The 72,089-nt window shown below is 42.9% G+C and overlaps 1 long non-coding RNA gene across 1 annotated transcript; it reads left to right on the top strand.

The window, feature by feature from the left end:
* The first annotated feature begins 19,495 nt into the window (after positions 1-19,495).
* On the top strand, positions 19,496-37,326 carry LOC115654086. The gene is made up of 3 exons (XR_004001085.1): positions 19,496-19,590; positions 27,029-27,033; positions 37,316-37,326. It is a non-coding gene; the product is annotated as an uncharacterized LOC115654086 (long non-coding RNA).
* Positions 37,327-72,089: the final 34,763 nt, after the last annotated feature.

Here is a 72,089-nt window from a genome sequence, read left to right on the forward strand (position 1 = left end):
GCCTTTCAGGGGTGTTACATGGGCAAATTAACTGATGTTTGTAAAGTGTATTCAAATCACTGCTGCAAAGGCCTTGAACAACTGCAAGGTATAATTATAGAGATGTCTATAGCATGAACAAGAAGAGCTGAATTCTGAAGGTATATTATTGTTATAGGAAATGTCTCAGAAAAAGAACTGGATGCTAGGAGGTTACTTAGATTGCAAGCTCCTCGGTGTAGGGACCATCTTCTTGTTGTGTGTTTGCACAGTGTCTAGCACGGCTGCAACAATAAAATAATAATAAATAATAAATGGAGACTTTTGAAAAAAAAAAAACAGAAAAAATTGGTACCTATCATTTTCACACACCAGGAGGCAGCAACGCAGGTGTGCTCAGATGATCGAGGTCTTTTGAAAATTAGACTTAATGCAATTATGGATATAAAAATGTGTGTACAAACTTCACACTCTCAGCCTAGTCCTGCTAGAGAAGTCAATGGGGTTTTGTAGCTGACTTCAGTCAGAGCAGGATTGGGCCCAAAAGCTGCATCTAGAAATACTGTGATTGCCTGTGCAAATTGGTAATTGTGTCCACAGATGGTTAGGTGCTTACATTTGAAGATCATTTCTGAAAATGTTGAAAAATCAAATGACAAATTAGCATGTGCAAATGATTCCAGCCACAGAACTGGAGGCATAAATACAGAGGCTGTATGGATGGTTCTTAATCTATAAATGTTTGACTTGAAATAAAAGTTTTATTTAGCTTTAAAAAAAAACAAAAACCTTCCAAGTAATTAAACAGATCAGCGAAGATTCTATAAATATAGCAAATATAGCAAATCCTGTAGAAGTGCCATAAAAAAGATGGGTTAACAGTCTCTCTGAAAAAAATAGCAGCAAGCCAAATTAACAGTGATTTGATCTACACATGAATATTCAGTTCTGCCTCTGAGGAGAGGTAAGAAACAAACTTAATGGAAAGAAAAATGTTTTTCAGAAACCTATTGCTGATAATTAGTAAATTGTTACCAACTTCAATAAAATATGATGATGATCATGCAAATCCCTAACATGCTACATGACCTGCTGCTGAACAATAGACATTCCAAGCTGCTATAGAATGAGGTATCTATGAACAGGCTTGTCTATCTAACCCATCCGTACCCAACCAAAGGTTTCTCATGATCAGGAAAACCTCTGCTTCTTAGGGACAGTGATTCAGGAAAGTGACTTGTCAATCCTAAAAAGACCTAAAATATGCTTACACCTAGTTAAAAACACTGAACATATATATTTCATTGGTATGTCCCACTCAAATGATAATTTTAGTCTCAGCAAAATATTGGCAAAAAAAGCTGACCTCTGAAACTGTAAGGCTAGCATTTAGAAATTAAAAACAACAGACCTCATCTGGAGGCCCTTATTCAGCCCTCACACCGTTTTTATCCAGTTCTTACTCAGAAAAATGCCGAATAATAACTTCATTGGGAGTTTGCCTGAGTAAGGAGTGAATAAACAACGAAGTAGGGACTTCAGAATTTTGGACATTGAGGAGAGGCTAATGGACCAATTATGTCTGTAAGCTCAGAGAGTTAGGCACTCACAGGGACTGAGTACCTCACACTGTTAACCAGGAACTCAGATCTTGTCTATGGTTAACTGGATATGCTCTAGGTTCCACACCTCAGAGTCCCCACCCAGCAGACTCATTCCCCCCAAACCACATCTATCAACAGAGAGAAAACTAAGGATAGGATTAATTATAAAGCAAACTTATTTATTAAACAGTGACTGAAACAGGAAACAGTAAGTTATAGGACCCCCAGCAAAACAATACACAAAGGGCATACAGGTACAGGTTGGCAGAACAAACTGACATAAAGTCAAGGTCCCAAATCCATGAGGACAAAGTGGAATTTACTACAGGTGAGGTACAGTGGTACTCAGCATACTATACCAGCTTCAGAGGAATGGACCCATGACAAAGGACATCATGGATGGAATACATCAGGACAGCAAGGTGAGGACACAGGAGTTTGGGATACAGGTAAGATAGGAATCAATCAAGAACTGATAGCTGGAACTATGGGGTTTGGATCTTCTTCTGTGGTTTTCTGTAGATCCCTCGAAGTCTTGGCTAGGACATGTACTGCGTTGCCACCAGGAAGGACAGCCTATCCTCTCGGGAGCAGCAGACTTTTATGCTCTTCTGTCACTAGGCAGAACACAGGTCATGTGACCCTTGCTCTTTCCTGCCTTAAAGAGAAAAAGACATCAATTGTCTCAAGATGAAGGTCACCAACAGGGTGGACAAACAACAACTCCTTACAAACAAAATGGCAAAGTGCCTAAACAAAATGGAACTTGCAGTTTTCCCCCACAACACCTTAGGTTCCTTTGAAAATCCTAGCATGAAAGTGCAGGTGTGATGTTAACAGGGGGATGGAGGTATTGCTTCTGATGCAGATAGAGTGACTCCTTGACAATGCAACACATTCATGTATTTCCATGGGGTCATCTCTGATGGTGGATGCAGAGGGATGGTCCTAGAGTAGTCCTTGCACTGAAGACAACTATCTGTGATTGTGTTTGACCTCTGAGCAGGGACAAAAGGGAGGCCATGGATTCAAAAGCCTTGCACAATTGAGTTTTAAATCTATATTTTCTAGATTTCCATATTGAAAAGTTATTTAGTAGGAGATTGGCATATAATACCTTTAAGAACTGCATTTTGTACAGTGCCTAGTGCAATGAAATTCTGATCCTGATTGAGGCCTCTAGGCACTACCATTGTCCAAATAAACAAATTCAGATTGCATAGGCAACGTTAATTTTGGCTTTTCCTAACTTTTGAGTGCTTGATTTTGCAACCTTAACATTGTTTAGTGTCTTTTTGTGTGTGTGATATATATTGCCACTCCCCTCAGAAGATAATAAAGTAGGTCTGAGCACGAACTTGAAAAAAACAAATTCAGAGCAGATGTTAAGTAGAGTTACTTTTTCACATAGAAAGTAAGCAATGGCAGGTGAGGTAGCAAGACAAAATCATGAGGGTCATAAAAGAAACAATAATGTAGCCTCCTGGGGGAAGTAAGTACAGATACAAAAATAATGCTTTCTTGTAGTCAGAATGGACCTGTATATTTCCTAATAATGTATATATGCTTTAAATCACGTGTAGTTCTTTTTCTGTCACACATATTGTATGGCAAATATACTCTACATACATATATATTCTATGGAAAACTAACTAATTATTATTTCCCCAAACACAAAATGACAGTTTAACAGAAAAATAATGGGAGAGTAACCTGCCTATGGATCTGCAATGTGCTTAATGGCTCAGCATATAAGTCATTATTCTTTGACCTCAGACATTGCATGATTTTAGCCTGAAACAGATGACAATGAGGTAAGAACGTTAGATATCCTAATCCAAGGTACCATGGTCCTCATTCACTATTGGACTATAAATATTTTATGAGTAACCAAGTCTTTTGGAGGGTCTCTCTTTTGGTAACTGTTATTTTTGTCTTGCCTATCAAAGGTTGGGAAATAGAAAAAATGTCCCAGGTATTTCTGGTGTTTTTAAATTATTTCATGTTTGGCCATGCTCAGTTTAGCATGAAATGATTGAAGTCATTCCCTGCATTTCAGTCTGCGAGTGTCTTCTGGTTGGCCATTGATGCATTAACTTACTGACCAGATTTCAGGAAGGGTTCTGCTCTCAGTTAATGACCTAAGTAAAGTGGGTACGTTATAAAAAATGCTTAGCACCCAGCAGTTCCCGCTGAGGACAAGGAAGGGAGCTACTGGGTACTGATCAAGCACTTTTGTAAATCCGGCCGCTTCATTTCGGTACTTCAGTTGGAGATGAGCTCTCTAAAAATCTGACTATACATATGTAACAGCCCAGAGCTCATGATTCCATGTTTATCACTAGCTTCTGAAAGGGATTAATTCTAATCGGCTGTGTCTCTGCATTAAGGAGGCAACATAATTCTAGTAAACAGTGGTGAGGACAAAATCTACCTTTCTGATCTTGTGTTTATTAATACAAATATAGCATATACAGCCCCTTAATACATTTTTATTTGAGCAATTATCATGTCTGTCTAAAGCTTTAATATACAGCCCTCTTGACACTCCCTAGGGGGTGGACAGTGCTGGTAGCCTGGAGCATTATCTGTTGTGTTATTCATTGTCTGGCTACTGGTCTAAATATCTGTGGTAACAAGAATATGATACGCTTTAGCTTGCCTCACTCCACACTTTGCTCCTCTGTGCATTGCTCCCTACAGCTGTGGACTTTATTCCTGTGGAAGAATCTGCAAGAGGGACCATGGCAACAATGCTCAAGTGCAACCATACGTTTTATTTTTGTTTGACTGGACTACACAGGAAATGGCAACTGCAGTTCAAAGGTCAGCTCTGTCATCTTCATAGGCCAGGCCTCTGGATCTGTGTATTTTTATTTAATATTCCTGTCATTCTGTGGTGCTGTTCTACCATTTCACTCTCTTCCTCCACTGGTGGTGGAGTAGGCTGGGATACCCTCCATAAATGGCGCCAATAAGAACATGGGAAAGGAAGAATTTCCTTTACTTGCCCATGAAAGGTAATAGTGTTGATATTACTGATAGTGTTGTAGCTGGCAGTAGCATTTTCTGTGGCCACTTAAGGTGGAGCAACAGGGTTTTGCCAAAGTGGGCCCCAGTCTTGCTTCACAGATTGATCAGTAGGTGTCACTATGACAGCACTAATGCTGACTCCTCCCTAAGACCAAATATAAGGATCACTTTTCGTGGAGAGAAAACCTCAAGGCTAAACCCAACTTGTGTCTTCCTTATCACTGCCATAGAGGCAATGAGGGGCTTTCTGAACCTTCTTTAAAGAATAAAGAATAGTTTTATATCTGATTTTTTCTAGTCCTTCTATAAGTCATTTTTATGATGTCTGGGACCCAATCCTATATTTGATTTCCTAGCAATTAAGGACTGTAAGCATTTGAAGCAGTATCCCAATCAGTTCAATAAGGATTTTCATCTCATTGATTCTCCTCCCGACCCCCCGTAAGAACTTAGTTCTTTCATACGTCTCTCCCTAGTTTCATTCCTGCATTCATAATTCATGTTTTAACCTCAGCAGAGTCCCAAACCAACAATTTAAAAAATGTGAGTTCCTGGGTCTGGTGTTGGCTTCCAGGCATAGATAACCTTTACAACATTTCCTTGTTTGTCAGCCACCAGTGGAATGCCCGTGTGAGTCCACCCATGGGTTATGGTTTAACTTGCAACGAACACTCAATATTTCAAGCGTGTTTACAATGAAAAGTGTTTTTATATTCTGATGTGTAGGCAGAAACAAACTATTTCCTTGTGGTAACCTCTTGAACCCCACCGCCTGTATTAATAATCAAGCAGAAACGACAGACGCTGCTACTTCTCTGGGTTTGATTTAAATTTACTGAGTACATAAGTAAAATTAGAACATGAGGAAAAATGCTAATTATTTCACAAACAGGATTTCTACAAATTAAAAAGACTTTGTAAATCAGATACTTAGGCAATAAACTAGTCACTATCATGGTATAGGAACCTTATTTTATCATAGTATTTGTCCATGTTCTGTTGCCTTTTCTGCTCATATTGCCTCAATCAAATGGAGTTAGCTTATGAAACACGAACACTGAAAGCCCAAACCTGTTAAAAATTCTTTCCACTGCCAAACAAAGCAGAAATCTTTCCACTTTGGAATGAACAACTTCTATGATCAACTAAACTTGTGCTCTGAAGAAAATAAATGTAGAATTCAGATCAATGGTGTGTGTGTGTGTGTGTGAGAGAGAGAGAGAGAGAGAGAGAGAGAGAGAGAGAGAGAGAGAAAGAGAGAGAGAGAGTGAGTGGGTGACTAGAAGTACGAAATAGAAGGAACAGTGCCTTCAATTTCCATATTTGTGCATTATAACTAATAAAAATATAATAGCGTGTATATTTCCAGCGGAAATGGGAAGCTGTGACTGTAGTCTGTAGTATAACCTGAACCACATGAGCCAAGTGGAATATCTTGCAGGTTTTCTATAGATCTGTACTGTGCATATTTTAAAATAACCTTTAGCAAAAGCAGCAAATTTCTCCTGTTGTAAAAATCTGTGTGTTTGCTTAACAGCAGAACAATGAAATGTATCTTAAAGAACAGAAGTTCAGATCAGAGGAACTCCAGTAAATAAATCTAATTGTTCACCTGTATCATTTTACAGTGTATTTTCATTGATTTTTAAAAAGAGCCAAGTGGTTGATAACAGTGACTAATCCACATTGCAAAACCAAGAAGACATGTGGTTTGCTGCTTCTGTGATCTCTCTTCCCCACCCTCTGAGCTCTACCATATTTTGGCAAAGATTCAGTTCCTATGTTAGATAGCTAGGTGATTATGTAAAGCAAGAAGAAAAAAAGCAGTGACCCTTAACTCCCTGCAGAGCTCCATTACTGAAATGTTCTCTACATCTCTGTTAGGCTTGGAAGGAGAGAGAGCTAAAATATAAAGATTCAGATGGACTGCTAAATGCTCCATGGTGTAACCAGGGAGTAAATATTATCTGAGTGGCTGTCCTATACAGCTCATCATTGTATTATGTTCTGCCCAAGTGGCATTTCCTCTCTGATCATTCGCACATGACTAGGACAAAATAAACCCTTGGTGTAGCACCTGGAATGATGTAGTTTCAGATCAAGACTGTGAGACGCAGGTTGGCAACCAGCCAGAAAATTCATAGTGGCTTGAGTTAGACTAGGAATAGATTAGGTCCATTATGTCCTTCTCATATATTTATTGTCTTGGCCCAGATATATTTGGAATACTTGATACAGAACAATAAAAGCCATTAGTTAAAAAAAACAAAACTTCATGTCACCTTTCCAATCCATTTGAAGTTTCCAAAGCACGGTCCCAAAGCCAAATAGAAGCCATTGGCTGCCCAGCTTCTTCTTTTATATAAAGCAGCAGTCTGCAGACAATACAGTTCCCACAGGTCATTATGAGGGCAGCTGCAGTGATCGTGATGTTGTGGGCAATTTGCTGGTGCATTTGTCTGAGTAAAGTTTGGGTGCTCCTGAGTCGGATTTTTGACAGCACTCAGCATTGGCCTTATTTTTGCAGTCAGGGATGAAACTTCCATTGACTTCAGTGGGAGCAAAGTCAGGACAACAGTGAGCAATTCTGAAAATCCCACCCACCCCATGTCTTTAGCTGAGATTAGGCAAATCCTTTCTCTTTCAGGAATGACTGTGGCTGTGTAATATAACACAGCCACAGTCATATATATATTGTGCTGAGTTGGGACAAATGCTCTGGTGATGAACACCATTACTGCAATGCCATACTAGAAGAATTACAGTGTTTTGCCCTACCTGATGAATATTTTACCTGCCTTTTAATCATTATGTTTTTTCCTGAATGTTCAGATACAGCTCTTTTCTGTCCAACCTTTTCCTGTTTCAACGGAACATATTTCATCCTCCCACACCCTTGCTGGCAATGTCAGTTATTCTGAAGGGGACACTGTCTTTCAAATTGTGGGAGCTTTCATACTGTGCAGGTATTGAAGAGTCCTCAAACTGTTCAGTTATATATAAGAGAAATTCTGGTAACATTATTAATGCCTGTCACGTTAAAGATAAAAGCATTTCCTCACTCTCCTTGTGATCTGATAGATTTACTGGCATGTAAAATTAGTACCTTTCAGTCTTTGAAACCAAGTTACATCTTAGTGACCTGATTCTCCCCAAATCAACAGACAGCCCTGTGCAGGTGTGAATGTTTTAATGGGACCTGATTGTGTCTACGTGAAAGTAACTCCTTGCAACTGCAAAAAGGGATCCCTGAGGTTAAAGGAAACATTTTCAGTGCTGTACATAGAAGACTGAACATGCAACTCCTGTTATTGTTAACATGAGTGGTATGGCTAATGTGCCACTCTACTGTAGCTCAAAAAATTTAACCTGACTTGATGACATAAATTATATTATAAATGATATGGTTTCTGTTAGTATTAATGTCTCATGAATAAGGTTGTGTTTTAGTCACAGATATTTTTAATAAAAGTCATGGACAGGACATGGTCAGTAAACAAAAATTCACGGCCCGTGAGCTGTCCATGACTTGTACTATATACCCCTAGCTAAAACTTGGGTTCTTTGGGGAAAGGTGCGGCCCTGGGGCACCACAGGGGCAGGGGCCAGGAGCACCACGTGGTCCAGGACCCCCACTGGTTCTGGGAGTGGTGGTGGCAGTGCACAGCCCGAGACCCTCCACTGCTGTGGGGGGGTTGGTGGGGCTGGCAGGCTCCCTGGCTGGTGCCATGCTGCTCCCCGGAAGTGGCGACATGTCCCTTGTCTCCTAGATGGAGGCGTGACTAGGGGGCTCCATGTGCTGCCGCTGCCCCACACACCAGTTCCACAGCTTCCATTGGCCGGGAACCAGGGCAGTGCCTGCAGGCAGATGTAGCGCACAGCGCTGCTTGGCAACATCTCCACCTAGGAGACGAAGGACTCCGGGAAGCCCCCTTGAGGTAAGCGCCGCCCAGTGCCCCAACCCCCTCCCCCAGCCCCGAGCCACCTCCCACATCCAAACTCCTGCTGCTGCTGGGGGTGGGGTGGTGGCCCGAGACTGCTCCTGCACCAGTCGATGCGGCTGGCCCAGGGGCTGCCCGGGTCAGCTGCACCCGCTGCTGCAGAAGTCCCAGAAAGTTTTGACTTCTGCGACCTCTGTGACGGACTCATAGCCTTACTCATGAAATATTCTCATTCCAGATTATACTGTAAATACCTTGTACATCTCAATAGTTCTGTCCCAGCATAACTGTGAATGAGATATCCTGCTAGAATAAGCAGTTTTATCCTCAGGTCACTCTATAAAGTGCAATTATATGATTGCACTTTCACCATTCTAGTTATGATTCAAATGACATTTGCATTTTATACCCACTATTTTCAGTGCCTTGCATGCCAAAATTACCTTTGAGGCTGAAATTTAACATGTTTGTTCTCATCCTAGAAAAAAAAAACAAGCTAAACAGTTGAATAAAATCCATTCAAGCATTTCAAAGTAATGCAATCCAGGAAATCTTATCTTTTGTACTAGCTAAATGTTTCTGTTCCTCTCCCGCCTCCTTCACAAAATTTCAAAGTAAGTTTGAATTTAAAGCTCTGAACTCGGGATGCACATGGCCCCTCAATGAAGAACACATGCTTTTGTAAGTTTGAAAAAAATGCTTAAGAAATACAGAAGTTAACAGTGAGAGAAAAGAAAATATTACACATATTTTGTGGGTGTGTCGACACCGGAGCTGGAAGTGTAATTTCCAGCTTGGACTGACATATCTGTCCTAAAAATAGTTGTGTAGCCTCTGCTGAATGGGCAACAGGATGGCTAGCTGCCCTGAATACAGACCTGAAGCCAGTTGGAGTTGAGGGCTGTCAGCACCTCACAGCATGTGGGTGGACAAACTTGGATGTCCCTCCCTCCTTTATGATGACTATGAAGTGCTCAGCTGATCTGTCACATGAAAGCCAGGATTTCTTGCAAACTGGATGCACCGTGCACTGTATCTGCTTCCTCTCACCGTGCAGGGCATCAGCTTCACAGACAAAATATGCTACCAATTAAATCATTTAAAATGTAGGGGGCTGCAGTGATTGACATGAGGAAAAGCAATAAGCTATATATAGCTTAGGTACGTGATGACTAAGTTGGGCACAATAGTTTTCTACAGCTGTGTGGAGTGTATGTGCACCAAGCAGGAAGAAGAATTATTTAGGATGATACAAGGGCATAGAACTAGTAATAATGAAATAAAATGAAGAATGATAAAATTCAGGGTAAATATTCTCCTTCCCCATCACAACCCATGCTGCCTTTTCCTAGCTGGGTGGGGATGTGGCTTCTCTCTCTCCTCCTCCTCTTCCTCCTCTGTAACAACCTGTCTCTCTCTTCCTCTCCTCTCCCAATTTTTCTATCCTTCTTCCTTCATTTGTCTCCTGTTCCTTTCCCCTTTTCCCACTCCTTGCTGTATATCCTCTCCCAGCTTTCACCAAGGAAGATGGAAAAGGCAACAAGGAGATCTAATAGCTATATGGCATAACATGGGAAAGGAGACATACATTGTGTCAGGAATAGGTTATAGGAAGGGTTGTGGAGTGATTTGTTCTGGACTGTTAATACATATATAAACTGCCTTTGGTATCAAAGTACCATTTCAGGCATGTTTACAGATCGGCATTAATCCTGGCACTGATTTCTAAATGGTCATCATGGGATAGTAAATCAGGAATACCCAGTTGATAGATCTAACATGCTGGACATTGCTCGAGGCGGGTGTTGTTGTGAGGCCTGATTTTGCTGGCATTAAATGTCAATTCATATTTTTGCAGGAGCACTAAATTGTACTGTTTTGAAACAGGAAATCTATGTTGAAAGCTGTGTAAACCCATTATACTGTAGCCAACACTCCAGGCTTTTTTAATTAGGTCATTTGGAAAAAAAAATGACCTTTTAGTTTTCTGCTGCCTTTCTAGGGTCACATGCTTCTAATTATCATTTGTGTTTTACTTTGCCAAAGCTGTTGACAAGCTGTGACTTTGTGTGTGTGTGCAAAGAGAGAGCGAGAGCACGTGCTCTGTGTAGTCAATAATGTTTCTGTCTTCAAACATGCAGCAAACAGAAGAGGACAGAAACAGTGTGCCCACTAATTTTAATGTCAGTGCAACTGAGATCAGTGAATTTATGCGATGAAGAAACCCAAAGGAGATTTCCAATATTCATGGCCTTTTAGGCTAGCTTGACTTGAACTTGTCTGAAGTCACTGCACTAATATTTACTCAGGTCTATAGTTCCCAGAGTGGGATCTCCTGTAAAACCAAAAGTGACTGGATTTTTGATCCCCAATTCAAAAATCAGCTAGAACGTAACTGAAGAAATGACTGAGGTTTGTGGTCAATACTGAAAGTGTGACTTTAGAAATAGAATAGAAACTCTTGACATTTTACATGTTGTTTTGAATATTGAAAAATTGGCACTAGAGAGACATTGCAATTTTTGGGTTCCCACCATTCCCCATGTCTTCATACCAAAACTTTACTATGGTCCAAATCATAGTTTAGCTTGTACTTCCATGCAGGGGCATAAGGGGGAAGAAGAAAATGGCTTATGCTCCTGCGTGAGGCTACCCATATCATGGGTAACAGCCCCAGAAGACACATGGTCTCTGAAGAGCCATTATGTCCCCAACCTGAGAATGTTGTCAGGAGCATGTGAGATTGGATGGGTATAAACCTGGCACAGATTACTTCCCACTCAGAGCAAGGGGGTACCTAGGAGGCAGACTCTGACTCTCAGAATCTCAGTGTGCTTCCTGGTCTGCAACATACTCTGGTTGAGACTCTGGGAAAAGTCACAATTTAGCTGTATATGAAAAAGCAAATATAAAAATAGAGGTTCAAGGATTTGACCAAAGAAAATATGTAATTTCTAGCATATGTGTAACATTTAATATGTTCTAGTGAGGAGTTCTTCATAACACAATGTGACTATTGGCTTTGTACCCCTTATTTCCACATTTGAAAATATTAGAGTAACTTCCTTTATAATCCAGACCCTTTTTTAAACACTTGGGGCCAGAGCCTCAGCTAGTGTAAATCAGCCTGGCTCCTGAATGACCTCTGCTGAGGATCTGGCCCCTGATTTTTAGTTAATATATTCCCTATCACTACTTAGGCTGTGGTAGGTAGTAAATTTTGCAGTGCAATGGAGCTTCAGTAATTTAGAAGAGTTTCTGACCTGAGCAGTAGTGTACTGTGTACATGTACGATTAATTCTATGTTTTTTACAGTAACTGCACAAATAATAACAGAATCCTTGAGATCTGACAAGAGTGGTAACTCGCTGTTCCAGAAATGAGTTTCATCTCTTCATTTCTTATAAGATAAATCTGTTTACAGAGAACTCTAAAAAAAAAAACAACACACGCACAAAAGTTCCCATCTGTGATTCTTGCATTATGAAAACCGTATTAGAGTTTCATATGAAAGAAAGAATACTTCCTGTTTCAATGTACATTAGGCAAACTGTAACTAGAATCTGGTTTTATTGATCATCTTTTGTAGTGCACGCACCACAAAGCACTTTGCAAAACAAAGAATTAGATACTGGTAGTGCGGTGATAGTGTAGGCAACCCAAACAGTTGTTATGTATATGGCTCTGTGTAGTGGGGTGATCACCTGCTCTTGCCCTGAGGGGCTTAGAACAGCCCAGCAGTGGACTGTGGCCAGGACAAGAAGCTCCCAGGCTGATTGGGGAAGTAGGCACAGCTGAAAGCCATGCCCCAAACAGACCACAGCCACCCCATATAAAAAGGCTTTGAGCTAGGCATGCAGATAGAGTCCCTCTAGCTGTAGAGGGAGATGGACTTGAGTGCAGGGACCTGAGCAGAGGACCTGAGTGGAGCAGGGCTGGGGAGGCTCCAGCCTGGAAAGCCCCAGGCTGTGGCCTAGCAGAAGGCCAATGGGTACCGAGGGTTGCAGAGGGTAGTCTAGGGGTAGGTAAAGGCAGCAAGTCCAAACCCAACCTTGCTGATTATGAGTAGGCTGATACTGCAGCTGCCCCAGGGCATGGGGGCTAGACAATGACAGGCAGTAGCCTTATATGGATATAAGGTGGAGATAGTGGGTGAGGGTTCCCTGAGGAGGGGAGACTGTGAGAGAAAGGGGTTACTGCCAAGGGGCAGCACCCCAGATAATGGGGCACTGGGTCTGGGAGGGACATGGGGGCCAAGTGGCAGCAGGACACTGGCCTGCAGAGGGTGTTCTATGCTGGAGAGCTAATTCACAGAGACAACCAGCAGGGGGCACCACAGGGGTGAGTCCTGCACTGGTACACCTGATTCAGCAAAGTACTTCAACATGCACTCCAAGTTAAACTAGTATTTTTGAGGAGAATTTTCAAAACAATCCACCTGTGTCACAAAATCACAAGCTTCTAAACCCTAATCAGAAATATTGCTATAGCAGTATTTAGTTTTGTTTGGTGTGCAGCTGTCCAGTGGGTGGCTTCCAATAAGTGGCATAATTTGCAGTTTGCTGGCAGCAGAATTACCTGTAAATTGTAGATAAATCATATTTGGTATGTTAAATGTTTTTTTCTTTTGTATTCCAGTAACATTTGGTTGAATTTGGTGATCCTCTTTGAGTGTTAACACTACCATCAACACAGTGTAGGCACTAGATAAACATTTTGTTGGCACCATAAATATGCTGTTTCCAAATGCAGTGCTGCTGGTGCTGCATAATCTTCACCTGCAACATCCAGGTTATTCTATTACTCTGTAGAGCAGCCTTGTGTTATGATTTTGGGACTGAGTCTACCAGTCTTAGTCCCTTTTTGTATGACTTGATCCTCTGAGTATCCCCCATGAGTTTAAAGAGAAAACAAATAGACATAATAGAATTATTTCCACTACTCAGTGTAAGGGTGGCAGAATCAAAGTCTCTGTTTTAAATACTAAACCAGAGTTCAAGGCTTTTTTTCTCTCTCATATGTTACAACTTTTTTTTTAGTAAACCCCCAATGTCCATACTGGAACAATAAAACAGTAGTACATTTCTGATTTAAAACTTTGTATTTTCTGAAGAAACTAACAGCATTTGCAACTCAAGCATCTGTTGTTTTTATTATTTGTGAGACTAGCAGCAAAACGTTGGCATTAATCATGGAATGTGGACTCTGTCCGATCAGTGTTTTCAGGAGCATTGTTATGAATAAGAAAACAAATAGATAAGATCCACTCATTAGATTGTATATAGTGTTGCAGATTACATAGTGGTTGTATAAAACAATTTAATCCTAAACACTTAGGCAATATTTTGAAGGTATTTGGCTACAATAGGACTACTCAAATGCTTAAAATGAAGCACATGTTTAAATGCTTTGCTGGATCGGGGCTCGTATTAGTAGTTACTTGCACATGGCACAGGATTCTTTGCTGCTTTTGAAAAACTATGGCCAGGTTCTGGTTACCATTTTTTTCCCCTTTCTGTTGATCCAGTGATGCCAAGGAGATGAAGAATCACCCCAAAAAGGCAGTTGTTGAGCTTCCTAATGTGGGGCAATCCCCAGCTAGTATAAAGTTAGAGTAGCCTGAGATGTAAGGAAAAGGGCAGGAGGAAAAGTGTAAGCCGTCATTCTTCACCTCTGGTCTTGGGGATGCCAGAGGGCCAAAACAGTTCACAGAATAACATAGAGGAGCCACAGGACTGCTCCAAAGTATGTCTGCTGCAGCAGCCACAGAAGGCGGGCTGCACAAACTCCATTCTCTGCCTCCTCAGTGTACCTCTGCCTTCAATGCTGTGGGGGTGGGTAACAGAGTAATATAGGGTAAAATCAGTTATGCCAGCTTCACACTGAGGGAATCCTCATCATCACTTTGGAGAGTGGTTTAAAGTCCTTGCATGGGCAGTGCAAAGGAACTTTATTAGGGGTTGAGCATCTGATACAATGGATTAAATTAGGGGCCTAATCCTGTGTGGTACTGAGCAACTTCTCAACTGACTTGACTTCAAAAGGAGTTGAGGAGCCTCAGCAGCTCACAGGAGGCACTCCTTGCAGGATCAGACCTGATGGTAGTAAATGATTTCTCCTTCAACTGGGCAATATGGATTAGCGCAAGAAAATAACTACCAGTGAAGTGGTCAGAGGTCTTTCAAGACCTAAATGAGTGATGTAATCTTATATTTAAAGCAATTAAATGAAGAAGAGGTTAAGACTAACGTTTACTTATTAAGATAATTTCCTAATCATTCTTATCAGATTTTAATGAGTGACAAATTGACACTGGATACAAATTTATGATTTCCCAAAATAACAATTTGATTGGTTTGAGTGATGCTGGCATCAAGTAATCACAGTTAATTTTTGCTTCTGAAGAGATTTGACTTTGCCAGTTTATCCTGTCTTCCTGTGAGCTCAGCTGCATTTTAAGAACTGCACCTTTGTTCTTTGTCAGATGGGATACAGAATTCCAGAATTCCTATGGAGACATTCTACCACGAACATATATTTTTGTCATGAAAGTGGACCAATTAATGGAGAGGTATCTGCCTGTTTTGCTAACTTTTGCAGTATATCTAAATAAAATCTCAGTCTCTTAACAGAAAAAGATTATAGAAACAATTAAAGGGAGAACACTAGCCATGCCAGCGAGTAATATAGCTCTTCTGCCCATAAATTATATCAAGCAGAGCTCAGGTAGAGAAACGTGATGTCCTTGACACTTTCTCTGCTAATGTGTGCCAGGGGAATAGAGAAATGTACTGAAAATCCAGTCGTGAAGTAGACCATGGTGATGGCAACCTGAGGAAAGAAGAATTGTTTCTTCCTCCCACACTTCCACTCAATCTGATAAATATCCATGAACAACTTTAACACATGACCGTTCTTGCGATTTTTATCATACATGTAAGCAACAAGGCCAACATTTTCAAACTTAGGTGCCAGAGTTAGGCACCTTACTGTCCATCAACCCCCCCAAAAAGCATGCCCTGCTCCCAATGGATATCAACTGGAAATGGCTGGTGTTCAGCACCTCTGAAAATGTGCTCAGATCAAAGTCTAAGCAAGACAGTTACCCTGTCATAGAGAATGGAGAGACCATCATACAGTGATTCATACAGTGATTGGGAAGGTAGATGGAAGGCTACAAGGGTTGGGGAGCAGAGTTTAGAGATTGAGAGCAATATTTTTGGCTCAAGAAATAAGCCTATTGCAAAGAAGGATTAGAGCCTTAAACTACATTGCAGAAACTATGGAGGTTCCATTCGAAAACGAGGATGCTGTTAGCTAGCAGGCAACATGAAATCAAACAACTGTTCACCAGATGTGTACAGCTGTATATGTGCTACTACTGAGCCATACACACATTGTATAGTTCTTCAAATACCACAATTGTAGTTCGTAGGGTGGGCTATGAAAAGGAGAAAGGAAGGCTAGAGCGGAATAGACAGGTTTCCCATTTCACTGTTTGTTTTGTATCCTCCCACTCCTCATTTTCCTCCTCCTACATCCTTGTGCTGCATACTGATGAGAAAATATGTGGTTCAAACCCAAGAAGTTATTTTTGGTTAATAATCTTGGGTGTTGAACATCCAGCCTACACTTTCCAGCCTGCCAGAGCTGCATAAGGCTGCTGGGTTTTGTTTTGTAAGCATTTTGTGACAAGTTTGAAAAACACTGTGAACATTTAAAATACATGGCGTACCAGTCTCACAAGTGTCCTGTCCTTTTGGAAATGATGTGCAAGCATTGTCAGTAACACCTGTAAAAAAGAAATGAAAATGTGCTCAGAGAGGAACGTCTGGTTTCAGTGATGCAGTAAGGAAGCATGTTTTTAGGACTATACTGAGGTGTTGACGTGTGCAGCAAGGAGGAGAGAAACACGCATCAACTTCCCTCTGTGCAGAGACCCTCTTGGGCCCCAGAACTTCTCCATACTACAAGAGAGGGACAATTAAGGGGGGAGAGAAAAACTATAGCTTTAGAAAGTAAAGATTCCTGTACATTAAAAAATACTCTCCTGCTAGGTGGTAAAGACTTGGGAGTGAATGAACAAAAAGGGGGAGCACTTATTCTCTGTCCAGTGATGGACAGACAAAGAGAGCAAACTTTGGTTACTAAAAGAGGCCTCCAGTCCATCAGCTGGACTTTTGTGTACACAGGTTAACTATAGCTGCTGAGACTTAAACCAAGAATCTTATGTACTGCGGTGGTGAGCTGTCTTTCTCTGGCTGAATGGTGTACTAGGCATTTTTAAAGCCAGATATTGCTCTGATGTCATCATGGAAATCACGCTCCAAACTCAGAGGCATGTGAGGCCTCTTTTAGCCAAAGTTTTCCTACTGTGTTTCTCCTGAACAAGTGTCCACTTCCCACAGGGGACCCTAATTCTCTGAGAAAGGATGAAAAGCATGGTCATGGGTCCCTGATTTCTTTTCTGATTGATTATTGTATATCGTATGAGGAATGTGCGTGTGTGGTGAAGAATTGGACATGGTGATGGGAAACGAGGTAGTGTGTGAAGCTGTGTAGATATTCTGTGGGATGGTTTTCACCAGTCTTCCAGCCCTTGAAACAGATTTTAATTTGCCTGAAAGGGTTACAGCTGAAAACTATGAGATTGTCAGATGTCTTCCTGCTAGAGGTGATCACTGAAACAATCTGAAGCCTTCGTGTAAAAGTATGCCTTTCAGTTACAGTCATAATAGCAACCTAACAAAGCCAACCAATAAATTAATCATGGCAGAGCTCCAACCTTGTCCCTGTGAGTCCCGCACCTCTAGGAGGTTTATGCTAGCCTCAGAGTCTCACAGCGACCCTCCACATAGCCCTTCTCTCTCTAGGGCCGGGGTTACAGTCTACTGAGCCCTTTTCATCATACACCAGCAAGGAGGTTGGTGAGAGAACTCCCACAGTCTCTGTTGTCCGTAGGGCTTATTTCAGAACAGTTTAGCCTCTAGTCTTCCCTTCCCAGGAGGTGTTTTTGTAGTGACAGGTTGGGGGGGAACCCAGGCCCACCCTTTACTCTGGGTTCCGGCCCAGGGACCCTAATGGTAGCAGCTGTTGGCAGCCAACCTTTCACTGCCAGAGTTGCTACATTTCCATGGGCCACTTCCTCACAGCTTTCCTGCTTCTCCCTTCTTCACTCTTACCAATGGCTTGAGGGTGTCTTCATTAACCAGCCTTTCAGCCACACTTCCTCTCCCCTGGCTCTTCTCAGCCTGACTGGAGTGAGCCCTTTTATAGTATCAAAAGGGCCTTAGAGTCAGGTGTTCACTTTACCTTAATGGACTCACTTGACTCTTTGCAGGTTAATTGGAGTCAGATGTTCTCATTAGCCTGGAGCAGCCCCTGCTCTGGTCAGTCAGGGAACAGAAAACTGCTAATCCAGTGGCCAGTATATCTGCCTTCTACTACTTTGTTGTACCCAACTGGCCTGGGTCTATCGCATAATGTACATGTCGGTGATATCTCCGGAACACCTTCAGGAGCTTAAATACATTCTGGAAATCATCAAAATAAAACACCAAAACCAGACTCAAGATTTATCAGAGCTGCATTGTTAGAGGGCTTTCTCTTCACTCTCCCCACCCCGGTTCTTGTCATGCAGAGAGAAAGCAGAAGTCCAGAAGTCCGAAATGCAGACAGTGTGATGTTTATTGGGGTTAGTTCCAAGCAACCATATTCATTGCTCTACACACCAGCAGAGTCTGTTTCCCAGTGTTCCATTTCCAGCTCTGGCGCCGCAGAGCCTTGCCTGTTTCCCGATTCTCCACTCCTCCCTTCCCTCTCCATTCCCCATTCCATATTCCCCTTTCTTCCTTCTTAGCAGGCCCAAATATACCTGCAATGCACACCCACAGTCCCACCCCTTTTGTACCCCATGGGAGGGGTAAGGAGTGAGGTTGTGCTGTGGTCAGCGATGGGCATTTCTTTGGTTTTTTAGTGTTGTATACCTTCCCCCCAAACTCCTTTGCCCAGGGCCATCCTTACCCATATGCAAAGTACGCAGCTGTGTAGGGCACCAGGAAACTTGGGGCACCAGACCCTGCTCCAGACCCTGCCCTGCCTCAGCCTCTCCCCCACTCCACCTCTTCCCCAAAGCCCCTGCCCAGCTGCACCTCTTCAGCAGGGCCAGGCCTGCAATCACTGGCAATGGGAAGTGCAGAGACTCAGCCCCAGCTGTGCAGCCGGTGAGTGCTGGGGGATGGTCCCCCCTAGCCCCAAGCCAGCCCAGCTCACGGAGGCCTGCCCCTCCTCCCTGGCGGGGGGTGGGGGCTGCATAGGGCCCCAGAATAGCTAGGGAAGGCCCTGCCTTTGCCCCTCCTGACTGGTTGCTTAAATTTGCCTTGATATAGAGGTTGAGGCAATCTTAAAGTGTGCTCTGGAGTAACACTTAAACTGCTTTTATCTGTTCCCATTATACTAACAAATCTAGACAGCTGACTAGGCAGAAGCAACATCATAATGTCTTTGTCCCTTGTTTATACATAAAGAGTATCAAAAAGCCAAACTCAAAATTCTATCCCAAGCTGACGAAGCCTGTATACTAACATGCGTACTTTCAACATTACTTTATAGTTCAGAATGCTGGGGAATACGAAAGTACCACATGTCCAAAATATCTTCATTTCTTACAACCTGCCTCAGAAAAATCGTCCATATCTTTTGTCCCAGAACAATCTCAAACCAAGATATATTGACACCGTGCAGCCAAGAAGATATGAGTATCATCATTGTCAGGAGGCATTGGAGATGGATTGGCCATGTGCTTCGGATGAAAACTGATTCCATCACCAGAGTAGCAATAAGATGGACATCTGAAGGCAAGCAAAAATGAGGCCACCCGAAAACAACATGGTGAGGAGTGGAAGCCACGCTGAAAAACCTGAGGCACAGCTAGGGAATCATTGAAAGACTTGCCAGAAATAGACAGGAGTGGAGGAGCTTTGTTGCTGCCCGAAATGCCAGAGGCATAATGGGAACATCATGATGATGATGATGTGCTAGCCTGTTTTTTACTGTATTTTTTTTTAAATGGAATAATCTGTTTTAGGCAATCATATCTTAAAATGTTGGGCTTAAGTTTAATCCTACTGATGACTTGTTATTTTTAGTCAAAATATGACACTGTGCTTCTTTTAAACATTGTACTCTATTAATAACATTACACACCTGGCCATCGCAGCCTATCTAACATGGATGTTGGTAGTAGCACTGCCTTTTAGATGTGCCACTTTAGGAAGTTCTGTGGCCTGTGCTAGGCAGGAGGTGAGGCTAGATGATCACAGCAGTCCATTGTGGCCTCAGAATCTATTAATCTAAGAGATGTATTGTAAAACATGTTAGTGCTGGTGTTCATAGCACCCACTGGATGACAAGTGCACTGGGGGATACCTGTGTTGGCAGCAGAGCAAGGAGGGTGTCTTGGTTTAGGCTGCTTGCGGGTGACATTTCTGGGTCAGACAAACACAAGGATCCGTAGCATCAGAGTGTGTCCGTCACTTTGTATTACAGTACATGAACCAGGAGGCAGTCCAACCAGCCTAGCAGCTGTAATGGATAACAGCTGTGATGGCAGCTGAATATCTATCCTACTAGCTGTAGGAAAGTGTCCTAGGGAGAGGTCAGCAATTCTGTGAGGGGAAGTTTACATGATATTAATTCTCACATGTATCAATTTATTTGTTTGCTCAACATTTTAAAGCCAGAAATTGGATGGACTTCACTTTAGAGAACAATGCCACTAAAATTCAAACAGCCCCTTCTACCAAAAGCAGAGCCACCTTTGTTTTATTCCTCATTGTACGTACTGTGCAAAATAATTAAGTGTCAGGGAACAAATGACAGAGTGATGAGTGATTAACCTGTTAATGACTAGAGCAGAAAGGGGAGAATGACCTTGAACTAGAGATACAAACAGATATTAGCAGACCAGTGTAATAAATAAAATAAGCACAGAGATCAAAGGCTTAGGAGTCTCATAAATGCGAATCTTAAGGGTGAGTGGCTTTTTCTGCGAAAAAGAAACAACTTTCGCCTCATTCTTTGCCAACCTGTCTGCTTGCCTAGAAGAAACTTGACAACACTCTTGCCTGTAAGTACTAGCAAACCAAGTACACTAAATCTATGCATGGCAATTTTTGGTAAACTAAGGGAAAAATAGCAACCTGCATTGGAGAAAGCCTGAGAGTCTGCCAAGGCCATGATGTAAAGCTTTCCAAGTGACTGTATGGCTGAATCCATAAAAGAATGTTTGAGTCAGGACACACTGTAAGATCTTACCTTCAGAAATTCAATCCTTCATCTCACGTAGAATGGAGGTAATAGTTCATACCATTAACCCTTTCCTCATTTGGTAGGAACAAGCACGACAATTGCAGAATTCACAGGCTCCGTTTAATGTAGGAGGAAATGCTTTGTACAATATTCACCATTTGGCTGCTAACCCCAAAGTCTGAATCTACTAATGAAACCAAAAATTCCCAATGGAGAAATAATAAAAAACCACTAATATTTTCCTACAGCCTTTTTATTTTTAAAACACATCAGTGCATTCTTGCACAACAGTGATATTCAAATAGTTGTTAGCTTGGCAAAGGCAGAGACTTTGAAAAATATATTTTCATGCTTTCCCTCTAAGTTTCCCCTTGTAGCCTTGCAACTAGGTTTGTGGTTGATTTTTCTTTCTTCAGATCCAGATCTGATCACTCACTGGGTCACCCATTAGAAGAAGAATTTGAAAGAAAAGCCATCTCACATAAAACTGGCATACAAATGGTTTCCCCAAATCCCCTTTACTTTATTTGTTCAGGAAAGGAGATTGTAGGCTTAAACTATCAGGCTGTTCCTTTAATAGGAGAGTTATCAGAGCTTTGGGAGAAAACATTGAACATGCAAGATCTCTTTTTTATAGAAAAAAAGGTCATAAAGTTACTCGTAAGGCCAGGGCCAGTGCAAGAATGTTTCACGCCCTAGGCGAAACTTCCACCTTGCGCCCCGCCCCCCGCGCCTCAGCTTAGGCACCACAACCCTGGGAGGTGGGAGAAGTGAAGCAGCCATGGCGTGCTTGGGGAAGAGATGAGGCAGGAGTGAGCTGGGGCTGGGATTTCCTCTGCATGCCACCCCTTCCCCTTACTTGCTGCAGGCAGCCCTCCCCGTGCTCCCCTGCCCCAGCTCCCTGCGCCTATGCTGGTGGCGACCAGGGCGGCCGAAGATCTGGCCGACATGGTTGCTGCCGAAAAAAATGGTGCCCCCCAAATCCTAGCACCGTAGGCGACCACCTAGGTCGCCTAAATGGTTGCACCGGCCCTGCATAAGGCTCTCTTTAGGGCAAAGACTTTTAAGTGCTTGACCTGTTAATAATGGTGAATTACGTAGCAAATATGATGGAAGGCAACTAAGCTCTATGCCTAGAGACCATTGAATAGTCCAGACAAAATAACAACCAACCTGATTATTGCCCCAAAGCTCACACAGAAACATTTCTGAAGTCTGAAAAAGTTTACATAACTCCTCCCACCTTTCTCCCTCTGCTTCCTTCTAGTCCTTATGCCATCTCTGTCCCTCTTCCAAGTCTTCCCCTATCTTTTATCCTCTGCTGTTCCCCTTTATTCTCCCTAATTATTAGCCTCTGATTTCCAGTTTCCATTTCCACCCCTCTTGCCATTCTCCCACTTTCCTAACCTTGGTCACCATCAGTTTTCTTCCCTCTTTCCATGAAATCTCATCCAAAAGCCTATTCTCATGAGATTTGCCTGCCACTACAGTCCAGTTAAGCATTCAGGCTTTCGAGTGCTTATCTTAAACTCAATCAAACCTCATAACCACTGGGTTTTTTTCCATGTTGATATAATAAATGCCAACGTTTAGGGCTTTATTTACCACTCTTCTACACCTGGACTAACTGTTGGACCCTCTGCTTGCTTTCTGCTTGCATACATTGTACATTTTGTTTGCTGCTTACCAATCTCATAATAAAATAAGACAGACCAAGATTAACCTGGGCAATTTTGGGTCTCCAACTTGACACACTTTAAAGGAGACTGATTTTCAGTCTGTCTTTAGCACCAACCCTCTGAAAATCAAACTCTTTTAAGGGGTCTCAAATTAGGCACCCAATGGTTGATGCCCATTATCAGTAGTCACTTTTGAAACTCTTGGATGTATTGATTGTCTCCGTCTGCTATTGGCCAACAGGGGAATAGTTTAATCATGAAACAGTATCTTTATCCCATTGTCTTCTGTCATTTGCATTGTAAATTGCTGTCTTGTAGTATTTAACTCGGTGAAGTGTTTTGGGACATGGTTTACATAAAAGATGGAATATGAAATAAAGTTGTATTGCACTGAATTATTGCTTCCCATGACAGTGTTTTATCTCCTTTGGCAGTCTGTCTATTTCTTCTCACGCACAGGCAATTAAAGTGTTTCGGGGCATTTTAATCTTTTTTAACTTCTCCCAACCACAGTGGAGCTCTTCTTTAGCTGCTCACCCTCCTGACTTCTTTTTGTATTCAGGCTACATTTTTGGCCCAAAAGGCTATTTGTATGCTGCTCTTTCATGAATCTGCCTTAAGGCTTCCCATAGGGGAAACTGATGTTGATACATATTTCCTTCTAGTAGCATCCTGTTCAATTAGTGTTCTATCCTTGGTTGTGGTCCCTACTCAGTAGTAGCTGGGGAGCGGAAACACAAGCCTGTTATTGTTTTGTGGTCCTACAGAGGCTTCTCCATCAATGTCTGATTCTCTGGTGAGCAACTCACTGAATCTCATTCTCTGCTCATTTGCATTCTATTCTTACTTGGTGTCTGTCTACATTTGTGATACATCACAGTATAACGGTAACTCCTTTCAGAGCAATTCTCTAGATGTCATTAGCCTCAGTGGTAACCTGCTAAATGAATAGGCAAAGAGATTAGCAGGTTTCAAACAACAATCAGATAATTATGTATACAAGAACAACATGACTCCATAAGCTAGGTTAAAAAAATACAAGGGATATCAGTTACTAATGAGCAGGCCGTTCAGAGATGTGTTTTGGCTAAACAAACACAAGTTTAACTGAGCTGCTAAGCCAGTGGAGATCCCACCAGCCTCACAACAGCTCTTATCATCCCATATAATGCTCTCTTTTCAATTTCCATTACTCCTCACCTTTCCAGATTTCAACAACTCTTCCAGACCCTCCACATTTGCTTCCATTCTACACCAGAGAAACACTTCCTTGCCTAACCAAGGCGTCTGGCATACTTTCCTTTTCTGTGTTGAGAGATACCATTGTTAGAGTGGCAGGAAAAGGAGTTAAAGACATATGGACCCTCACTGAGGATGAAAGTAAGCTCATTGAGACATGTACTTCATGTATTTGTGATATCGCAGGCTTACATTTCTGAGACAAATTCAATGGAAAAATACAGGGCATCTCAGGGACAGACAAGTAGTTCATGACGTAGATTAAAATTCCTTAAAAAGATTAAAGTTGACTGCAATCTGCACATAAGGCTATGTTTCTTGTGATATCACTACTACAAAAGATCAGGATATGGAAGTAAATAGTTACAAGAAAGATATGTTATGCATGTTGAAAATGCTATGCAGAAATTGAACTGTTACGTAATGGATACTGAACCACCTATCGGTGTTAAGGGTAAAGTCTTGTCTAGGGGTATGCATCATTAGTGTCATGCTGGCTATAGAAGCCACAAAGCAGAGGTGATGCATAAAACTGTTGGTGGCAGTGGTGGTGGTAGGGGGGGAGGGCACAATTTTAAAGTTCTGGTATGAAACCTGGCAGCAGAGGCAACAGGTGGGGAGGGGTGTCCCCTGCGGCCTTATGGGCTGCAGCATGGCTTCACAGTCAATAGCTGCACCTTCTTCGGTGCTATGCACAGCAGCTTCCCAGCTGCTCCCAGCTCAGAGCCAGCTCGTCACCCCCTGGCCAGCCTGGCCTTTGGCAACAGACTCCGAGTCTCGTCTGGCCTTTGGCTGCAGGATCCCAGCCTCCTGGGCTCTATGATGGACTCTGAGATCTTGCACAAGGCAGCTGGACTCAGTTCTCAGGGATACAGGTGCAGTCTCTGCACACACATGCCCACACAGCTGCATGAGGCGTTGGCCATCTTTTTGTGCTGTGCAGGCAGGAAGGGATGGGAGCTGCTTCTAGCTACAGAAAGGAGGAGGGAGGAAGAGATGAGCTCTGCTAAGACACGGGCCAGGGCAGCTCCTGGACCAGGCATAACAGTTGATAGTGGGGAGGGGCACAATGTAAAGGTTCTGGTGTGAACCTTGACAGAAGTTGGAGGGCAGGGCATGTGACCAGCGTGCCCCTACCATCATGCATCACCTCTGCCATTGAGAGATACCAACTAGAGATCATAGTGCAGTCTGAAGATATATTTCAAAGTATAAGATTGTTTCCTAGTGAATGCATGTTCCCAAATGACCTGTTCAACACACATCATAATTCACTCTCCCATATGTATACCACTTGCATTTAGTAACCTGCTCAAGTGGGAACTGGACAGCACTGCAAACTTGGGTCTAATTGTCAAGGTTGCAGAAGCAACAAAATGAGTTAACTGCTTGATTGTGGAGAAGAAATACCCCCAATTAAGTTTGGTGCATGTCTAGTCACCTGATAATGAAACAGAGCAATAAAGCATCTACGTTAACCATTGCCAACGCTAGAAGATTAGATTCATGGTGGCTACGCTTTGGCATTGTTACAGCTCCAGACAATTGAAAATTGATAACATTTTTGAACATCTAAGGATATGTCTACACTACGGGATTATTCTGATTTTACATAAACCGGTTTTGTAAAACAGATTGTATAAAGTCGAGTGCACGCGGCCACACTAAGCACATTAATTCGGCAGTGTGCATCCATGGTCCGAGGCTAGCGTCGATTTCCGGAGCGTTGCACTGTGGGTAGCTATTCTGTAGCTATCCCATAGTTCCCGCAGTCTCTCCTGCCCCTTGGAATTCTGGGTTGAGATCCCAGTGCCTGATGGGGCAAAAATCATTGTCGCGGGTGGTTCTGGGTAAATGTCATCACTCATTCCTTCTTCCGGGAAAACAACGGCAGACAATCATTTTGTGCCCTTTTTCCCTGGATTGTCCTGGCAGATGCCATAGCATGGCAACCATGGAGCCCGTTCAGCTTTTTTTTTTTACAGTCACCGTATGTGTACTGGATGCCGCTAACAGAGGCATTACTGCAGCGCTACATAGCAGCATTTGTTTCCTTTTGCATGATAGCAGAGACTGTTATCAGTCGTTCTGTACTGTCTGCTGCCATTGTAAATTGGCAGTAAGATGTCGGTTATCTGTCCTTCTGTGCTGTCTGCTGCTATCATGGGTGCCCCTGGCTGAGGTCGGGCGGGGGCGCAAAAGCAAAACTGGGAATGACTCCCTGAGTCAATCCCTCCTTTATGGTTTCTAAAAATAGAGTCAGTCCTGCCTAGAATTTGGGGCAAGTGTACTAGAGAAGCAGTTATTAGAGAGTACAGCTGCTCCGTGTCAGATCCCGCAGAAATGATGAGCTACATGCCATTCACGGGGGTGCCCCTGCAACAACCCCACCCGTTGCTTCCCTCCTCCCCCAACCTTCCTGGGCTACCGTGGCAGTGTCCCCCCCATTTGTGTCATGACGTTATAAAGAATGCAGGAATAAGAAACAGTGACTTGTTAGTGAGATAAAATGAGGGAGAGGCAGCCTCCCCATGCTATGACAGTCCAGGCAGGACATTAAGCGGTGTGGGGGAGAGGAGCCCAGCATCCCGCTGTTATGATAGTCCAGGCAGTACAGAATCTTTTCTTTACATCAGAAAGAGAGGGGGCTGATGGAGCTCAGGCTCCCGTGGCTATGATGAAGATGGTTACCAGCCGTTCTGTACCATCTACTGGGAATGCCCAGGAATCATTCCTATTTTTACCCAGGCGCCCATGAGGCCAACCAGGGATATTCAGCAGTTATCAAGCATGTACCGTTTGCCACCAGGGAGGGGAGAGGAGCGGATACTGCTCTTCACTGCTGCAGCATCGCGTCTACCAGCAGCATTCAGTAGACATAAGGTGACATTGAAAAAAGTCAAGAAACGATTTCTTTCCCTTTTCTTTCATGTGGGGATGGGGGAGGGAGTAAATTGACGAGCTATTCCCTGAACCATGCCGGACAATGTGTTTGACCCTACAGGCATTGGGAGCTCAGCCAAGAATGCAAATACTTTTTGGAGACTGCTGGGGACTGTGGGATAGCTGGAGTCCTCAGTACCCCCTCCCTCCCTCCATGAGCGTCCGTTTGAGTCTCTGGCTTCCCGTTACGCTTGTCACGCAACACTGTGTATCCCGTAGATTTTTTTTCAAGCGCTTTGGCATTTCGTCTTCTGTAATGGAGCTCTGAAAGAACAGATTTATTTCCCCATACAGCGATCAGATTCAGTATCTCCCGTACGGTCCATGCTGGAGCTCTTTTTGGATTTGGGACTGCATTGCCACCTGTGCTGATCAGAGCTCCATGCTGGGCAAACAGGAAATGAAAATCAAAATTTCGCAGGGCTTTTCCTGTTTACCTGGCCACTGCATCCGAGTTCAGATTGCTGTCCAGAGTGGTCACAGTGGTGCACTCTGGGATACCGCCCGGAGGCCAATACCGTCGATTTGCAGCCACACTAACCCTAATCCGATATGGTAATACCGATTTTAGCGCTACTCCTCTAGTTGGGGAGGAGTACAGAAACTGATTTAAAAAGCCCTTTATATCGATATAAAGGGCCTTGTAGTGTGGACAGGTGTGGCGTTAAATTGGTTTAACGCTGCTAAAATCGGTTTAAACGAGTAGTATAGACCAGGCCTAAGTGATGTCACAGACTTAGTGGATGATATCTTACCTTCTGGTAGGTCCAAAAGGGAGCGCAGTGAAAACTTCTGAGGAAAGCCTTGTGCAGAAGCAGTAAAAAGGGCTGCACATCAGTCCGGAGAAGATCATGTTTTGTGTTTCTGAGGTAAGCTGCTTTGGGACTCATCAACTGGAATCAAACTGGATAAAGTAAAACTCCCACTCTTTGTAACATGGAAAATCCACGCTGCATTGCAGAGGTGGAAATGGGCTCAGAGGGAGCTGAACTGTCTACTGAAAGTTTTCCCCATGACTCTTGAGCATAAATGCCCCATTGCACCAGTTGCTGAAACAAGAAAGGGTTTGTATGGACTAAACAACATAACTTTGCTTTACTGGCAGTTAAATATCTCATCACATGGCTGCTTGGCCAGTATTATTGTATTTTAGCCTCTCTGCTGCTGAGCTTTACCCATCCAGGCAGTTGCAGTTAGCAACAGTCTGGGACAGTTTGTTATAAGACATCAAGAAACTGGGAGTATATGTCTCAAAGTCCTTTGCAGTGACACACATCAGGAAGAACTACAGAGACGAAACTATATTTGTAGGGTGTTTTTTTATGACACTCATTGCTATAATATCAAGATGCATCATATAAATTAACAAACTAAACCCCACAACAGATGTAGGTATAGTCTTCTTCTCAATTTACAGCTGGGGAAACTGAGACACAAAGCGATTAAGTGAATTTCCTCAATGTCGCAAGGAAGGTCATGGCAGAGCCAGGAATAAGACACAGATCTTCTGAGTCCCAGGGCAATCCTTTAACACCAAGACCAGCTTTCCTAGTGTTTACGGGCAGATATTTCCACCAGTACATGAATGGCTGCTCCACCTGCCTGTAGTCTGACCACAAATCTCCTAGGGTATAAATCTGTGTGGCAGGGATCATGTCTTCCTCTATGATTTGTAAAACACAGAGCATAAAGCACTGTTGATAACCCCAAACATTCAAAAATCATGAGACTCTCTCCTCGTCCCCACCCCAATCATGAGATTGGCATAAAAATCTTGCTATTATAGAAGAGAATACAATTTGGATTCTCTTTACTTAGCTTCTGTTTCTTGATCCCTCAGGTCTCATTTTCAAGCTGTTCTTCACAACCCTGAGGACTAGAAACTTCCTTTTTTTAAAATGAAAGCTGAAATTCTCACATATTTGCATGACTGTAGAAGTCGGAGTCTTAAGGAAAACACTAAATATCACAAGACAAACAATAAAATTTTGAGAGCTGGCAACACTGCTAATGACTCAAACAATAAACAATAAATATTAATAAATAATAACCTATTCTGGATTTCTTGAAAAGACATGTTTTATGCTGCCTGAGCATTGCTAGTTAAAGTTTGGACAGCTGTAAATGTGATAAAAATTTGCTTGTTATAGTCAATTTCATCAAGAAAATCACGCATAGAAGTGAACATCTGCAAGTGGATGTAACAAAGAGCATTCATCTGACTGACCAACTAATTTAACACAGTTATTCCAGCAAGATTTTACATTCAGGTAGCAGGAGTTTCTGTGAGAAATGTAATTTACTGCTGATATGCCTGAAGAGGAAGGCCATTTCAGCCTTGCCTGTTGACTTTTTGCCAAACCATTGCTTAGGATTCAGTCTTTAAACAATCTGGGCCAAATCTCCAGCTGGTGTATCTGTGTTGACTTCAGTAGAGCAATGCTGATTTACACCAGCTGAGGATTTGGGTATGTACGTTTATTCACTCAAAAAAAGTTATTTCATGGAATAATTACAAAACAATTAAGCACTACATTTATTGGCATCATACTGCTGCATACCTTTCTCTAACACCTGCAAATACAAGCAGAAACATGTCAGTGAGGGCATGAGTCAAATACAAAGTTGAATTCCTAATAGACAGCTAAGGTACTAGTGACACCATTCCTTGTTAAACTGAAATTTAATGAGGATGCTAGAGAGAAATGAGTGTGTAGTCTACCTAACTCTGCTTGTAATTTAACCAGATATTATATTTCCTATATAAAGGTACTGCTACCTAGTGAAATGGTTATTTATCTTCCCACCTTTCACTCATTTATTTTAAGAATAGAATGAGTTTAATCATATAGCTAGTCCACTGCAGATTTATTTTCAAACCAAGCAGACAGATGGACTCTCTCTTCCCTGAAGCATTGTTAAACTAATGCTCTATAACATTGATTCTTTAACTTTTAATTATGGTTCATCAGATAATTTCAGCGAGTTTATATTTCAGATGTAAATATAGAAATATACTTAATAGGTGTGCAGGACTTCTCATCTGAAAATTGAAATGGGCTTTGGCACTTCATCGTATGTGTGTGTATGTGTATGATTCAGCAAGGTAGGGGTTAGTTCTTAGATTCCATCATACTCTGGAGAGTTGGTAGTGATGATTAAGTTGAGAATCCCAGCCCTGATAATTAGCTCAGAGATTTTGAATCTGGATGTGTACTGTAAAAAAAAAAAAAGATTTTTGGAGCAGTTAGCCCTGGGAGTTAGTTAACCAGCTGTCTCAGGTTTTATATCTGCCAACAGCTGATTGGTCAAAATAGTTATTATAAGAGGGTGGGTGTTCTCACTCCTGTCTCCTCCTCAAGTTCCTGAAGGGAGGACTTTTGTTTTTCTTTTGAAAGAAGGAAAGAAAGAATTGAAAAATGTTTAGGTGAGATTCTACTCTCCTATGCAGCTGTGTAACTCATGAATAACTCTACTGAAACCATTGGAGTTACGCTGGTATAAAACTTTACAAAAACGAGACAAGCCATTTACAATGCACACTTCACTTTTCTCAAGAGGAAAAAGGACAGCAAACGATCTAAACTTCTATATGTCACAGAGGGCTACAACATTGGTACCCTCAACTCACCTAACAATATTGTTAATCTATCTAACCACACACTTATCCCGGTGGAAGAGTGTGTCCTATCTCGGTGACAGGTTTCAGAGTGGTAGCCACGTTAGTCTGTATCAGCAAAAAGAATGAGGAGTACTTGTGGCACCTTAGAGACTAACAAATTTATTTGAGCGTAAGCTTTCATGGGCTAAAGCCCACTTCATCAGATGCATGCAGTGGAAAATACAGTAGGAAGATACACACACACACACACACACACACACACACACACACACACACACACACACACACACACACACACACAGAGAACATGAAAAAAATGGGGGTTGCCATACCAACTCTAATGAGACTAATTGATTAAGGTGGGAGAAAAAAAAACTTTTGTAGTGATAATCAGGATGGCCCATTTCAAACAGTTGACAAGAAGGTGTGAGTAACAGTAGTGGGAAATTAGCACTGGGAAATGGTTTTTAGTTTGTGTAATGACTCATCTACTCCCAGTCTTTATTCAAGCCTAATTTAATGGTGTCCATTTTGCAAATTAATTCCAGTTCTGCAGTTTCTCACTGGAGTCAGTTTTTGAAGGTTTTTGTTGAATAATTGTGACTTTTAGGTCCATAATTGAGTGACCAAGGAGGTTGAAGTGTTCTCCGACTGATTTTTGAATGTTATAGTTCTTGACGTCTGATTTGTGTCCATTTATTCTTTTGCGTAGAGACTGTCCGGTTTGGCCAATGTACATGGCAGAAGGGCATTGCTCGCATATATCACATTGGTAGATGTGCAGGTGAACGAGTCTCTGATAGTGTGGCTGATGTGATTAGGTCCTATGATGGTGTCACCTGACTAGATATGTGGACAGAGTTGGAAACGGGCTTTGCTGCAAGGATTGGTTCCTGGGTTAGTGTTTTTGTTGTATGGTGCATGATTGCTGGTGAATATTTGCTTCAGATTAGGGGGCTGTCTGTAAGCGAGGACTGGCCTGTCTCCCAAGATCTGAGAGAGTGAGGGATTGTCCTTCAGGATAGGTTGTAGATCCTTGATGTTGCATTGGAGATGTTTTAGCTGGGGGCTGAGGGTGATGGCTAGTGGCATTCACCTACTATAGGACAGGCCCAACAAAGAAATTAACTCTCTTTCTGCCCCACCACCCCCATGAATATGATACAGTTCTGTGGTGATCTGGAAGCCTACTTTCATCGTCTCTGACTCAAGGAATATTTTCAACACACCACTGAACAGTGCACTGACCCACAGGAACCCTCCTACTAACACTACAAGAAGATGAATTCTGCGAGGACTCCTCCTGACGGTCAAAATGACAGACTGCACTTCTACATAGAGTGCTGCTGCAGACGTGCACAGGCTGAAAGTGTGAACATCATCACTTTCCCCATAACCTCAGCCATACAGAACGCAATGCCATCCACAGCCTCAGAAACAACTCTGACATTATAATCAAAGGGGCTGACAAAGAAGGTGCTGTAGTCATCATGAACAGGTCGGATTATGAACAGGAGGCTGCCAGGCAACTCTCCAATGCATCATTCTACAGGCCACTATCCTTCGATCTCACTGAGGATTATCAAAAGAAACTACATCATCTGCTCAAGAAGCTCCCTGCTGTAGCATGGGAACAACTCTGCATGGACACAGTCCCAGAGCCCCGACCAGGGATATTCTATCTGCTACCTAAGATCCATAAATCTGGAAATCTTGGATGCCCCACCATCTCAGGCATCAACACTCTTACAAAAAGGATTATCTGGCTATTTGGACTCTCTTCTCAGACCCTACGCTACCAGAACTCCCAGCTATCTTTGAGACACCATCGACTTCCTGAGGAAACTACAATGCATTGGTGATCTTCCTGAAAACACCATCCTGGCCACCATGGATGTAGAAGCTCTTTACACCAATATTCCACATGAGGATGGACTACAAGCTGCCAAGAACAGTATCCCTGATGAGGCCACGGCACACCCGGTGGCTGAGTTTTGTGACTTTGTCCTCTCCCACAACCATTTCAGATTTGGGGACAACTTATATCTTCAAGTCAGTGGCACTGCTATGGGTACCTGCACGGCCCCACAGTATGCCAACATTTTTATGGCTGACTTAGAACAACATTTCCTCAGCTCTTGTCCCGTAGTGCCCCTCCTCTACTTGTGCTACATTGATGACATCTTCAACATATGGAACCATGAGAAGAAGGCCTGTGAAGAATTTCACCTGGATTTCAACAATTTCCACCCCTCCATCATCCTCAGCCTGGACCAGTCCACATAAAAGATCCACTTCCTGGATACTACAGTGCAAATAAGTGATGGTCACATAAACACTACCTTATACCGGAAACCTACTGACCACTATACTTACATGCTCCAGCTTCCATCCAGGACACACCACATGATCCATTGTCTACAGCCAAGCCCTAAGATACAACCAAATGGCTCCAATCCCTCAGACAGAGACAAACACCTACAAGATCATTATCAAGCATTCTTAAAACTACAATACCCACTGTGACAAAGCTCTGTCCTTGTCTCCATGGGTCCTGCATTTCCTGACAGATTTTGCTAGCCTCAGAGGCTCACTGTGACCCTCCACTTAACCCTTCTCTCTCTAGAGAGAGAAGAGTAACAGTCTACTGAGCCATTTTCATCATAAGCCAGCGAGGGAGGGGAGGAGAAACTATCCTCCCTTGCACAGTCTCTGTTGTCTCCCAGTCTCAATGATTAATCAGGGGGGCAAAGGGGAACAGCCCAGGCCCACCCTGTACTCTGGGCTCCAGCCTAGGGACCTTAATAGTATCAGCTATGGTAGCTGATCTTTTAGGACTGGGATATGTACAATTCCCTGGGCTACTTCCCCACAGCAGCCCCCACTTCCTCAAGCTCCACTTCACCCTTACCTCAGGGCCTCCTTCCCTGTGCCTAATATAGTGTGTACAGCTCAGTCTCTCCAACAGCACAACTTCTCACTGCTCCTGACATGCGCGTCCACCTTACTAACTGGGAGGCTTTTAACTAGTATCAGCCAGTCCCTGATTGGCTTCAGGTATCCTAAACAACGTAGCATCCTCCCTGCCTTCTGGAAAGCTCTTAATTGGCCCCAGGTGTCTTAATTGACCTGGAATAGCTGCCATTTACTTATCCTGGTACCAGGGATTTGTTTAACCTGGGGTTAATATATCTGTCTCCCACTACTTTCCTATAGCCATCTGGCCTTGCCCAGTCACACCACCTGGGGAAGTGAGGAAACAGATTGACAGAGCAAGACGGGTACCCAGAAATCAACTACTCCAGGATAGACCCAACAAAGAAAATAACAGAACACCAGTGGCCATCACGTACAGACCTCAGCTGAAGCCTCTCCAGCGCATTGTCAGTGATCTACAACCTATCCTAGAAAATGATCCCTCACTCTCACAGACCTTGGGAGGCAGGCCAGTCCTCGCTTACAGACAGCCCCCAACCTGAAGCAAATACTCATCAGCAACTACACACCATACAACATGAACACTAACCCAGGAACCTATCCCTGTAGCAAACCTCGTTGCCTACTCTGTCCACATATCTACTCTAGCGACACCATCATAGGACCCAACCACATCAGCCACACCATCAGGGGCTCATTCACCTGCATGTCTACTAATATTATATATGCCATCATGTGCCAGCAATGTCCCTCTGCCAAGTACACTGGCCAAACTGGACAGTCCCTATGTAAAAGGATAAATGGACAAAAATCGGACATTAGGAATGGTAACATACAAAAGCCAGTAGCAGAACACTTCAGTCTTCCTAGATGTTCTATAACAGATTTAAAAGTAGCTATACTTGAACAAAAAACTTCAGAAACAGACTTCAAAGAGAAATAGCAGAACTAAAATTCATTTGCAAATTTAACACCATTAATTTATGCTTGAATAGGGACTGGGAATGGCAGGGTCATTATAAAAGCAGCTTTGCCTCTCCTGGAAGTGACATCTCCTCATCTATTATTGGGAGTGGACTACATCCACCCTGATGGAATTGGCCCTGTCAACACTGGTTCTCCACTTGTGAGGTAACTCTCTTCTCTTCATCTGTCATTATATAATGCCTGCATCTGTAATTTTCACTCCATGCATCTGAAGAACTGGGGTTTTTACTCATGAACGCTTATGCCCAAATAAACCTGTTAGTCTTTAAGGTGCCACCAGACTCCCTGTTGTTTTTGTGGATACAGACTAACATGGCTACCCTGATACTTGGTATAAAACTAGTGTGTAAGTGAGAAGAGGCTCAGGTCCTTTGTGTGTAACCTCTTTCTGCTCAGCCAATTTGAATTTGAAGCTTGCCTTTTCTTAAAGCAAACTGCCTTTTTCCATTCCTACCTTTTTCATAGATACTAATCTTAACTGAAATGCAAGTAAACAGGCTTGCTTTAAGAATAAGCAACCTACATTGAACAAGTCTAACATAAGAAAGTTACACTTACATTCATGGATGGATGGAAAACATAGCTGTACAACTCTCAGTTATTAGCAGGGACCCAAAAGAAGACAAGATTTTCTAAATGAGAGGAGGAGTTTTCCTTTACCAAGGGTAAAGAATGCAGATCAAGTATACAGAAGAACCCCTGAGATGAATCCTAAGTCTGATTAGCACCATTATATCAGGGGAGACAGAGCTATAGCAGCAGCTCCTTTAGCTATATAGCAGATCAATGTCTTTTAAGGCTGGTAGATCATTACAGTAACCTCCAAGTCCAGGGTTCCCACAAGGACTCATCATCATTATCTTCAGATATTTCCTGCATCCTCCTTATTCTGTTTATCAGATATTTTGAGTGTAGAATCTGGTTCAAGAAGTCTTAGATCCTCTGCACAAAGAAACAATAGAATGTGTAGAATGTTGCATTCCTTAATTCAAAATGTTTAATATGCCTGAATGGATCAGGGTTTTATGGGCCCATTCTATTTCCCAGAATAAACAGATCTTTGTTTAAACCTTTATACATTTTTTTTAAAACCAACAGTTTTACAGGTTGAGTCAACAGGGACAAAGGTCAGTCAGTCAGATCAATCAATAGAGGAAAGTGTGAATAACATTTGTGGATCTGAAGGAGTTCAGATTCCCAACAGGAAGAAAACAGAAACTATCTCAGACTTGCCTACCAAGAAAAAAAGAAAATACTAAACTTTGGTTCTCCCAAGAAAAATAAATGTTTCTAACCTTTAGTATAAAATGGGATCATCAAGTGTTCACACAATATCTACAAAGTGTAGCTGCTTTCCTAAGAGGGTACAGCAGAGATCAAGTGCACCCCTATTTAGAAAATTGGATTTTTAAAGAAGGTCGTATAAAAGATGTCTATGACCCAACTAAGGTGGCATGCTGTCTCCCTACACCTTCTAGATTTAGGTCAAGAATGATACAAACTCAAATTTTGCTACAGGCAGTCACCAGTGGGCCACATGCCATTGTAGAGAATCCCATCATACCATCCCCTCCATAAAGTTATCAAGCTCAGCCTTGAAGCCAGTTAGGTTTTATGCACCCACTGCTCCCCTTGGGAGGCTGCCCCAGATCTTCACTCTTTTGATGGTTAGAAACCTTCTCCTAATTTCAAGCCAAAAACTTGTTTATGGCCAATTTATATGTATTTGTTCTGGGGTCCACTTTGATGCTTAACTTATATAACTCCTCCTCCCCTCCCTGGTATTTATCCCTCTGAAGTATTTATACAGAGTAAACATATCTCCCATCAGCCTTCTATTGGTTAGACTAAACAAGCCAAGCTCTTTGAGTCTCTTCTCATAAGATAGGTTTCCATTCCTCAGATCATCCTAGTAGCCTCTCTCTGCACCCGTTCCAGTTTGAATTAATCTTTCTTAAATGTGGGAGACCAGAATTGCACATAGTACTCCAGATGATGTCTCATCAGTGCCTTGTATAGTGGTACTAACACTTCCCTGTCACTAATGGAAATATCTTGCCTGATACATCCTAGGACTGTGTTAGCCTTTTTCACAGCCGCATCACACTGATGGCTAATAGTCATCCTGTGATCAACCAATATGCCCAACTCTTTCTCCTCCACTGCCACTTCAATTCTTGTTGTTAGTCCCTAAATGTGTGATCTTATACTTTGCACTATTAAATATCATCCCATTTCTATTACTCCAGTTTACAAAGGTCATGCAGATCTTCTTGTTTGGTATTCTGGTCCTCCTCAGTATTGGCAATGCCTCCCAACTTTGTGTCATATGCAAATTTTGTTAGCACACTCCCACTTTCCGTGCCAAGGTCAGTAATAAAAATGTTAAATAAAGTTGGTTCCAAGACTCATCCCTGAGGAACTACACTAGGAACCTCCCTCTAGCCTGACAGTTAACTTTTCAGTATGACCTGTTATAGTCTTCCCTTTAACCAGTTCCTTATCCACCTTTCAATTCTCATATTAATCCCCATCTTCTCCAATTTAACTAATAATTTCTCATATAGAACTGTATCAAATGCCTTACTGATATCCAGGTAGATTAGATCTACAGCATTTCCTTTGTCTAAAATATCAGTTATCTTCTCAAAAAAAGATGTTTGTTATCTCCTCTAGAATATAACAACTGAAACAATTGTAGAAACAATTGAAGAAAAAAATCTACAATTACTTTCTATCATTTAGGCTACTTACTTTTTGCAGTTCACCAAGCTTAGAACTGGAAGTCTGGAACAGATCATTTAAGTTTAGGAAACATCTTAACAGCTCTTTCTTATTTTAATCACCTGTTAATAAACACAATTCTGACTCCCTGCAAGCTGGGGACAGTCTCCTGTCTCCTCTGCAGAACTCATTGCACTGCACACTCAGGCTGCCTGCCTGAAGCTTGCAGTTGGGGGGGGGGGGGCAACGCCCTTCCATGTTCCCCCAAACTTTGCCTACGCATGAACTTGAAGTATTGAAAATCTCATACCTGTTAAGGGGCTGTTTCATGTGTAAAGGAGCATGCCTGCTAAATAGGAGCTCTCTCAGGGAGGAACAGGGGAGGTTGTATGTGAACATTAAAGAATGTAGATACACAATGTGTTAATTCAAATGCTATTATGTATTATTATTATTGCCGTAGCAACAAGAGACTCCTGTGCCATTGTGCCAGGCTCTGTACAATCACAGAACAAAAAGACAGTCCTGGACCCAAAGAGCTTATAATATATACAAATATACAGTGAGAGACAAGTGGAGAGAATAAATACATGGGAGAACACCGGGTAATAATACAATCATTGTGATAAGCACACCAGTTGCCTGAAATATTTTTTGGTAAATGTTATACATCTACAAGCTGCTGATTCAACTGACATAGGGCTAAAATCTGGATTGTCCTGTGTAGGTGTACTGGGGGAAAGAAGGCCCAGGGAAATGTATACCTGTCTCTTTATATATCCATGCAGGATCAGAATGCTGATGCTAGTGCTCTTTGAGGACTAGGGGCAGCTGGCTAGTGCACCTATGGAGCTCACAGCCCCAAGAGGCTAGGGCCAACTGGATTGGGGACAGAATGCTCATCTCTGCACACCTGAAAGCATCTAGCATGAGGTTCTGGCAGACTCCATATGGGACCGTTTCCCACTAGCACTACATAGTATGTTCCCCAAAGTGCTTCTCGAAGCTTCCTGCCTATATATTCACTATGCAGGGAGAACGCCGCAGGGTAACTGTTTTTTAGCCACTACAGCTCTACAATCTTCCAGTGGTCCAGAGATGAGCAAGGCACACAAGTTGGCCAGCACATTTTTAAGTGTTTTTTCTCTCTGAATTATTGTGTCTTTTTGTTGACTTTTTAAAATGAATTTTGTTGGGTGCAAATATATTTTGAATGATTTTCCCAAGAAAGAAACCACAGTGAGGCCACAGGACTTGGATCGACATCTCAGATTTACTATAGGCAGCTTCAGAGAAGGCGCCACTAGCAATTGGTCTCCAGTGCAGCTTCTGTCAAAAGGGTCAACAAGTATGAGCTGGGTTTGACCTTAGAGGTACTAGTCAAAAAGGGGGTTCTTTTGGGAGGTGTTTTGGCTGCTCTTCAAGCAGTGGAGTTAAAATCTGATTCTTTTGCACCTTGGCTGGTGAAACCTGATGCATCAACTGAGACTGACTATGACGAACTACAAACTGTGAGTCCACGGCAAGATGCCATGAAAGTGAGGTTTGAAGGCCAAAAGCACTTTCCCTCATGTTAACCAATGACAATCTGTTGCTCATCAAGAATGTAGAAAGCTGGAAGAAATTACACAAAATAAAAATGTGAAAGTGCATGGAATTATAAAGGATTGAGACAACAGTGGTGCTTAGGGCAATGTGGAAGACTTAATCAAAAGCTTGCTAAAAGTTAGATTAAACACCCACATCCTTTTTGTATTAAATGGTGATATCCTTCAATGCATACTGTCACTGTGTTGTGGTTTTGGTCTTTTCTGTGAGAAAGACACAGGGTCTGATTAGGCTCATAATTAGACCAGGGTAAATCATGACTAACTCTACTGAAGTCAGTGGAATTACATCAGTGTAAACCACAAAAGAGTGCAATCAGGGCTCAGTGTTGCAACTGTTTAGAGAAAAGAGAATGATATTGCAATGTGGCATTTGGATTCTTTTGTTCTGTGATTTGTCCACAGAGATTCATGTGAACAGAAAAATGATTGGTCTTGATTATCGCATTAGTTGCATGCGTGTGAGTTCAGTAAGAGTAGCATGCATACAGCTGATAAAATGGTTGGACCCTTGATGTTTGAAAGACCATATGCCTCTAATTTTTTCTGCCACAATCTGTATAATTTTGAATAATGTAAAATTTGTCTCCAGGGATTTTGATAAGGAAAAGTTTCATATGACTTCTAAATTATCTGTACAAAATATGGATGTTAACAAATTCTGGAACAGAAGTCATTATCCAAAACAATTATTCCAGATTTGAGCTTTAACAATAATAGTAATATGCTCCTTTTGTTCAACTATTTCTCCAGTATTGATTTTTAATTGGTTTTAGTTGACTCTAAACATTGATTTTAAAAGACTCCAGACATTGAGTCTGATGGTTCAAGACACTGGATATCTCACGTAATGCTACGTACCTTCAGTTCCTATTGACTTCAGTAGGAATAGGGTGATTAATAGGATTAATGACGCCCAGCTCTTATATAATATTTTTCATTAGTAGATCTCAAAGCATTTTACAAAGTGAGAACAATATAATTATCCCCACTATACAGAGGATGAAACTGAGGCATAGAGAGGTGAAAAGTGACTAGCCCAAGGTCACCCAGCAGGTCAGTGGCCAAGCTAGGACTAGAATGCAGATATCCTGCATCCCAGTCCAGTGCTCTATCCATTAGACCACACTGCCTCCCAGTATCTCCTGTATATTGAATGTTATGATCTATGGCAATGTTGTGGAAGGAGACAAGTTATAAAAAAAATCTTAAAATCATTTTATCTGGCTTTGGACAATTAAAAACTTTCTGAACATAAATTTGATTTCTTTCAACCTCCTCTATTGACTTAGGTTTCATTCTCATTGGGACACTTTTTGGACTGAAGATGGAGGGCTAGATTGTAATACCTTCAACTGACATTAATTTGTCCCTTATGCCACAAGTGACCCCATTGACTCCACTTGCGGAGTTGGATGATATCAAGCACATGTAAGTGTAGCAGAATCTGGCCAGCCGGGAAGATAGGGGCATAAATGGCTTAGACTATTTTTATTTTGTGGCAGTTATGTAGCAGCTGTGTGTTCTTTTCTCTTTATGTTTGTATTATCTTATTTTATTGCTTAGGTAAATGAAATTATAAATAACATTTGATTTTTTTTCTAAGATCAAGGAAGAGGATACAAAAATTATTGAATAATATAAAAATGACCAGCATTGTATGCTAGGAACCAGCATGTGATGTAGCCTCCTTTTAGCATACTTCTTCTTGCTTATACTCTTTGATATTGAAATATTTGTGAATAAACTTTTATTATATACTACAGTCAGGCTGTTACCCAGGGTTTTCACAACCCAAAGCAGTGGTAACTTAACTGTTTCACTACAAGTGATGTCAGGAATAAATCAGTGGGAACACAGCACTTCTGGTGGATAAAAGATTGATACAAGTAAGCATGCTCTTATCTAAAACTACTGTCTATTAGATTTAAGCACACACATACATAAGCAATAGGTTTAGAACATCCCAGATAGTTATCTAAAATCTGATATGGTATCAAGTAATTAGCATGAAGCCAGTGATGGCTGGTCGTTTCCCCATTGGGGAGTATGGGATCAGGAAAAAGTGTCTCAGGATAACATCAGAGAACTGCTCCAAAGTACATTCTATTATCTAGTCTTTTTATAACTAATTTTTACAAAACACATAGCTTATAGTGACCATTACTGGGCCATCACTTCTCCTAACTCCAATCAACTACTTATCAACAAAATATTCCTAACAATTTTAGTTATAATAAGCTTCTATATCAAAGGCGCCAAAACTCAAAGTCTCCATCTACTTATTTTCTTTCAGTCTTATAATTTGTTGACTCTTTTCTCCCCTCTCATTCTGATTAGCAGAAACTGCAAGCCTGCAGCTAGTATTTAATCTTCCCTCCAAAAGCCCTGCTTGTCCAAATTGACCCTTAACTATGTGGTGTTCTAGTTTATTAATCCGTGGTAGATAAAGGCACATAGAATGGCTGCAATTAGCTTGATAAAATTCTGGGGTAACATACCCCTCAGTTCCAGGGTTGCAAGACTTTAAGACTCCATGCTTAGAGTCTTCAAGCTGCTCTGGCCAAGGGGCAGCCAGCTCTAGGATTGGGGAAGTGGATAGATGATTTAAATCTCTTTCTGTCCCAGTGCTGAATATACTAGTTTAGCCTAACCAGAAAATCTGGCCCATTGTGTATTAATGAGTTTGATTCTGTAAGGGTATGTCTATATAGCAAAGAAAAACCTGCAGCTGTTTCATGCCAGCTGACTTGGGCTGGCAGGGCTTGGGCTGTGGGGCTGTTTCATTTCTGTGTAGACTTTCGGGCATGGGCAAGGAATTGGAAAGGCAGGAAGTCAGAGAGGAGGGCTAGCAGTTCATAACCACCAGATGAAGGAGATCGTGTTGTCATTCTTCATGGCTGGAGACAGACAAGGATGGGCAGTCTGTTGCCACCAGAGAGAAGAGGACCAGGATGAATTCCACATAGCTAAAAGTTTCTAATCAAGACCAAGTCCTGAATGTGGAAAAAGTGAAAGATATTTCTCAAGATCCATCTTGTCCAAGGGAATAGACAGATGTATGGAACACACTTGTGGATGGCAGCTTGGCCCAACCTATAAGAAAAGCAAGCTTGCCTAGCAAGAGTTCTGCAACTGTTCAAGGAACACAGATGGTCCTTGTTGGGAATTCAATACACAGAAGAATTGCTACCAGATTTGCCCATTACTTTGGGGTATGCTCATTTACTAGGGTTACTCTTCTATCAGTGTACTGCTTTGTGTCACTTGTGTTCTCATACGGAGCTCTACTTCTTCCTGCTGCAAGTCCCTCCCAATGGAACTATACTAGAGGACCTAGGTTCCCCAGGGCTGGGTTCTTCCAGCCCCAGAATCAGATGAACACACACACACACACACACACACACACACACACACACACACACACACACACACACACACACACACACACACACACACACACACACACACAGTGCCTCTGAGAAGACTGGGTTAATCAGCACTCCCAAGTTGATCCCTTACTGATTCCTGGACTCAGTAGGCTGGGTCAAGCAGCATTTCCAAGCTGTCACCGTCACATGCCCTTGGATTCAGCAGGCTGGGTTGAACAGCACTTTCTAGCTGCCACCCTTATATGTCCCAGGTTCAGCGCATCCCTATCCCCACTTTTACGTTACAGTTGGTCTGGTAGTAACCTACTTGATGAAACAGGATTTTTGGATGCTGCAGGGATCTTTTAGCTTAGGTATGAGAAGCGTTGCTGCAGAGCGAATGAGGAAACCAAAAAACACCCACGAGGGGGCGAGAGAGTGAAGAAACCAGCTTAATTATTTATTGCCAGATAATAACCATAGGGGAGCCAAACAAACAAAACAGTTATAATATTAAATCTAACTTAAACTTGATTATAAAAGTCAGGTTTAGAAAATTATAACTGATTACACAAGGCAGGGTCAGAAGACTATACCTAGAGAGAGAGAGAGAGTTGGGTTCTCACTACTCTGTGAAGCTTGAATCGATCAGAGGGGTCCGAGGTGGTGGTGGTAGCTGAGGGTTCGGAGTGCTGGAGACAGGCAGAACCCCCAGCATGATCAGTCAGGAGAAGATGAAGTCCTGATGGAACTGATGCAGATTTTGGATTCAGGCATCAGAACATTTGCTTGAGCATGGGTAGGGGTTTTTGCAGAGAAACAACAATGGTTCAAGGGAGAACAGTAGATTTGTTTATATGTAAACTGATGGCTCAAGGAAGTATACCAAAGTTGTTTTGTTCAGGCTAGACAATGGGAGCTGATCATTCCCGGCTCTGATGGTGTTCCTTCAAGGGAGCCCACAATGCAATTAAGGAGCTTCACTATTTTGGATGCCAATAAAAAATTTATTACTAGAATTGGTCTGATAACTACTGAGCTGGGTGTGTGCAGGCCTGGGTTCATTACAGGGGCGGCTCCAGGTACCAGCATGCCAAGTGCGTCCCTGGGGTGGCAAGCCACGGGGGGCACTCTGCCGGTCGCTGCGAGGGTGGCAGGCAGGTTGCCTTCGGCAGCATGCCTATGAAGGGTCCACTGGTCCCACAGCTTCGGCAGACCTCCCGCAGGCTTGCCGCCGAATCTGTGGGACTGGGGATCTCCTGCAGGCAAGCTGGCAAAGGCAGCCTGCCTGCCATGCTTGGGGCGGCAAAATACCTAGAGCCGCCCCTGGTTCATTAACATCTGGAGCAGAGATCCCCCATCATGCAGTGCTTCCCTCCTTTTCTGGTCCCAGATTTCTGTGTTGTTCTTGCTTTGGAATCTCTGTTCTCTATTCTGTATGGTAATAGAGATGCCTTCTTGTCCCATCTTTGGCCTGGTCTACGCTACGCAGTTAAACCGATTTTAACAGCATTAAATCGATTTAACGCTGTACCCGTCCACACTACAATGCACTTTATATCGATTTAAAGGGCTCTTTAAATCGATTTCTGTATTCCTCCCCAACGAGAGGAGTAATGCTAAAATCAATATTAACATATCGGTTTGGGGTTAGTGTGGCCGCAAATCGATGTTATTGGCCTCCAGGCAGTATCCCACAGTGCACCACTGTGACCGCTCTGGACAGCAATCTGAACTCAGAGGCACTGGCCAGGTATACAGGAAAAGCCCCAAGCATTTCCTGTTTGGCCAGCGTGGAGCTCTGATCAGCACAGGTGACCACGCAGAGCTCATCAGCACAGGTAACAATGCAGTCTCCTGAGAATAGAAAAAGAGCACCAGCATGGACCGCACGAGAAGTACTGGATCTTATCACTATATGGGGAGATGATTCAGTGCTAACAGCACTCCGTTCCAAAAGACAAAATGAAAAAATATTTCAAAAAATTTCCAAGGCTATGATGGGAAAAGACCACACCAGGGACTCAGTGCAGTGCAGAATGAAAGTTAAGGAGCTCAGACAAGCCTACCAGAAAACCAAAGCAGCAAACGGAAGATCCGGGTCAAGGCCGAAAACATGCCATTTCTATGCTGAGCTGCATGCAATTTTAGGGGGCTGCGCCATCACTACCCTCCCCTTGTCCATGGATTCCGAAGTGGGGGTTATAATCTCAACTATGGCTGAGGATTCAGCGGAGTTGGAAGATGAGGACGAGGAGGACGACCTTGCAGCAAGCACACAGCACTCTGTTAGCCCCAACAGCCAGGAGCTTTTTGTGACCCAGACGGAATTACCCTCCCAGCCTTCCCAAGCCACTAGCCCAGACAGTGAAGCCATGGAAGCGACCTCTGGTGAGTGTACTTTTGTAAATATAAAACATGGTTTAAAAGCAAGCGTTTTTTAATGATTGATTTGCCATGAGGGCTTGGGATGCATTCGCAGCCAGTAAAATTACTGGAAAAGTTTGTTAACATGTCTGGGGATGGAGCGGAAATCCTCCAGGGCCATCTCCATGAAGCGCTCATGGAGGTACTCCAAGCCTTTGCAGAAGGTTTCTGGGCAAGACAGCCTTGTTCTGTCCATCATGGTAGGACACTTTACCATGCCATGCATGTAGCAAGTAATCGGGTATCATTGCATGACAAAGCATAGCTGCGTATGGTCCCGGTGATTGCTGGCATTCAAGAAACATCCGTTCTTTATCTCGCTCTGTTATCCTCAGCAGAGTGATATCGTTCATGGTAACCTGGCTGAAATTCAGGAATTTAATTAAGGGGACAGTTGCTTAAAAGAAATCCTTCCTTGCATGTAGCAAAGCGGGGGGAGGGGAGGAAGGATAGCGCTGAGCTTTTTAGCATTTGGCCAGCAGGAATCTTCCCAGCTAGCAGCCACGCAGTGCCGGGGGGGGGGGGGGGAAGGGGATTATTAGCAGTGATCTTCCATGATACCAGCCATGTGGTGGGGGGAGGGGTAAAGCAATCCTAGAGAATTGGATTGGAGATGGGAGGAGTTGGCGTCTGCTGCTGCTTTCTAACAGGAAATAAGCATCAGAGGGCACTGTGTATATGAAGGCTGGAGAAGCTGAAAGACAGTGGCTTACCATGGCCGCATGCAAGCTGAATTGTGATGCCCGGACCTGCGTCTGTGAGATCTGTAACACCAGAGCCACAGGCACTCAATATTAAAAGATGCAAAATACGGCCTTGTAGTGAAATCACATGTGCTATGTAAGGTGAATAGTGTTGTTCACTGTGAAAGAGTATAACCATTGTTCTGTAAAATATATCTTTTTAAATACTTCTCTCCCTTTTTTCCCTCCCTCATGCAGCTGCACATTTTTCAAGCCTCCCTACTCCATCCCGAAGGCTAGCTCAGATAAGGCGAAGGAAGAAAAGGACGCGAGATGAAATGTTCTCTGAAATCATGGAAGTAACCCGCAATGAAAGAGATCATCTGAATGAGTGGAAGGACTTGGTAGCAAAGTACAGGAAAGATGCCAGTGAACGTGAGGATAGGAGAGAAGCTCGAGATGAGAAGTGTAGGCAGGAAGATCAGCGGTGGCAGGATGCAACGCTGGAGCTGCTGCATGATCCAACTGATATCCTCCGACATCTGGTGGATCTTCAGGAAGAGCAGCAAGGTCACAGAGTGCCGCTGCAGCCCATGTTTAACCAACCTCAGTACTCACCATATTCCATATCTTCCTCACCCAGACGTGTAAGAATGCGTGGGGGAAGGCTTTGTGCACCCGCCCACTCCACCCCCGTGGACAGTCCAACCAAAAGGCTGTAGTTACATTGAAATGTGATTAATGGCCTTTTCCTTCCCTCCTATCTTCCTCCCAAACCACACCTGGGATACTTTGTTAATTCTCTGCCTCTTTTTATAATTACTTTTTAATAAAGAATACATGCTTTTTAAACGATCGTGACTTTAATTTCTTAAGCAAGCTGTAATCGAAGGGGGAGGGTGAGTTGCTTACAAGGAATGACTTTTAATAAAGAATACATGCTTTTTAAACGATCGTGACTTTATTTCCTTAAGCAAGCTGTAATCGAAGGGGGAGGGTGAGTTGCTTACAAGGAATGACTTTTAATAAAGAATACATGCTTTTTAAACGATAGTGACTTTATTTCCTTAAGCAAGCTGTAATCGAAAGGGGAGGGTGGGTTGCTTACAGGGAAGGAGTCAATAAAGGGGGGTGGGTTTCATCAAGGGGAAACAAACACAGCAGTCACACCATACCCTGGCCCGTGATGAAACTCGTTTTCAAGGCTTTTCTGATGCGCACCGCTTCCTGGTGAGCTCTTCCTGGTGTCTGGCTGCACGTAATCAGCGGCCAGCTGATTTTCCTCAGCCTCACCCTGCCATAAAGGTCTCCCCCTTACTCTCACAGAGATTGTGGATCACACAGCAAGCAGCAATAACAAAGGGGACATTGATTTGGCTGAGGTCTGAGTGAGTGAGTAATGTGTGCCAGCGTGCCTTTAAACGGCCAAATGCACATTCTACCACCATCCTGCACTTGCTCAGCCTGTAGTTGAACAGCTCCTGACCACTGTCCAGGCTGTCTCTGTATGGCTTCATGAGCCATGGCATCAAGGAGTAGGCTGGGTCACCCAGGATAACGACAGGCATTTCAACATCCCCAACTGTTATTTTCTGGTCTGGGAAGTAAGTCCCTTGCTGCAGCCGTTTAAACAGAGTAGTGCTTCTGAAGATGCGAGTGTCATGAACCCTTCCTGGCCATCCCACGTGGATGTTGGTGAAATGTCCCTTGTGATCCACCAGTGCTTGCAGCACCATTGAAAAGTACCCCTTGCGGTTTATGTACTGGGTACCCTGGTGCTCCGGTGCCAAGATAGGGATATGGGTTCCATCTGTCGCCCCCCCCATACAGTTAGGGAATCCCATTGCAGCAAAGCCATCCACTATGACCTGCACGTTTCCCAGAGTCGCAACCTTTCGTAGCAACAGCTTAATGATTGCTTTGGCTACTTGCATCACAGCAGCCCCCACAGTAGATTTTCCCACTCCAAATTGATTCCCAACTGACCAGTAGCTGTCTGGCTTTGCAAGCTTCCAGAGGGCTATTGCCACTCACTTCTCCACTGTGAGGGCTGCTCTCATCTTGGTATTATGGTGTTTCAGGGCAGGGGAAAGCAAGTCACAAAGTTCCATGAAAGTGCTCTTACGCATGCAAAAGTTTTGCAGCCACTGCCAATCATCCCACACCTGCAAAACTATGTGGTTCCACCAGTCTGTGCTTGTTTCCCAGGCCCAAAATCGGCGTTCAATGGGTAGAACCTTCCCCATTACCAGAAGGAGCTCCAAAGCACAGGAGCCTGCAGTTTGAGAGAATTCAGCGTCCATGTCCTCATCACTCTTGTCGTCGTGCTGCCGTAGTTGCCTCCTCCTCGCCTGCCTTTGCAGTTCATGGTTCACCATAGACAGCACGAGAATGCGCGAGGTGTTTACAACGTCCACGATTGCGCTATTGATCTGAGCAGGGTCCATGCTTGCTGTGCTATGGCATTTGCTCAGTTCACCCAGGAAAAAAGGCGCGAAATGGTTGTCTGCTACTTTCACGAAGAGAGGAGTGAGGCTGTACCCAGAACCACCCGCAACAATGATTTTTGACCCATCAGGCACTGGGATCTCAACCCAGAATTCCAAGGGGCAGGGGAGACTGCGGGAACTATGAGATAGCTACGGAATAGCCACCCACAGTGCAACGCTCCGGAAATCGATGCTAGCCTCGGACCATGGACGCACACCGCCCAATTAATGTGCCTAGTGTGGCCTCGTGCAATCGACTTTATAATATCTGTTTTATAAAACCGGTTTATGTTAATTCAAAATTATCCTGTAGTGTAGACATAGCCTTTGATGCAAATGAGGCTAGGGGAGATTCCTTAATCCTGTCACCCTTATCCCAGGGGTTTAGGTGCGACTCCAACTGCCTTTTCATTGCTTTTTGTAAGTCTTTCTTCTGATCGGTTTTGGTTCAAGCAGAGGCTGGGGGTGGAGGGGAAAGGTCCTTCATGAGTCAGATAGGCTGGGTACTGCTTCCTGGTTCCCCAAGAACACATTGTTAATAAGTAACAGAACAGAAAGAACATTCTGAAAGGGACAAGTGGACAACAGGATGATTTACTGTCTTTCAAGAGCCATGTGATGAGACATCACTCCAAGAGTGGATAGGCTTCTGAAATAGACAGGCAAAGATCCACTGTTGATGGTTCATATTAGCACTAATGTCACTGAATCACAAAATATCTCACAGATAACACATGACTTCAGGGAACCAAGAAGCATACTGAAAAATGTCCAAGCAATCTGCTCTGTGATCCTTCCTGTCCAGTGAGTGAAGAGATGCAGATTATTCAGGAACTGAACTGCTTGTCAGATAAGTGGTGTAAGGGGAGAGTTTTGGTTTTGTAGCACGTTGGTCTACCTTCCATGGGGAAAAGGGGCTATATAGTTTGGATGGCCTCTGCCTCAGTAGAAGGGGAACCAATCTTCTTGGGAGAGGTTGGCTAGAATAGTCAGGAGGGTTTTAAACTACAGACGCTCCCCGGGTTATGCAAACCCAATTTACAAAAATATGCACTTATGGAAAAAGTTCCGTAAGTTCCGTAAGCTTTATTTATTTTTTTGGGCATAACTATCCGGTATACGTTCCTGACTTATGCAAAATTCGACTTATGTAAGCCGTTCCAGAACGTAACGCTTGTGTAAGTTGGGGAGTGTCTGTAATAACAAAAGGGAAATGTAAAAAGAGGGAAGATATCACCGCTCATTTAGCACAGAATCAAGATGATGAGAACAAAATTAACCAAAGGACGTGAAGAGAAGAAATTCTTTAATTGCCTATATACCAATGCCAAGAGACTGGGTAACAAATAAGAGGAATTGGAATTGCTCATTTATGAGTACAAATTCAATCTAGTTAGTATTATGGAAACTTGTTAGGATGAACTGCATGACTGGAATGTTAAAAATCAATGGTTGTAACATATTTAGGAAGCACTGAGTGGCTAAAAGGGGAGGGTGAGTGGCACTCTATGTCATAAATGGCATTACCTGTTTCCGAGTCACTGATAATTCAGAAAACAAATGTTCTTGAATGATGATGGATCAATCTCTAAACAGATAAAGCACAAGATGCGGGTACTAGTTGTTGTCTGCTACAGACCAGCTCCTTACACAGGTATCTAAAATCTATAGGGAAAAAAACTGTGATCACAGGGGACTTCAATTTGAGTGACATAAGCTGGAGATCTTACATTGCCCATATTAAAATGTTGTTGGAATGTATAAACATTATAGATGACAATTTCCTACTTCAAAAAGTGCTGCAACCACCGAGGGGGACCTCATTTTGATAGATAAAGAGAAACGGATCATAGAATTAAAAATTAATGGTAGCTTAGGTAGAAGTGATCAGGACTTGATCACATTTATACTGTGTAAACAGAATAAAGTATGAAGTATATATATACTTGGTTCTTTAAAAGGGCCAGTTTCACAAAGCTGGGAAGAGGAATTTAATGAGAAAAATATGAACAATATTTGGGAATTGTTTAAGAATACTTTAGTAGTTTCCCAAAAAGCCACAATCATGCAACAGAGGAAGAAAGCCTTATTGGTTAAAAAACTGACCTGGATTATAGAGAAAATGAAGGCAGCTATAAAAAATAAATTAAAAATGGAATAAAGAGGAAGATGCTCATAATGAACATAAATCACAATATAAAAGTTTTAGATATTTGATAAAGGAAGCAAAGGGATGCAAGGAGAAATCAACAGCTTGCAGAATTAAGGACAACGAGAAGGTGTTTTTAACAATTATATTGGTCCATTTCTAGCTGGAAAAGATAAACTTATCAATAATAACGCAGAAAAGGCAGAAGTGCTCAATAAATATTTCTTTTCTCTATTGGGCAGGGGTGGGAAAATAGATGATGTAGTTAAATCCTATGATAACATTTTCCATTCCACTGGTACCTTGGGAGGATATTAAACTGTAGCTATGAATAATGAGGAATTTCTCAAATCCAAACTGATCAGTACCACTAACTGGCATTGCAAGTAATCTCATTTATGTCAAAGATACTGCGAAACAATGAAATGAAATCATACATATATGTATATAATAAATCTATGATACTTTCTACAGTATAAGAATATTAATTTAATGCATGATCTCCACAAGTTCCGCTTTCATGGCACCTAGAACACAGAAAAGAATGTAACCCTAAAATGTAATATTTCATCCTATTTTTTTCAATTGAAACCTAAGGAAGTGACAGTTTTAGGGATCACTCTGAAAAGGACTAATCAAATTATTGACAAAAAATACACACATTACCCAAGTCTGGTTTAAGCGTGTTGAAACATATCATCTGTCTCTCTCAAACAGTCCTATTGCAGACAATCAGGGTACGATTTTCAAAAGCACCCAGTGTTGGCTGAATTCTGTTCTTCTTGAAGTCAATGGGAGTTTTACCATTGACTCCAACTGGAGCAGAGGTACACAGTTACTGAGTGCTTTGAAAATTCCATCCCTAGTGTCCAGAGCCACATTGCGATTGGCCAATTTGCTGATGATAAGCCTTTTGGATATCACATCCACATGCCAACTTTCAGGGCTGCACAGCTACTACTTTAACACTAACCTCCTCCAAACCCCTAGGCCCACTATAGCAAGATGTTAGAGGGAAACATTAATAGAAAGGAAAACAGAGTCTGACTGGTGGTGGAAAAAGAAGTAAGAATTATAGAATAAAAAAGGATAGTCCCCCAAAGTGTCAAGCTGGCTGCTGTTTCTGAACTTCTAAGCACTTTGAACTTAGTACCTCCTGGAAAAAAGAAACTGGAAGTGTTTCATTATCACAATTAAAAAATAGTGGAAAGAGCATGAAAATGCAGCCAATCACTTGGGATATAAGAGAAGGGAGACTTAAAAAAGTGAGAAAAAATTAGATTAAAGTAACAATAATTGCATTAAAAAAGTAGAGAGAGAAAAGGTGTTAACTATTCCCTCCACTAATTTATATGATTCCTCTGCTATGAACTATTTTTCATAAAGAAATGAGACATTCCATAAATAAACCAAAATATTTTTTAAAGAAGGAAAATTAAAGCGAATGAACTGTACTAGAACAGCATCCAGCCACATGGCTGAATGTGTCCAGTCAACTGAGAAATGATCCACCAAGGGCTTGATCCACCAAGGGTTGAATGCCTCCTATGGAGTATATTTTAATAAATATAGTACCTTGCATCTGGAGATCTTTAAGCACTTTACAGTCTATCTCCATTTTACAGGTGAGGCACAGAGACAATCTCCAGGTGATACCATAAGAGAGGGACAGAGTCACAATCAGAACCGTCCTAGACCATCTCTTTCGGAGCTCCACATGCAGTTCACAGGATCACAGCTGCCACTGTTTTCCGCAGAAATGCTCAGCATCTTACTGGATCAAGCTCCAGCAGTCTATTGATGCACACTCTGGTATAGCTCTTTGTCATACCACTGTGCTAGATGACCTAGATTTATTTGTAAATGGTGAATCACATTTTAGACATGATACTTTTGCTACATTGATAATAATCTTTGATTCAACATATATTGTTCTAGATTACAAATACTGATACATCGGAAAGGTCATCACTTATCTCTGGAAGCTGTTAGAAACCTGAGTAAGGAAATACATTTCTCTGTGTCAGCAAAGGCTGACAGATCAATAGCTGGTACTGTCTCTGATGGAAGAAACCTTGAAGCAGATTTGCTGCATCACTGTATTGTTTGGTATTTCTACTGGAATCAGAGATTTAAGAGCCATCATGAAGTAAAAAGAGTTGGATGGTGATAGTAAATAGAATAAGACTCAAAATTATTAGCACTACATCTGATTGAAGCTGAGCTGTAAGTGAAAGAGGTTTGGAGTATTATTACAATAACTCCTTTATTTTTCTTGATGTGTTTGTGCACTCCTTGGCCCTCCTTTTCACCCCCTCATGTCTCAGTAACATGGGGGAGATGCTTTCTGACAGACAAAAGATAATCTTACACTTGACTTCCAATATCAAGGCATTTTAACTGGCACACTTTATATTGAATAATTCATGGATATTCAAGCTTTACTTCACTCCACAAAGAAAGTGCTTTCTCTTAGCAGCGACAGTAGATATGAGGAGCTAATTCATTATCTAAAGAGATTAAGTATTAGCAACTGGTATGGGCTCTTCAGAGCTCTTCTTATTCCCTTTGCTCATGTTATCCCCTGCCACTTGCCTGCCTAGTACAGATTTTAGATTGATTTTACCATATTAAAAACTTTTTAAAAACAGATCTACCCTAAAACCTCACTATTTCCAGAGCTGCATTGTCCTATTTAAAAAATGTAGAGTAATAGGTAAAAACGACAATATGCTGTTAGTATGCTTTGAATCTATGTGGGTCCATGGGGATACACACAAAAACAACTCTTTCTGCTCTCAGTGTTTTAAGAAGTGGCAGGTGAAAAGCAGGCAAGAAATCTGCGTTTGTGAGTATTCTCAGGATACTCGCTCCATGGGCCAAGAAAGACTGGATATTTGGCAGAAATGATGCAAATTGATCACAGGTATACAAACTGGAAATCATATTCTTATATCTGGGGATTAGAAGTTCAAAATATTTTATCTCTTTTGGATACAGTCCCTTTAATACTTCAGTCACACAGTGTTGCTTCAATACGAAAAGCTCCAGAGCATGTTTTAACTTTGCAGAAAGGTGTATCTCCTCTGATCTTAACTTTTGGAGCCATGCTTGCTCTTTCTTAATGTACCTCTGCTAGGGCCTGAACTCATGAATATTCAAATCAATGGGAACTGTTCCATTGTCGTGAATTGACATTGGAGCAGTCCCTTAGTCATTCCATTGTTTGGCATAAGCTTCTCTAATTGCAGAAGCACACTGCTACACCTTCCTGGACTAAGATAATATGTTTTGATGGTATGTTGGGGATGGAGTGGAATGTGGAGGTAAGGAACAGTGGAATGGGGGAAGGTTTTCCTCCTGAACCTCACCTCTAAGGAAAAGGAGCAAAGCATTTAAGCACACATTTAACGATAAGCATGTGAGTAGACCCACGGAAGTCAATGTGACTACTCAGGTCACTGGCTCTGCCTCTTCTGCCCGTACCTCCCCCTGGCAGCTGGAGCCCCGAGACCCCCTGCCCCTTCTCCGCAGCCAGAGCCACAAGTCCCCCCCCTGCCCAGAAGAGCTGCCTTGGGCCAGCCGCAGTTGTGCCACGCCTCTCCTCCCCAGATGCCAAGCCACTGTGGGGAAAAGTCTCTCACTGTCCTCCAAAGAAACTTTGATATGCCCCATGCAGGTTCTGGGCTGGCTGAGGAGGGAGACAGCATGTGTTACTCAGCTTCCCATGTTCATCAGTAATCTCTCTGGAGTCCAGGGAGATTACTGACGAACTCAGGAAGCTGAATTGCAGATACCACCTCCTCAGCCATCCAGGAACCTGCATAGGGCATAAGAAGGCAAAAACTCCCCCCTGCTTCCAGTGGCAGCAGCAGGGCCAGGGGAGACAGAACCTCCCCTACCCTATTATATTGACTGCCCATGACTGTGTGGCTGCTTAGCAGTCAATGGACTTTGCTCCACTGCAGAAAGGTGAGCTAAGCTGAGCAAGTTTCTGCCATGGCTTGATATTGGGAGAGGGAAAGGATACCTAGGAGTATATTCAGGATCAGTGAACAAATACTTTCAGAATTAAGCTTACCCTTAATAAGGTCTGAGAAAGCTTAGGGCCACAAAGAAATTGTGGTTAGATGTTTAGCTGCATGTGTGTTTTCCCTGTGTGCTGTCCCAGCTCCGTGCAGACACTCACTCACGTGAGTGAACCACCCAATGACCACAAGATCCGTTAAGGTACAAAAGCACCCAGCCAATTTATTGTTGATGAAGCACATTAATAGCACCTTGCAGACTCTATGAGGATACTAAGGCATGTATGCCAGTGAAAATGAACACAGTTCAGTCAGTGGCGGCCTTTCCACTGCCCTCCTTGGTTGGCCAAAGATACTTTCTTTAAGACACGTCTTTATACCCTGATACAAACAAGTTATGTACTGTTATCCTGACCATTTTTTAGGAGGGATCAGTGTGTTTTTGTTATTCTTGGGGAATGTTTTTGTACCATCCTTGATATTGGGATGTTTTGATACCAATTGATATTGAGATGTGTTTGCGTGAGTACTCTGTACTTAGCACTTTTTAGGAATGTGTATTTCTGCAATATCAGCCCTCTTCTTGCCATGTTCTGTGAGCAGGTCCTGCCTCATACCAGGCCTCTGATACAAGGGCTTATGTCTTAAGCTCTTGTCCTACTACAACCTTTACTATCCCATGACAACAAAGGCTTCTAGCTAGATAACTTTGCTGTTTTTTATTCACTTTTGTTTCATAATCATAAGATAAAAAGCAATGTGGAACCTAAACTCTGCCTCCTCTCAAGGGATCATGGAACTGAGAAGCAGGAGAAATAAAAGATTGGATAAAGAAATCTATTTTGATTGAGACATTTTGCTTCATTTGCAGTTCTTTTCTCTGGAGAGCAAAAATAATTAAAAAAATCATGTAGTAGAGTTCCCTTGTTTCGTGGATAACTTCATAATATGAGTGTGTGCTATGGTAGAGGCTGTGCCCCTCCCAGTCTATGGGCCTAATATAAAGATCATGGAAGCTAACAAGGTCAAAGATTCCCATAGACTTCAATGAGCATTGTATCTGTTCCTGAGTAAGATACATGTCTAACACTGGGGGACTGCAAAGTGGTCGCAGCTGGTCATGCTGATTGTACAATACCTGGGAAGTCTCCCACACCAGGGTATCCTCAGCTGGCTGAGTAAGTTGTGGGGGCACAAAGGGGGCACAAAGGGGCTCAAGCCAGGCTGAGGATGTAGCTCATAGTATTCCAAACATCTGTTTCACTCAAGTTCACCTCTTTTATTTACTTGTGGGGGCACAAACGGGCTCAAGCCAGGCTGAGGATGTAGCTCATAGTATTCCAAACATCTGTTTCACTCAAGTTCACCTCTTTTATTTACACTTAAAGCAGAGATGTCCGAAGTGTGGCCAGACACTGCTCATCAAACTCTAAAATGCATCCTGTGGTCTCTCCCATCTTTAATAGTGAGTTGCAGTTCACAGAAACCACAGGTCTCCATTGGTAGTATTTCTGTATTAAAGATTAGGGCAGATGCAGTCTATTTTCTTTTATGCAAATGAGGAAGAAAGAATTATGCTGCTGGCAAGTTGCCAATTATTTGGACTGTGGTTAACGAAAATTCAGATACACAGCATTGATAATGCCTAATGTCCTGTTATAATGCATTTGCTCTTACCACATAGAAGACTATAAGAGTAGAGTAAGGCAAGAGTTGACAGATACCCTCCCAGGATAAAGAAGCTGTCCACCACATGATTGATCTCCAGCTCATGTTTTTTGTTGCTTCTCTCATTTGCACTATAACAAATAACTGAAGAGGAATTCAAAAAGTGAGATAATTTTAGCACCTATTTTGTACTGGTTCTCCTCTCCTTCTTCCGAATTTGATACTTGCCTGCTCACTTTTAAAGTCAGGGGAGTCTCCCTAATAAAAACTTGAGTCAGAGAATCTGGTTTATTCAGGCTGTCAATGAAATTTTAGCCAAATAATTTGCAAATCCCAGACTTTATAAAGGAAAAGAGCAATACCTGAGGTCACAACTAAAACCTAATTCAGACCACTTGTTTTCAGCTCCATTTAAAAAGCTCATACTTTTTTTTTTAATTAGGGGAAGATTATTTTTTCATTCCACTCATTGGATTGAATTTATGGAGATTTGGTATTATTCTCACATTTTGAGTGAAACTTAATCACCATTTTGGAGTCAAACTGGTGATGGACTGAATCAAAGCATTGTTGATGAAGAAACTTCAGGGAGCACGTCTCTTTAGTTTATGCAAAACCACAGTGTTGGCAAGCAAAAATATTTTCCAGGCTAAGTTCATTTACAGTGTTCACACATTATCTCAGAAGCCTTTTGGTATTAATTATTGCTATTGTTGTTATTATTATTTAAATTACATTTAATACTACATCAGTAACAAAAAGGGAAAGATAAAAATAAGACAGTTGCTCTCCTCAGCCCTGACAGTCTTTACTATACTTGAGTATAAATTCTCCACAGACAAATGTAGAGGAAGCTAATAATGCAGAGAAGAGAAAAAAGACAGTAAGGATCTGATTCCAGTACCCTTGTGGATTTTGCCTTGGACATAGTTTCACAAATAGGTCTATGGAAACCAATGGGACTACTTGCAGAGTAAGATACTAAACAAGGAGAAACGTATATCTACACCTTGAGCTGGTGGTATAATTCACAGGCCAAGAAGACATATCTGTGCTAATTCTGATCGAGTTGGTAGGCTACAAATGAAACGTAGCCATTGCAGTGCGAGCAGCAGGAGGAGCCAGCAGCCCTGAGTATGTACTTATCTCTTTGATGGGCACACACTCTCACTACTCAGGCTGCTGGGGCTACACTATGTATCAGGCCTGGATTAGTCAATATGTACTTTGTGCACTTGCACAGGGCTCCCATTTCGGGAAGACCCCTGACCACGGGGAAAAAAACAGAACCGAGTGGTGCTGTGACCCTGTTTGCTAAGTCACAATTCCTCTCACTCAGACTTAGTCCAGTAGCCCTTCCATCATGACAGAGGGTTGGCTGGGCCAAACCTGAGTGTCCTGAGAGCATGTGGCTGTGGGATGGGTGATGGGAATGAGTGTAACCAGGTGGCTGGCATTGGAGGAGCCACCATAGCTTGGGATGGTAGCGGAGAACTGAGCTGGGGGATCAGGTGGAGTGGCCAGGAAGGTGCTGGTGGGGGGGGGGGGCGGTGGGACAAAGGTTAGAGAGTATTGGAAGGCTGCAGGGTGAGAGGTTGGAGTGAGTGAAGGATATTGAATTCTGTGGCTGATGGGACTGAGGTGCTGCAATGAGTGGGATGTATGTCAGGGCTGCTGGGATGTGTATGAGGGCTGTCTGGATAAGTGGGGCTGGTGGAGGTTTGTTGGGTTATAGATGGGGTGAGAAGGGCATATAGGGATCTGTGTGCAGAGTGGGGATAGAGGATCATTCGGGGGTCTGTTTGGGGCATAGCATGTACGGGGTGGGGGGCTTTAAGGGAGATACCTCTTATCACACTTCGTCAGTGTCTAGGAACCTGATCCAAAGCCCATTTGAAGTCTGTGGAGTCCTTCCATGAACTTCAAGGGGTTTTGGATCAGGCCCTAAATTATAATTATCCATCCGGTCTGTGTAACACTAGACTGGAATTCAGCTGCCAGAACTACTGAGATCATTCTTTCAGAGCCCATCAGAGAGCGACATCAAGCAATAATAAGTGTATATATGGCCTGATCCTTCAAACATTTAAGGCTAAACATAGACATTAGCACTGTGAAGAACATGGGACCACTTTTGCAGTAATAAGTTCTAGGGTCAGAATTAAGTATCTGCAAGATCAGGTTGACAGCAATTCTGATTTTTAGGTAAGGAAGAAAAGCAGGTTCTAATAAAAAGTTTATATGCTCTTCTATTACTCTGTTTAACAATTCTACACTTCAGGGCAGTTTTGAACCTAATATCAGGTACTAAAAAGTTATGTAGCACTAAAAATAGGCAACATTCTTTCCTTTACTAAATTGGAAGTCTGTTTTCAGAATACATTTTTAGATTGTATCCTTTTACTTAAAATGGATTTTATATCAGGAAAAACAATAATTGCATCATAGGCTGGACAAAAGAGCAAGCTAAAGAATTCTAGGTAGTCCAAAACCAGCTCGTATTGCTTTTATTAAACAATGCAAAATGTGTAAAAAGGAAAAAGCTTTATTTAATGATCTAAACACATCTTCGCTTTAGAGTATTGGCTCCCATAGCTCACTGGGTGGGTGGTCTAAAACTATATCAAAAATGTTACATTTGCTTTAGAATGTATACATTTTTTTCTCTTTTATAGAAGACAGTTATATCTGCAAGGCAAAGGTAACTTAGGCCCATTTTATACAGAAATAAAACAGGATATTTAAATCTCTATTCACAAAGATAAAATATATAGATGATGGTTCAAGGCTTTCTCTGATCTGATCTCTGTTACAAAGCAATCTATCTATCTAATATCAGGAATATCTAAGTGGTATTAGGAAGCTGGCATATTGACTCGCCTTATGATGATACAATACTGTCCCTTTAAAAATCCTGCTAAGTCTGGCACACACACTAATTTTAAGAGGAAAGAGATTAGAGTTTTACGTATGTGGGATGGCCTATCCCTACAGGGGCTGCTTCCAACTTTCCCTGAGGATGCTCAACCCCCACTCAGGCCCAGGCCCCACTCCCACTCCACCCCTTCCCCCAAACTCCCACCCCTGCCCCTTCCATTCCCTGCTCCGTCCCCACTCTGCCTCTTCTCTGCCTTTTCCTGCCCAATTCTGTCCCCTCCCCTGAGTGTGCCCCATCCCTGGTCCTCCTCTCTCCCAGCACCTCCTGCACATTGAGAACAGCTGATCCATGGCAGGCAGGAGGTGCTGGGAGGGGAAGAGGTTGATCACCAGGGCAGCCAGTGGGCAGGAGGTGCTGGAGGGGGGGGGATGAGAGCTTGGCTGACAGTGGGTGCTAAGCACCTGCTAATTTTTTTCTATGGTGCTCCAGTCCTGGAGCACCCATGGGGTTGGCGCCCATGCCTTTACCTCTCTATAGCAGGGTTTAATAATAAGGGCTAGCGTTTGGCAACAAAACTGTCTTCTGAAATCAAACCTTGTAGATGGGGAGGGAGCTGTGGCTGAGTGTAGTCTGAGGCTCTAAATCCACTGAATAAATGGGGACTCTCCTCACCTCACCAACACTGGCACACTTGAAAGTGTTTCAACTCTCAGAGGAAGCACAAAAGAACCGAACTAATTGTGACGGAGTAGGGAGTGGGGTGGATTGACCCAGGAATGTTGCGTGGGAGTTTTACTGGGACTTGCTGCATTGATGATGAGATATCAGGGTCAGGGCCGGCTTTAGGAAGTGTGGGGCCCAATTCGAACAGTTTCAATGGGGTCCCGGCAGGGATGACTAAAAAAACAAAAACAAACAAAAACAACACATGTAAAAAAACATGTGAGGCTTGTACTAACCAAGTGGTGCTCCGAGTCTTCGGTGGTGGGTCCTTCACTCGCTCCAGGTCTTCGGCGGCACTGAAGGACCTGCTGCCGAAGTGCCACTGAAGACCCAGAGCAAGTGAAGGGCCTGCCACTGAAGACCCGGAGCGGGTGAAAGACCCGCCGCCAAAGTGCCCCTGAAGACCTGAAGTGCCGCCAGGTGAGTAAAAATTTAAAGGCGCCTCTAGTCAGGGTAGGGATTCTCACTGGGCGTGGGGCCCAATTTGGGGGAATTGGTGGAATAGGACTAAAGCCAGCCCTGATCAGGGTGTGACTTCACTTGAAGGATGATACCTGAGCATGTTACCTGAGCCCATGAGAGGGGTTGGGGCCAGGTGACACCTTTGCCCAGGAAAATGGACAAAGGCTGGAGGAGGAGCTGGGGGGAGGCTGGGAGAGACTGCTGGAGGGGGTTTCAGTTGGGAGTTGACTGGGGAAATGGAGGGATCCCCCAGGCTGGGGTCTAAGCTCCCTGCCCCCCAGACAGACCTGACTGAGGGGGTCCTGTTGTCTGTACTTACAAGCTCTGATTTGGACTGTGTTTCTGTCGTCTAATAAACCTTCTGTTTTACTGGCTGGCTGAGAGTCACGGTGAATTGCAGGAAGTGGGGGGTGCAGGGCCCTGACTCCCCCACACTGTGTGACACTGATTTGCACCAGTCATTCTGAATTAAAGGAATGTGCAGTATGACCTGAGAATCCCTTCTCCATTTTTTATGTAAAGCAACCCATTTAAGTCTGGGCCCAATCCCAGAGAATTGTCTCACTAATATAAACCTCTGCCAGCTGGTCATGGCAGCAATATGATCTAGGAGCCCTTGCTAAACCACCAAACTGTTTTGTGCTCCTCTCAGAAACTTGGGAAAACTAAACATATCCTCCCTGGATCCTCTTAAGAGGCAGAACTTCCCCACTTGCAAACACTCCAACACTGTGTACAGCCAAGGAAATCTTTATTAGGGGGAAGGGAACACATTCATAATCTTTCAAATCACAGGGGCAGAATGAATATATGTGAATAAAGAATAAAATACTCTCCCCTCCTTGGTGGTAACTGCAGTAATTTGTCTTTCTTGCCATCTACAAGTGAGAATGCGTGTGATGGGATGTTCACCCCACACAGTGCCCGCAGTGGTAAATTAGGCCAATTAGGCTGCACCTGGTGGTAAGTCAGGGTGAGCTATGGCCTAATTGGCTGATGAAGTCCAGTTTCGGGAGAAGCCAGGCCAGGTTTATAAAGCCTGGAAGCTGGCAATAGAAAGGGGTCTGCAGAGAAGTGTCTGAAGTCACTACCTGGGAGTAGGGAGGTGTGTTTGAGGCTTCAGCAGTCTGTAGTTACTCCCTGGGAGGAGGGAATTTGAGCTGGTACATGGAGTGGCATGGGGGATGGGACCAGAAGGTGGAGGAAGGAGTCCAGGGAAGAAGCAACTGAGTCTGAGGGAAAGCAGACCACAGTTGCCAGATGTAGTTGTGGGCAGACCCGGGTTCCCCTACTGGCCACTGGGGAATTGGTACCGTCAGGGCACCACTAGAGAAGGCTACCTGAGACTGTTAGGGTGGTAGGACTTTAACTCACCCCCAAAGGCAAAACCATATATTGACCTGTCTGGAGGGCTGAGTTATGAAAAGAAAGCTGCCGTTCCTGAAATGAGATAGAGGCCACAAATTTCTTGCAACTGCACCTGTATTTCCCCTCAGTGGCCCAGCAAGGGTACCTACTCTCAGCTCCCCAGCTGTTGCCACTCTTGGGTGGAGAAATGTGTTCTTCTCCCTTCTGACTAGGGTATTTCCAGACTGCACAGGTCTCTGCCTTCATTGTATATTTCCCAGTGCAGACAAGTAGCCCAAAGATACCTGCTTGGTTTCTCTTTGGATACTGTTAACAGGTGTAATTGCTGCAGTTATATGGTACCACACAGCACTTCCTAAGCAAGTTTAAAAAGCATTGCAGAGAAAACATATTAAAACCAATAAGAGAATTTACACACATGCTAATGAATTTACCAAAGTTCATCCTAACATGGATTCTGGCAGGAGCAGTCCTTCAACCCCTTCCCACACATGGGGATTCCTTCTGGTTACAATTTCATCACAGCTTCAGCTCAGAACAGCAGAGTCTTATGAAGCCTCAGTAGGCCCAGCCCTTCTACCCCTTCCCAAAGGACTGGGGCCCTTTGTGGACCAGAGGTCCTGTCTCATAGACTCAGACTCATAGACTCTAGGACTGGAAGGGATCTCAAGAGGTCATCGAGTCCAGTCCCCTGCCCTCATGGCAGGACCAAATACTATCTAGACCATCCCTAATAGACATTTATCTAACCTACTCTTAAATATCTCCAGAGATGGAGATTCCACAACTTCCCTAGGCAATCTATTCCAGTGTTTAACTACCCTGACAGTTAGGAACTTTTTCCTAATGTCCAACCTAAATCTCCCTTGCTGCAGTTTAAGTCCATTGCTTCTTGTTCTATCATTAGAGGCTAAGGTGAATAAGTTTTCTTCCTCCTCCTGATGACACCCTTTTAGATACCTGAAAACTGCTATCATGTCCCCTCTCAGTCTTCTCTTTTCCAAACTAAACAAACCCAATTCCTTCAGCCTTCCTTCATAGGTCATGTTCTCAAGACCTTTAATCATTCTTGTTGCTCTTCTCTGGACCCTCTCCAATTTCTCCACATCTTTCTTGAAATGCGGTGCCCAGAACTGGACACAATACTCCAGTTGAGGCCTAACCAGCGCAGAGTAAAGCGGAAGAATGACTTCTCGTGTCTTGTTTACAACACACCTGTTAATGCATCCCAGAATCATGTTTGCTTTTTTTGCAAGAGTATCACACTGTTGACTCATATTAAGCTTGTGGTCTACTATGACCCCTAGATCTCTCGCTGCCATACTCCTTCCTAGACAGTCTCTTCCCATTCTGTATGTGTGAAACTGATTGTTCCTTCCTAGATGGAGCACTTTGCATTTATCTTTATTGAACTTCATCCTGTTTACCTCAGACCATTTCTCCAATTTGTCCAGATCATTTTGAATTTTGACCCTGTCCTCTAAAGCAGTTGCAATCCCTCCCAGTTTGGTATCGTCCGCAAACTTAATAAGCGTACTCTCTATGCCAACATCTAAATCGTTGATGAAGATTTTGAACAGAACCGGTCCCAAAACAGACTCCTGCGGAACCCCACCTGTTATACCTTTCCAGCAGGATTGGGAGCCATTAACAACTACTCTGAGTACGTTTATCCAGCCAGTTATGCACCCACCTTATAGTAGCCCCATCTAAATTGTACTTTCCTAGTTTATCTATAAGAATATCATGCGAGACCGTATCAAATGCCTTACTAAAGTCTAGGTATATCACATCCACTGCTTCTCCCTTATCCACAAGGCTCGTTATCCTATCAAAGAACGCTGTCAGATAAGTTTGACACGATTTGTTCTTTACAAATCCATGCTGGCTATTCCCTATCACCTTACCACCTTCCAAGTGTTTGCAGATGATTTCTTTGATTACCTGCTCCATTATCTTCCCTGGCACAGAAGTTAAACTAACTGGTCTGTAGTTTCCTGGGTTGTTTTTATTTCCCTTTTTATAGATGGGCACTATATTTGCCCCCTTCCAGTCTTCTGGAATCTCCCCCGTCTCCCATGATTTCCCAAAGATAATACCTAGAGGCTCAGATACCTCTTCTATTAACTCCTTGAGTATTCTAGGATGCATTTCATCAGGCCCTGGTGACTTGCAGGCATCTAACTTTTCTAAGTGATTTTTTACTTGCTCTTTTTTTATTTTATCTTCTAAACCTACCCTCTTCCCGTAAGCATTCACTATACTAGACATTCCTTCAGACTTCTCAGTGAAGACCGAAACAAAGAAGTCATTAAGCATCTCTGCCATTTCTAAGTCTCCCGTTACTGTTTCCCCTTCCTCATTGAGCAGTGGGCCTACCCTGTCCTTAGTCTTCTTCTTGCTTCTAATGTATTGATAAAAAGTCTTGTTTCCCTTTATTCCCATAGCTAGTTTGAGTTCATTCTGTGCCTTTGCTTTTCTAATCTTGCCTCTGCATTCCTGTGTTATTTGCCTATATTCATACTTCGTGATCTGACCTAGTTTCCATTTTTTATATGACGCCTTTTTATTTTGTAGGTCACGCAAGATCTCAAGGGTAAGCCAAGGTGGTCTTTTGCCACATTTTCCATCTTTCCTAACCATCGGAATAACTTGCTTTTGGGCCCTCAATAGTGTCCCTTTGAAAAACTGCCAACTTTCCTCAGTTGTTTTTCCCCTCAGTCTGAATTCCCATGGGACCTTACCTATCAACTCTCTGAGCTTACCAAAATCCGCCTTCCTGAAATCCATTGTCTCTATTCTGCTGTACTGCCTTCTACCCTTCCTTAGAATTGCAAATTCTATGATTTCATGATCACTTTCACCCAAGCTTCCCTCTACTTTCAAATTCTCAACAAGTTCCTCCCTATTTGTTAAAATCAAGTCTAGAACAGCTTCCCCCCTAGTAGCTTTTTCAACTTTCTGAAATAAAAAGTTGTCTGCTATGCAGTCCAGGAACTTATTGGATAGTCTGTGCCCCACGGTGTTATTTTCCCAACATATATCTGGATAGTTGAAGTCTCCCATCACCACCAAATCTTGGGCTTTGGATGATTTTGTTAGTTGTTTGAAAAAAGCCTCATCCACCTCTTCCACCTGATTAGGTGGCCTGTAGTAGACTCCCAGCACGACATCACCCGTGTTTTTTACCCCTTTTATCCTAACCCAGAGACTCTCAACACTTCCGTCTCCTATGTCCATCTCCACCTCTGTCCAAGTGTGTACATTTTTAATATATAAGGCAACACCTCCTCCCTTTTTCCCCTGTCTACCCTTCCTGAGCAAACTATACCCATCCATACCAACATTCCAGTCATGTGTATTATCCCACCAAGTTTCAGTAATGCCAATAATGTCATAGTTGTATTTATTTATTAGCACTTCCAGTTCCTCCTGCTTATTACCCATACTTCTTGCATTTGTATATAGGCATCTAAGATACTGGTTTGATCTTGCCTCCCAGCTTTGCCCTGACCCTCCTTCCTCTCTGCCATTATAGCCTGTGCTCCCTCCTGTTTCCAACCCATCTCCCAGGTCTTGTTCCCCACTTACCTGTGGGCTTTGCTCACCTGTCCCCGTCGAACCTAGTTTAAAGCCCTCCTTACTAGGTTAGCCAGTCTGTGCGCAAATAAGGCCTTTCCCCTCTTCGAAAGGTGAACGCCATCTGTTCCTAGCAGTCCTTCCTCGAATAGCATCCCGTGGTTGAGGAAGCCAAAGCCCTCCTGGCAACACCATCTTCGCAGCCAGGCATTCACCTCCACGATGCATCTGTCTCTGCCCGGACCCCTACCTTCAACAGGAAGAATCGAAGAGAATACCACCTGCGCTCCAAACTCCTTAACCCGTACTCCCAGAGCCCTGTAGTCACTCTTGATCTGCTCAGTGTCACACCTCGCAGTATCATTTGTGCCCACATGGATGAGTAGCATGGGATAGTAGTCAGAAGGCCGGATAATCCTTGACAATGCCTCTGTAACATCTCGGATACGGGCCCCTGGCAGGCAGCATACCTCCCGGGATGAACGGTCAGGGCGACAGATGGGTTTCACCGTCCCCCTCAGCAGAGAGTCTCCAATCACCACTACCCTACGTTTCTTACGAGTGGTGGCAGCAGACCTCCCAGCCTTAGGGGTACGAGGCTTCACCTCCTTAACTGTTGGGGGTGATTCCTTCTCTCCTGTATCAAGAAGAGCATAATGGTTATCTTTTACCACAGCAGGAGGGTTCGCAGCAGTGGTGGAGCACTGCCTGCTGCTAGAAGTAACCAGCTGGCTGTGTCCACCCTCAGCCTCCTCCTCCACTGGTGTGTCAGACACACCCTGAGGCATCTCCTCCTCCACTGGTGTGTCGGTAGTCCTGTCAACTGGGACAGCTACGTCAGCTGTCTCCACATGGATACTGTCCAGGAATTGCTCATGGATACGGATGTTCCTCAGCCTAGCCACCTCCTCCTGTAGCTCTCCCACCTGCTGCCTGAGAGATTCCACCAGTAGGCACCTTTCACATTGGATGCCACCCCGAGCCTGGATATCAGTAAGTGGAAATTGCAAATTACAGTCTTTGCAAGCCCACACCAGAATCTGGGTAAAAGCATCCATGCTTTGGTGCTCTGTCTGGCTACAGGCGCAAGTGGAGGGGACAGAAACAGTGCTGGCACAGGTGTTGCGGGTCCTCCTCACCATTGTAAGCCTCCCTCTGTCAAACTCTCTCAAATTCCCGTCTACAGCTCCCTGTCAGCTCTGCTCTGCTGTAAACAGAAAGGTTTTGGATGTGGCTCGGTTTATAGGTTCAGGGGACCAATGGGTCACTGATGAGACCAACAAGGGACCCCCCCTCCCTTCCTACTCCCCTTCCAAACTCCCTTGCAAAACTCCCTGTTAGCAGCTCCTGTTTGCTAAGCTCCCTGGTCACTTGTGCGCAGCTTTATAAAGCCCTGGCCTGAGTGAATGCCCCGCCCACTGGTTAAGGCTGGCTTCTAGCTTTCAAACCTTCCTAGTAGCTCCACCTCCAACTGCCAGCTACAGCACACGGTCCTTCAAAAAAACAAACCAAACAGACTGACAAACACAAGCTCAGCACACAGCAAGTAACCCCCAAACACAAACACAAATACTGTCTATTGATTGGATCAGGAAGAAGGCCCCTTTGACAGTTTAAAACCAGCCTATTTATTCAGAAATCCTTTCTTTGTCCATTGGTCCCTGAAGTATCCAGTTTGAACTAGTATATGCATAGCTCTGCAGGAGGATGGCTTCAAATTATTGATAACAGAGGAAGTTCATTAGAATCCCTCCTCCCTAGTAGAGAAGGTACATACAATGCCACAGTAGCACATACATTTTTAATATAATGTAGCTTAAATGTATTAGCTCAAATCTGAAAGTTTGAAATTAAGTTAAACCTTATCTTAATTTCATAATATAACAGGATATTGTCAGTCTGCAGGGGTAGCTCCAAGCACCAGCGCAGCAAGCATATGCCTGGGGCGCAAGCCGCAGGAGGCGGCCTGCTGGTTGCTGTGAAGGCGGGAGTCAGGCAGCCTTCGACAGTGTTTCTGTGGGAGGTCCATCGGTCCCGCGGTTTCGGCGGCAATTCGGTGGTGGGTACGTCGAAGGCACGAGACCGGCAGATCACCCGCAGAACCACTGCCGAATCTGTGCGACCAGCGGACCTCCTGCAGAAACGCCGCCAAAGTGGCCTGACTGCTGTGCTTGGGGCAGCAAAAAACATAGAGCTGCCCCTGTCAGTCTGTCACACCTGTGACCAGTGATACAGTGACCAAAAGCCTTCTTAAAACAAAGTATTTTGATTTAGCAGTTGAAACAAAGCAACAGGCTACATCAATATTTAATGTCACCTAAACTTACAGTTCACTGTATGTCAAATATGGACATGATTAGAATATAACTATTTCTCGTTTCATAGTCTGAACCTGTATTTGGGAAAATAGGGAGAGAAATACAAACACTGTAAGCACATTTTGTCTTTTGTTACATTTTATCTTCTGCATGTTAATATGACTAAGTAAAATATTCAAAAGACAGTGTCTGACTGAATGCTTGAAGCAAAAGAAATGATTACATAATCTCCTACTGAATCCTGATTAGATTAATACTGAAGGTATCAGTAATTGCTAACTACAGAAACATACAGAAATTGTTACATTCTAAAAAGACTAAATTGGTGAAAAGAATACTTTTATTGTAAGGTCTTGCAAATTATATATGTTAAATGAAATGCTCCGTTAGCCAACAACTGATAAAGGGATAAAAGTTTTAAAAGAATAAATGGATTCTGTCTGTTATCAACTGCATATGCGTGCATCTGGAGAACTGTTAAGCAAATATCTGATAAAGGAATTATTAATTCAACTTTTTTGTGATTTCACATAGGTTGTTGCAAGCAATTGATTTTGTATTTGTGATAGTCAAATAAGTATGTTCAGCTATATATAAGAAATGAGTACACACAGAACTACCTGCAAGTGAACTTCTTATTTTAAGCCAGCATTTTTAACTGACAGATGGGAAAATATTTTTATTTTTTTGCAGTACATGGGATCATACTGAACCAGATGATTATTTTCCAATCTGTAAAGATTAGTAGATACCAAAATATGTGATAGTGTTATTTTGAAATATTAATCTTTTAAAATTGTTTTTGTGCATTTAGGGAATAATGTATGTTTCATTGCACTTTGTTGTGGGTAGCCAAACTGAATTAGTTCTGTATTCTGGGGTAAATTGTGTTTTGAATAATTTACATCTGTGTTTCCAAAAGCAGAATTTGGCTTCAGTTTTTACTGAAGCAAAACTTCCATTGATGCCAATGAGAATTTTGCCTGCATGGAGATTTCATCATTTGCCTCAAAGAAATTGTCTTTGATAGAGATGGTCAGGAAACTATTTTTTCCCATGAAAAAATTTGAACAAAAAACGTTTTTTCCTGTTTTGTCAATTTTTTCTTTTTATTAAAAAATGGTTTGAGCATTTTCTAAGAAAAATGAAATATTTTTACAATGGTGTTTATATTTTCTAGGCAGGTATGTCAATGCAGCCCCTCACTTCACTTATATCTTTACAGTCCAATGGAACTGAATATGGTATTGAAAGCATCATCTCTCATAGTCAGCTCCTGATGTCTTTACACAGCTAAAATGCACTCTTAATTTTTGCTGACCGATTAGATGTGTGTACAAGCCAATGAAAAGAAAATATGAAAGATTTGTGGTGGGTATGAGAGTCACAGATCTATGTCCAATTTATCTGTGTTATAGCTGTTAAAATTCCCCGGAACAAATTCTGACCTCAGAAATAATAATCTTCTATCTAGAGACTATTCACTCATTAGACAATGGGAACTTCACTCTTCAGAAAAAAATAACAACCTCCTCCACCTGTCTGCCAAAAATCTCTAACGTTGGGGAAAGAAGATTAAAAGAAAAACCTCTTCATATGCAGATATGAAAAACAAAAGGCCCCTTTAGAGTTAAATGGTTACATAAGTCATTTGAAAGTTAAAACTGCTTCTTGAGGCCCTTGTAGCTGAAGGTACTGAAGATAATAAAAACTGTGAAAGCCACTACTAAGTGAGAGAATTCTACTATCAAGACATTTAAGTAACATAAGCCAAACCCTGGCATGATTCTGGCTCTGCAGAAGGTACATAATGTTATATTCAGGGACATAAGAAATCTCTAAACTTGTGCTTCGTGTCTTGGAAAAGTGCCTGCAAGATTTTTACATCTACATTTCTTCTCCTTATATCCTTTCTTTACCATATACAGTATATGTTGTGTCTTTTGATCTTTACACAACAAAAATATGAAGAAACCACAGAGGCATAGCTGGGTCCCAAATAATCAAGTTTATTACATGAAAGTCCTAGTTGCGTACATAATGCTGCGGCAGCTCCTAAAACATAGAACAAAGTGAGCACCACTTAACTCGTCCTTCTTGTGCATACGCAGTGTGATACAGTGTTTAGTTACATGATCACATGCTATTTTTTCCACAAGACGCTCCTGTCTCATTCAGCACCCAGGATGAAGTGTGTGCTAGGGGTGAATCAGGATTTTGTAATAAAGGCAGAAATATACCTCAGAAGGAATATCCCTCTTCGTCCCTATAGCCCTGCACTAGATGGAACATAGGAGAGATGGCACATATGCAGTCTGGTCAGCACTAGGAACTGTGGAGATGCTCAAGTTTGCTCAGTGACGTTGGAATCTTTGGAGATTTTAAGCTGCTAGAATCAAAGAAATGACCACTGAGCATGTGCACTCTCTGATTTTTCAAAGGCATATAACTGGGCCAAACTTGGGCAGATTTTACGAGGCTGGCAAAAGGCTTAATGCAAAGATCTCCTCCTTGTCAAATTTCACTTCCATGCCTCAAAGTAGGGCCAGACTTATGGAAAATGATGCCCTGGGCAAACTTCTATTTTGGTGCCTCTGAACCCCGCAGGGTCCCCAGACACACTCCTTCATCACCCCAGGCCTCCACAGGCTTCCCTCCATACTGAAACCAACAGTAGCACAGAAAGTTGGCATGATATGGTGCATTGCCATCCTTATGTCTGCGCTGCTGCTGGTGGCAGTGCTGCCTTCGGAACTGGACAGCCGAGCTGGAGACCAGCAGTTGCTGCCAGGTGCCCAGGCCAGTCTTGCCGGAGAGAAGTTTCTGAGCCCAAGGACTCCCCTGGCTATAACCCCATAACCACCATGCCCATGGGGCTGGCCTGCTGGCTCTGAAGGGGCAAACCCTGGTGCCTGTGCCTCCCAGCCAGGCTGGCAGCTCAGGGAAGAATCACCTGGCCCACACTGGGTCTCCAGCCCCGGGCTAGCCTGCACTCATCTCTGCTCCAGAAGCAGAGGCCTGTCAACTTGTGGCACTCAGATGGCACCTGCCGACTATGGTGCTCTGGGAAGTCGTGCATATAGCCCACCTTTAAGGCTGGCTCTGCACCAAAGAATAGGGGTGCATAACAAGTCCTCTGCCCACCCCTCTTCCTGGGGCCCACTGGCTGCCCCAGTAAAGCTCAGAGAGGCTTCCAGTTCTGCAGCGCCCGTGACTTTATTTACACATTTCTCCCACCACCAGTGATATACTATATACAGAGCTTGCAGGCCTGACAATCTCCTCTCCTCCACAGAGTCTGCCCTCAGCTTGGACACTGACCTTCCCCTGGCCATCTCCCTTCTTTTGGCTGCCAGCCAGCGTTTATAGCCCTTGAATCCTCAGGCCCACAGGTGCAGCCAGTTCTAAAGGCCAGAATCTATTTCTCCTGATTGGGGCTGGCTGAGCAGGGGCTAATTAGGTGCCTTTGCACCAGCATCCTGCTACAGGGTGCTAGAGCTTTTCAAAGGAAAGGTCTCATGTCTCAAGCTGGCATCCCAAATCCCCCCTCTCCTCTCTGCTGGATGTGCCAGAGTAGGCCAAAGGATAGTGGGGGTTGGGTGGGGGGAACTGAGGCAAGGGTGCTGGATGTGGCATACAGCAACCTTGCCTCAGTTCCCCCCTACTCTGGCCATAGGTTTGTCCTGCCCCTTCTGGGAACACAGAGTCCTTTTCCAAAGTCCTAATGTACACAAAAGCCAAATCTGTTTGATCAAATCAACCTATCAAATTTAGGACAGGTTCCTAATGCTAGAATAGTAAATAGCTTATATTCAAAATGTAAAATGTAGGCAGAAAACAATAACTACGTGAACGAGGGACTGAAGGGCGAAGGAGATTGTGAAGCCTTTCTCTTCTAAGTAGAAGAATACAAAAAAGATTTCTCCCCAAGTAAAACCATTGAACATATTGTGATACAGTAAAATATAAGGTGGTATATATGTATCTGAAGCTTTTATTCTTCAAGTTGATGGCCTTGTATCATACAAATAAACATATCAATGTTCTACTTCAACTTTCTGGAGGACTCCAGATCCGTTGAGTGTCCCTCAGCTGACATATGCTTGGCCTAAGATGGAATTGCAGTACTGGGGCCATTTTAGTCTTAAAGAACTTTGTTCAAACCAGTGGATTAAGTAAAGTTCACATGGGGACAGAAATTTGTTGAAGCCAAAGTCACTGCGGGAGAGAGATGACCTTTTTATTTCTCTTGGCCTAAATATTTCTGGGTGCTTTTGTTGGCCGTGCCACTCAAAAGAAGCATTTTATAGTTGTGGGCATAAAACACAATGAAAGTTTACACATCTTTGCATTCACTTAACAGAGTGTGGACCTTTAAGTTAGATGAGCTAGCAGGTTTCTTCCACCTGTGTTTTCAATATTTTTATGCATGTCCATCTTGAGCTGTAAGTTCTTGCTTCTCATTCCATCACTGGGCATTCCCTGAATGCCAACAGTGCTGGATTTTGTGGTGGTTTTTAATTGCAAATTAATGTCTGCTGGAGACTACGCTGAGACTATCAAATTCATTTAATTTATAAATTAAATCAAATTTAATCTCAGGCTATCTATTCAGATGATGTAATAAACTTCAACCAAGACTAGGAGTCACACTTAGAGAAAGTGACAGCTGTTCTACACTCTTTAAAGGCTGTCAGGCTGATGGCAAACCCAACCAAATGTGCTATTGGCAAGTAGGAGACACGATTCCTAGAGTACCTCCTGGGACGATCAGACTCTTAATCAATAAAGTGCAGGCCTTGAGAGACTGTGTCACCCTCCCCCTCCCCGAAACCAAAAAATGGATATGATCCTTTTTAGGCTTAGAAGGATATTACAGAAAATTCATACCTGTGTTTGCCATGTTAGTGACACCTCTTACAGACTAAGTAAGATACAATGAACCATCAAATGACATCCCAAACAGGTAACAAGTTTCTATGCAGCCAACCTGTTTTACACAACCCAGACTTCAAGAAGCCCTTTATACTCCACAGTGATGCCTCGGACGTTCCCATAGAATATGACAAAGAGGAACATTCGGTGTTATACTTAAGCCACAAGTTACTTCCTGGCAAAAGAACCTACACGATAATTGAGGAGTGTCTTGTGATAAAGTGGGCCATTGAGATATTACACTGTTATTCACTAGCAACCCCTTCCAATCAGTAACTCCACTGAAGTGGCTGAATCATATGAAGGGCACAAATGGAAGAATTATGAGGTAGTATATCAGCCAGCAACCTTACTCCTTTTTAGGAGAATATTGCTCCAGCCATCAGAATAAGAACGTGGATTCCTTC

The sequence above is a fragment of the Gopherus evgoodei genome, chromosome 6 (assembly GCF_007399415.2).
Source record: "Gopherus evgoodei ecotype Sinaloan lineage chromosome 6, rGopEvg1_v1.p, whole genome shotgun sequence".
NCBI classification, from domain to species: domain Eukaryota; kingdom Metazoa; phylum Chordata; order Testudines; family Testudinidae; genus Gopherus; species Gopherus evgoodei.